General features: G+C 44.9%; 1 protein-coding gene across 1 annotated transcript; it reads left to right on the top strand.

Moving 5' to 3' along the window:
• The first annotated feature begins 36449 nt into the window (after positions 1–36449).
• On the top strand, positions 36450–72044 carry sipa1l3 (signal-induced proliferation-associated 1 like 3). The gene is made up of 23 exons (XM_071536570.1): positions 36450–36524; positions 45094–45823; positions 45945–46914; positions 49410–49540; positions 51684–51872; positions 52748–52922; positions 53206–53309; positions 55472–55629; positions 55755–56337; positions 58057–58155; positions 58276–58451; positions 62447–62701; positions 63071–63253; positions 63759–63883; positions 64177–64292; positions 64472–64920; positions 66367–66597; positions 67335–67497; positions 67628–67811; positions 68172–68321; positions 69104–69230; positions 70208–70289; positions 70522–72044. The coding sequence occupies exons 2-23, from the start codon at positions 45344–45346 to the stop codon at positions 70666–70668; spliced, it is 5277 nt and encodes a 1758-aa protein (XP_071392671.1). The 5' UTR covers positions 36450–36524; positions 45094–45343; the 3' UTR covers positions 70669–72044.
• The last annotated feature ends 45 nt before the right edge of the window (positions 72045–72089 follow it).

Raw genomic sequence — 72089 nt, 5'->3', positions numbered from 1 at the left:
AATTCATTTTTCACATGTTTAAGTTTTTATATGAAAAGAATTCTAATCAGCATGGATGGATGACTGAATGGGCCAACCGGGCACAGGTCCAGGGGCCCAAGAGCTCAGGGGGGCCCTCAGCCAGAGCCTGATAACTTTACATTTACTGCCCCACAGTCGAAGGGCTTTGTCATTTATTTATTTACCAAAGCCCCAAAATTCCCCCATAATAACCTAAACATTTGTTTTGAAGGTGTCAACATGGCGCTGTCACAGTGAGTGTTCCCCTCAGTTTATCTATAGTGCTTTAGCAGTAAAGCTCTGCATTATTGTCCAAAGGCCTCGTAATGTAAAGTCATGGTTTAGGAAGACCCCAAAATGTTGTTTTCCACTCCTGATCTGTCAGAATAGGTGCTGAATACCATGCAGCTACTATGTGGCCATACAGTAGATTTTGGGGCATTACAGGCAATCAGAGGCATTTTGCAGTTTAAAATATGTTTTTTTAGGCCTAGAATAATATGTGTTTGCACCTTGTAATTCCTTTGCAATTGTTAGAATTTAGTTTCTCTCCCATAAGGGGCCGGTTCACATGCCATCTTTTTTTGGGGGGGGGGGCCTTAGTAACTATCTGTGCCCATGGGCCCTTTGTCTCATAATCCACCTATGCTAATCAGAATTCAGACTTTAATCTCTGAACTCAAATATATTTTTCAAATGTGGTTCTAACCCTCTTCCATATGTGTAAGGATTCCCTGTTCCCTGAGAAAAGACTGTACAACCGAGACAGATCGAGGTTTGTGCACAAGGAGCCAATTAACACAAAAGACTGCTGGATCACACAGTGTATACTTCATTAAAATAAAGACCATTTTTATGTACAAAATAACTTACATTTTGTCTGAAAACCATTGCAAGTTAGAGGATACCAATCAAGCAGATATTCAATGACAATACAGCAATATTGTCTCTAATGAAATATTAAGCTATACTGACCCCTGGTGACTAATGATCGAAACACTTTGCCTTTCCTGGGGCTTTATTGTCATGCCTCACCCTCAGGGTTTGATCTTACTCCTTTTAGTGTACAAACGTCACCCAGTACTTAATTACTTCTGGGACACAAACTTTCCTTTGCATCTTTAGTCTGTCTTTTATAATGTCTTTTATAATGGCAGTGGTGGGACAGCAGCTGTGGTGGAACTAGGATGCCTTTTTCAACTTTGTCCCTCAGCTGGATCATTTTACATTTACAATACAGGCATTCACATTTAGCTGACAGTCTTCCCCAAATGACTTTCAATGACTAAGCAGGTAAGAGGTCTGTGCCTCACTCACGAACGCCTTCACAGGACGTAGGGCTGATGTGGGAGTCACAGCTGTGAACTTTCTGTTGTGGGACAGTCAATCTAACCATTAGACCATGCTGCTTCCCAGTCCTCTGCACCATCCACTGGTCCAGAGACAACTGGCTGGGCTGCAGGATGTCTACAAGGGACAGGTAGTAGGTTTGGGAGTCCCATAGCAGCCAGTCTGGTGTTAATGCTGATCAGAAGCTGTGGATGGAGACTAATTTGTACTTGGAGCTGGGGTTGGGTTCCACCTCTCTGTCTCATTCCACAGATGTTATAATTCCTAAAGGAGGTGTATTGCTGTCCCGGTCGTGTCTCTTTGCTAAGCTGTTACTAAGACTAAAATCTGTTAAAAAGACTAAAATCCTGCAGATCCACCTGCAGGATTTTGTACTTCTTATAGTTTCATGGTGATGGCTCCATTGATATCTCTCATCAAAGAACACAATTATGTTTTCCTCCTTGTATCAAACAAAGAGAATTTGCAGAGGACTGAAGTTGTGCAGTCAGCTCAGGATCTGACTTGGGACCAAACCCTATTCCTGACCTCCATAAGAGAAAGAAGCATCTGCTGAGCAGTCGACCAGGTTCTTGGTGAGGATGAGTGGAGGGGTGATGGGTAATAAGGGAACAAAACAAAAATGGATGAGATAATTAAAGATTAAAGTGAGAGAAGTATGATGAGATGAATAAGGAAAGGGGGAAATAACAGGGATTGATTAATGGATACAGTACATTTTTAGATTGTCAGCATATAACCATAAGCCACTTGATTCTCTCTCTTCCACACTATTAACCACAACATCCTGAGATTTCCAGGGATTATCACCAAGATCATTTCTTAATTAGAAGAGGAAGTCAGCATTTGCTTCCCCCCCAGTGATTAAATTTGTGTGTTTTTCATCTGCTGAAACAAATGAAACAACGGACACTAACAAAGCAGACCTAGGAGACCAGTCAGCTTTGGCACTTTGTGTAAAGTGATGCAGAATGAAAAGGACCAGTCATTCTCTATGACAGGAGACAGCAATTGCCACCAACAACAACAACAACAATAACACCATACAGGAAAACAAATAAGGAGTCTGCTTGAATATTTGAAACCTTAAAGAACATTGCACTATAGTAGCCGGCAATGTTGAGCTGCACAAAAGGGAGAGGAGTGAGAGGTAGAACTGTGATGTAATGTACATTGTGTAAGTGTGACTTTATCAATACTTAATCAGTGATTAACATTTTTATTAGCAGGAGTCACTACATGTTTCAGGAAGGCCTGACAGTAGTGGCATTTTAATTCACATGCATTTTCATCACATCCATTTTCATGACTTGGTTTTTGTTACTTCCGCCACTCATGTTTTATGGTCTTACCTTACATATAGAGGTTGATTAAATAGCAAAACAGGCCATATAAAATAAATGACTGGATTATGTTTGACAACCACAAGGTTGTGCTATTCACTAATTAGTGAGTGGTGCATTATCAAAAATTGTCATGCAGAATGATGCAAATATATAATCCTTCTCCATTGTCATTGTTGTAAACTTTACACACAGACTTAATTTATCGTGCTATTAATATTATTTCCCAGCAAAGCACAGTATCCCGACAGTCAAACAGTCAAATGTCAGTCTGGGATGTCCAGACTCCTAGTTGTAGTGTACTGCCCCCTATGTGTTACTATCTGCAGGGTGCAGCAAGCAGAGCTGCGCAGGCGCAGTGTGTGTGCGGGCGCAGCTACACCGTGGTTTCGGTTGAGCATTCTTGGCAACGTCGAGCACGGTGAACAGGCAGTCGACCATCGGGCAATGAATGTTTCCACAATGTCTGGTGAATTATTTTAACGGGATACGAGTCGAACGAAAACAACAGAGCTTCAGTAGGTAAGGTACGTGGTCTTGTATTTTATCTGAACAATTTCAGTTGAACAGTAGCTACGGGCTATTCAACAACGTAGAAAAGTGGCGAGTCAACTAGCGAGCAAGGCAAACACCGAGAGCAGGCGAGCCAACCAACTTCAGTCAATGCAGTCAACAGCCTGCATACTACGGCGCAGCTTTCAGTCTGTGTTTCACCTGTCGGGGCTTTGAGCGGCTGTGTGCTTCACCTCGACCTCAGGTCACTCAGTAAGATGGATATATACCGCGAGATACGCCGTTAACCGCAAAAATATATCAACTACAAATATTCCCCAGCCTTCCTGATCATTAGGGCACTGTTGCGCATGCGCTCGGTGCTCTGCAGACTTCGGATTTGTAGTTTTTCGTACCTGAGTTAATCACAGTTGTGAGGGCCAAGCGAAAATAGTAAAACTACAAGTTCCAGACAATGGGGGCATTGTCTGGTTAGTTGGGAGCGAAGCCTAGCCAGCTAGTTAGCTTGGACGAGCTTTGAATTGCGAATAGTTGTGCTGCAATCGGAAGTTGCCATGGCAAGAGATTTGTTTCATTGTGCTGGGCAGGAAATGTTTTGGCCGCGCGCATAGATTTCTTTTTGGAGAGTTGCAGAAGGTAGCAGTGATTGGCACCGGCTGGCTGAGATAGGTGGTGGAACATGTTTTAATTGTGGTGATAAAAGGTGGATTGATTGATCATGCTCTTACCTGTCTGGACATGCATCCTCTATCTGTTCTGCTGTCAAAAGACATGTGTACAATGCGCACGATTTGCAAGTGTATCGCGTGTGTGTGTGTGTGTGTGTGTGTGTAAGAGGTGATGCCTCGGCGTGTCGTCTCCTTCTCATAAAGATTCCCCTTGTTGCTGTATTCCCCAAGCCACAGGAAATGACACGTCAAATATCACAGTGATAGATCTGTCGTGCGAGAGCAGCAGGGCAAGGCAGCACTCCACAAATGCTGGGCTTCATTTGTTTTAGTTGCCTCGTGCCCGAAACTAACAGAATAATTATTATCAGGCAGAATCAGAGATGATGAAGTGGCCTAACTTGGTTATCCTCCTGTTTCTTTTAAATGAAAAACGACCATGTCTGCTCACTTGCCCGCTTCTGGCAAAATGACTCTTCAGCACAGCACAGCTCATTGGTGTCACGTTAATCCCAGTTACTGTGAATTGATGATCTTGTGTTCCTTGTTTTATTTGGAAAGAAATCAAACTTGAATACAGACAGTACAAGTTCTGAATAGTAAAGTTAATGGAGAATAATCATGACCAGGTGCTCCAAATTGTGACTTTAAACTCCCTTTCCCTTTGATCAAAGACTGTAATTATCTGTTGTTGGCTTCTATGGAGGAATTCCCATCATTGTCTTATGGGTGATGCAGGTGCATGTATTAAAAGATCATACATTAAAAAGTAAAACTAAGCAGGCTAGCTTTTTGTGGCATGTATTGTTTAAAGTGAATATCTCTCCTTCAGTAATAACATATGGGGTGCCCTAGTTTTGCACTGTGCACCTGCAATGCTGTAGGTTTGAATTAATCTTTCGTTTTAGCTGATGCTCTTATCCAGAACAACTTGAAGTTATTGAGCAGGCAGAGATCCAGTGTCTTGCTCAACGATACTTTGACCTGACCAAAGGGTTGTTGATGAACACAACATTGACTGATGTGGAAAACAAACCTGAGACTTTATGGTTAGGGAAAGTCTCAGCCCACTAGGCCACCCTACTCTCTTTATTTCTTTATTTCCCTCTCTCCTATCTTATCTTGTATCTTTGTACTCTATGCTGCCTAAGAAAGCAGAGATGCCATAAATTGATCACAATTGATTGCAGGAAAAACTGCAATACCTGTGCTGTTCAACGTGATGTATTTACATGAGTCAAGGCAGCAGTATGTCTCTGCGAGCTGTTTTTAATGTATTTTTTTGGGAGCCTGTGACTTACGGGAGGAAAGGCAAACCTGCAGTAACGTGGTATCATGTGACTGTGGCAAATAAATCGGTGGGTTTAGATTTTCATGGGCAATAATGGCAATAGAAAAAACAAAAATTACGCCCATGTCTTTAATGTCTTTAAGTCCATGATTGTTTGGCCCTGTCTTATTCAGTGATGTATGATGTTGCCTAAGTAATCCTATATGACAGTCATTCTTTTATTGTCACTATTATAGGTGCTACAGTAGGCCATGGGCCCACAGTAAGGGGATTACACAAGGCCTTAAAATTTAACCTTAACATTTATACCTCAAGATTGTCACTGACATTTCATATTTGTTTTTAATAGTCTGTGACCTATTTGACCATGCATGTTCTTCTTATATTGTTCATGGATCATTAAAATCATTACAGACTAGTTTGTTTATATGTTTGTTTAGTTTAGTTTACTTTAATTAAGTTTAGTTTAGTTTAATTAACAAAGACAAGAAGCAGAATTACCTTGCAGCTTGTTCATCAAGGATAACACAACAAAGTCACAGACTTATTTCCATTGTGGTCTTTAATATCAGTAGCAAAGATAACACAAGTGCATTTGGCTAGGCAATAAAAAACAACAATCAATACCACAGTACCTACAGATTAAACAAATACAAATAAAAACTTACTACATCATTGTCAGGTCATCATAGAGGTGTTTTTTCAAGCAACCAAGGTAATATTGTGCCTGTGCTGCTTTTCCAAGTTTACATTTCTATGTTAGTAGCATTAGTGACATTAAGCAGCTTTGGAGATAAATGGCCTGCCTATTTCATAATATCTAAAGAAGCATGTGGTGTTTGTGGTGTTGTTGTTTAACAGTAAGACTATCTCTTTATCCATGCTAATCCATGCTCATGTTCGTAACTTGTGCCCGTGATCATTATAAAGCGCCTCCAGTAGTAGGCTAGTAGTTCCACTGGGGTCCGGATAAGCTTTGTTTACAATCTGTGATTGATCTTGAGGAATATGTCATAGTTTCTGCCTCTGATATTTCAGTGTTACAAACAACTGCAAGAACAAACGATCTTGTCTTCAAAGGGAACTGAATCCGGGCCACCTGAGTTATTTCCCCTGTAAACATTATTGTGAATCACAGACCCCTATCTTGGTGGTGACTCATCAGTTGTTGATTTTCCTGTTCCTTTTTGTCTTGACAAGTTTTTCTGATAAATGTGCTCACAGGTACAGTATGCCATCATGGTCATCTGTTGGGTGAACAACAAAATATCAGATAGGAATATGAGGTAAATATGTACGAGTTAACATGGATTCTAAACGGGTCACTCGCAATGTTTTTAAGGCAGCAAAGGTGGCGTTTACTGCCAGTACCGGTTTGAGCCGTTGTCTCCCAAACACGACACCTCGACAGCCCTCCTGCCGTTTGTAATTTTAGAACTAAAAGACAGACACTTGCCAGGTTTCTCTTTAATCCTTCAAGGCATCCAGGTTAAATAAAGGTTAATAGAAATGAACAATTTGCTAGAATTGCGCATGAGAAAACACACACAGAGACTCTCAAACATCCCAAAAAGCATCCATCACGCTCATTAGTGTATCCTGATAGGTCATGGAGAGGGAGGAAGATACCTTAGGCTACGGATACCATCTGGTCCATGTCAGGCTACATGGTGAAGGGGTGGGCGGGGGCGGGGGGTCAGCATGGAGTATTGTTTTGAACTTGAGCTCATCTAACTCAGCCATCGTCAGCTGTAATAATTCATCAGATGACTCGCCTACTTAAGGCCCTAGGCATACCTTTCTTATGAGAGCACATTTTACATTGATTTGTCTGTGTTCATTGCACACACAGTTATGTTAGTCAATGTGCAATTTGTACTGCAGCCTGGTATTAGATGAATCAACATTAGACCACCTACAGTGCTGCAGCTCCCCTCACTCTCTTTGATGTGCTTGGCTCCCTCGAGGGTCTTGTTCATGAGTCAGCATGCATGACAGTGTCAAGGGGTTAGAGATTTATAGAAAGAGGAGCACACCATGTTTCTTGAAATGAGTCTCTACTTTATGGCCTTGTGTGCAGCAATAAAACATTTGCTAGGTAGGTAGGTCTGTCTGTCTATCCAGCCTGCCTCTTCCTTTCCTCTCACTCCCTCAGAGGTCAGATTCCCTCAAGGTGTTGTTTACCAATCTGAGTCTCCCTGCCAGGGAAGAGGATGAATCAGAGAATCACAAACCTGCAAGTAAATGCCCAAGATGTGCTTGCGTTTGGCTGACAGTTTGTGTTGATAACGTGCCCTTTCCATCTCGCTCTCGGAGGAGGGAGAGAAGATGGGGTCTTCTCGGTACGGCGTGGGTCTCCCAGGCACAGAAGAAGAGGCCAGGTCCTAGGCTACATCCATTTCTCTCTGGACTCCTCTGTGCCGGGTCTGTTTGACTGGGGTAAATATAGCCTGTTGGTTTTAGCTAGAGGATAAACACAGATGTTGAGGAGGCCTTTCTTGCCACAGGTCGGCCTGCATCCTCCCCCTGGTCAGTACTGATGGCAGAGGAGGAGGACAGGGAATGCCCCACCGCTCCCATCCACCCACAAAACACTTTAACAGGGTTATTGGACTTAGCACAAAGCATTTGACAGGGTCATAGGAGACGTATACATGGGCTACAAAGCGTTTGGACAGCCTGACAAAGGACTGTACATAGAGAGTGATTTATACAGACCCGTATATGGCTGTCCATTTAGTGATTTAAAGTGGAGGCCACTCTGCAGATTCACAAATGGACGTCCATTTAAGAAAGAGCCTGTACTTAGCCCTCTCAAGAGTTCTGATGAGTGGCCGCTGTTGATGGCTTTACTAGGTGAGATTAAACTTGAGTACAGGGGCCTAAGTCTGTTGAAACAGGGGGAGGGCTTAGGGAACATTTTCACACACAGGACCACAGGAAAACCAAATCTGTCTGTTTGGGTTATCTCTCAATTCTCACGCTGAATCCAAGGCCTCGGCATGGAGGAGTTAGACTCACTGTGATAACTGGCTATAGGCCTGCTTGGTCCTTGAACAGTACTGGATTAGCTTAAACTCCCCTGAAGCCTCTCGATGTGTTGATTTCCATAACATTATGAGCTCTTATCTGTTGCTTTCCTCGCTTTTGTAATGCGTGTGTCTAGCCCATAGGCTTCTTACAAATGGGACTGCTGATGTTAAATAGTGTTTCAGTGCTGCAATGAGGCCGGCGATGACAGGAGCACAAATCATGCATGCTGATCTCTAGGGATCTGCCTTTGTTCTAGAGACTTCCAAGGCATTCAGACACGCATCCATTAATATGAATTGTCATGCAGCTGAGAGAGGCAGGCGCCACCTTGCTTTGTAATGTCTTATTTCCCTTTATTCTCTCTTCCTCCTGTGTTTCCTTTGCCTCTGGATTTGGGCTCGTCTGCTGCTCCAAGGGGAAGAGCATGAAGGGCCTAGCTACCATGTTGTTACACCTGCTTAATGTCTGTCCCTAACTGAGGCTGCACGCATAGGGCCATGGCTGACAGGTGGCGTGTGTGTGTATGTGTGCACGCCCGCACGCACAAAGAGCTCTGTCATACACCACCAGGGGAGAAATGTTCTGGAAAAAGAGGAAATCCTGGATGAAAGGATAAGGAAACAGCTGATTCTGTCTCCGTCTGTTTTATGGAGTGAGGAGGAGTAAATTAACCTAATGCGCCCCACACACATGGGCTTGACCATCATGCACCTGTCAGCTCATAAGCTCACTTGCTGTCTGTTTTACTCAATGAATTCTGGGCCTGAGCACACAGCAAGGAATCTAAAGCTACAGTTATACTTGTTATTTCGATCCAACTTTTTTCATCCGGTCACAACAGGGCGTATTAAGTGACACGTCTCCACATAGAAAAATCAGATGAAATTGGTCAGACATTGTGATGGGAATTCATTCTTCATAGACTGGACAGATTCCAGCCACAATGCGTAGGCTATATAACAAATGGAAAGAGAAGGAGAGGGAGATTGGGGGGAAAAGTAGTACAGACACTGATCTAAATAAATACAGCAAGCAGAGACGCTTAACAGCCACTTTAAGGCCAAGTGTCGACATGCTGTGAAGTGATCTCATAAGATTTGATCTTTAGAGTACAGTCTAGTACTCAAAAATGACACCAAAATGACAAATATCAAAAATTGATAAGATTGTAAGTAGGGCTGTCCCGAATACCATTTTTTGGGCTTCGGAGCTTCGGTAGTAATCAGCAGCGAATATTCGAAGCTTCGACCGCAGCGGGGGGGGGGGGGGGGGGGTTAAGAGTCACACACCTTAACAGTTCAACCGACAAAGTTCACACATAGTCACAGTTCCTCCTCACAAAAACACAGCGCTGAAAACATACTTAACATACGAGAGAGAGAGAGAGAGAGAGAGAGAGAGAGAGAGAGAGACGGTGAAGAGAAACACAACGTTATTTTCAGATTGTTTCACAGCGGTTACGTACTAAAGCGCAGAGAGAGGGAGAGCCCCGTATCAAAACACCGGTAGCCTACCATAGAAAAAAGATTAAAAAAAAAAGATCAACGGAGAAATGTCTTGCTGCTGCTTCTCCTGAGTTTTGTTCAGCAAATTTGAAACTGACAGCTTGAATTTCAGGTCGTACTTTTTTCTCTGTGCCACCATGGCGATCAGCAAATGTGACTGACATTTGAATGCAAGTAAAAAAAAAATGAAACTGCTTCGCAGCGTCAGTGGCAACCGGTTTACGGATTACATATAAAATTACATTTAAAAAAACGAATATCTGAATCCCAAAATTGAAAACCGAATACCTACCCAACGAACGAATATCCGAATAGTTGAATATTCGGGTCCAGCCCTAATTGTAAGTTGGAATATGATGACGTGGCACCTGAACAGCGAACTGAGATCAGCACTCGAGACATTTTATGTGAATGAGGAAGTGTAAAGGCCCTTCATCTCGGTCAGTGACGTGAATCACCGGCATAATGAACCATTGTAATCATCCGGCCCACGAAGTTGAACAACGAGATTTTTGCTTCACTTTGAAACATATGTGCATGTATGAACACAGCAATAAAAGCATCATTGTAGCCTCCAGACACATCACCTGAGATTCCATCTGTGTTTTATTTGGAGGTGATGGCTGGCCTCTTGCTCACTCCAGCCCTCTCCGCTGTCTGTTTGGGGGTCGAGCTGTTGGACAGGAAGTGAGTGTGTTCTGTGGAGGATGTGAGTGCGTGGTGGAGATGAGTGTTGCTATGAATCAGACGATAGCCATCAGGGAGATTAGTGAGTAGGAATGGGCCTTACAATACATGAATCAATCACCCAGATAACACAAATTGACAGTTCATAGGACATGAATAAAACAAAAAAAACCCAGTTAACCCAATTTAATAACTTACTGACCTCTCTCTGGCATGCTGATACCGTGGACTTTTCCCATTCATTGTTGGGATAGTTTGGGATTAGCTCATCTTTCTGGAGAGGAAGAAGGCTCCTCTGTACTCCAGCTGCATGCTGGAAACACTGGCAGGAGAAAAGGGTGTAACACAAAACACCACCAGGAAATGTGTAGATAGATTTGCATGTTTCCCCTTCCTCTGTCATTCAGGATGTTTTGCTGTTGGAGACCTGCACGTACTTAAAAATACAGACAGACAAACACACACACAGTTTCTCTCTCATGCATGTGTGTGTGTGGTTCTGTGGGTGGGTGGGTATGGGAGTTGGTGAGTTTTTAAGATGTTTTTAGTTATTTTTTCCTCTGTCCTGATGTGAGATGTTTTATTAGACTACATCAAAAGTCAAAGTCTCTTTCTTCTCTCTCGTACTGGGGAATGTGTGTAGAGAGGCATGCATATATACGGTCCCTCCCTGTGCCTCTTCATGGCTCAGATCTCCGGCTATGACGGCTGACTGTGGAGTCATTGTTTTAATGCTAATTGAGTATAGCATGTGGTCATTCCATGAATGCCTCTTGGCCCATTTTTTTTATGGTACTGTATCAAAATGTGCATTTTTTTCCTCCTCATTTCCAAATCAGATTTGATACTGGAATGGAGGCAATTTGGTGGGCTATTTTCACGCAAGTTCAATGGGTCCACTCGACGCAGAGAAAGGGTATGGTATGCTAATGTGTTGGTGCGTAGGCAGAACTGTGTGGATAATATACTAGGTCTGTTCTGTGAGTGAGACATAAGGGAATTTCTGAGAAACATATGCAACTGTTTTGTTTTAGGGCTTTTTAAAAATCTTACTGAGTACATAATCCAGGTGTCTGTGTGTACACTAAGGCTGCAATAATTATTATTCAATATTATCGACAATGTCAAATCATCGATCAGTATTTCCTGTACCCAAGCCCATTTCCTCTCTCACTCTTCATTTGTATTGGAAAATGGCTGATGCACGCAGCAGGAAGAGCGTTCCAGCAAGCTTTCAAAACAAAGACTAAAGTACAGCGAAGTGTGGGAATACTTCAAGGAATGCAATAATTATGTAGTGACATAAAACTGTTCCCAAATGCTATATAGTCTCAGTTCCAGTAGCAAATGTGACAAATTTTACAGTTTCATTTTGAAGGCAAATCAGCTTACTTCTGCTCTTATTCTGGCTATTTCTGGCTGCCTTTATGCAGCTACATGTGCCAACATTATGAAAATAAAATATTGCATGGTATAGCATCCCATAGCATCCTCACACTAAGTGTAAATCTGTTGTGTGAGCACAGTGTTAAAGGGGAATGCCGCCCATTTTCAGTAGGAAAATATGTCTTTCTCTACCCTTCGGGGAGTACTTTGATCATTGGCAAAAAGTTTCAGTTGGTTATAGAGCCAGAATTGCCTCTATATGCTCCACATGCTCCACATGAGCAGCTTTCGTACCTCGGATGCTAAGTTGGCACGCCCCCTGCTCAGTGCAGTGCAATGTCAATGGGAGTTTGGTTCTAAAACTTGAACCCTGTGATTTGAAAGCAAATTGAGCACTTATTTGAGTGTCTCCATCTGAATGTGTCGACTGTTTTGTAAAAGAAAAGGTAATTGTGTCTTGCAAAGATCCACCTCCATCCTCCAATATTCTCTGTTTCACTGCTACGCTGTATGGTTGGGGATGGAAATGAGTGGAATGAAAAATCCCCTTTTCTTCCCGGACATGTGTGTGTATGTGTTTTTTGTGTCCAGTAAGTGTGGGGCAGTGACAGCCCCGTTACTGTCCCCTAGGAGTGGGCCAGCGAGCGACGGAGGGGAGAAGGAATTGACAGAAGTTAGGGTGTTTTCTCCACACAACAGTAGAGCCTGTTATCATCGTGGGAGAGGAGGAGACGGATGAGCTGATAACCCAGACCGAGAGAAATGGCTTGACAGGGGAGGAGGGATAGAAAGAAAGATGGAGGGGGAGAGGGAGAGACACATGAAAGAACGTTAAAAAGGAGGTCTGTTGCTAGAGGCTGAACAGGCCCATGTGCTTTCTCCTCCTCTTTCACCTCCCATTTTCTCTCTCTCCTTTCACTCTTGAACGCTGACTCGTCCTGCCTTTTCTTATCCTCTTTTCCCCATGACCTCCCGGGCTCGGCTCTGAGTAGATAACCGTCTGGTTCAGCGTTTCAGGCGGGGCTTTACCTGGGAAATAATACACACAAAAAAAAAAGCTTAGCCAAGAAACAAGAAACACCTTGGAGAAAAACCAATGGAAGTGAGTAAAAAGATTTTTTTTTAAAAAGTGTGTGAATGTGACAGAATCCCCCTAGAGAGAGAGAATGAGGGTGTGTGAATCTGCGGAGGAAATGTGCAGTCTGTTGTCTCGTTGTCTCTGGAGAGCGCGAGGGTGTATGTGCTTGCTTTTGCAGCGCAATTCACTGGATCTCCTCCCATTGTGATGAATGTAGTTAGGAGGAGCTACGTGAAAAGGCTTAGAACAAGACGAAGACAGTGGACGTATTGTCTCCCTGCTGCAGCAACCAGGTGACTGTGTCTGTGTGTATGTGTGTGTGTGTGTGTGTGTGTGTGTGTGGTTTGTGTGTTGAAGGTCACTGCTATCACCCCACCCCTTGATAAAACTCGCTTGACCCACTTTGTTGCCCAAGGCGCGCAAACACACGACACAAGCTCCCTCCTCCCCTCACCCTTGTACTTGGGCAACCGCTCTGCTCCCTTCCCTCTCCGGAGCCTGAACCCATTCACTCACTGCTCTCAGCCCAAACACCTCAGCACGCACATGGCTGCATCCATTTACATTTCTGCTGTGCAAATGCTGTTTTTTTTTTTGTTTGTTTCTTTGGCCGCACACTTACGCACACACACGCACACACAGGCACACACACGCACGCTCGTCTACAGTGGGCTGTGTTTTTCCAGTGGTTCCCACGTCTGAATTTGACAGGAATGTTGGCAGCCCCGCGGGGAGCCTCTAGGCTCTATCTGCTTTTTTCTCTTTTTTTCTCTCTCTCTCTTGCATCCCCCTCTCCTTTTCCCCCTTTTTCTCTCTCTCCCTTTCTCTCCACTCTTTCTCTGTCATTAGTCAAATGTTTTCACTCCACGCTGTTGCTGTCTGCGCTTGGAAAACAAGTAGGCCTGTGTGTGTTTGTGTGTGCACACATGCAGCTTAGTGTGGGTGTACATGCATGCATGCGTGAGTGTGTGTGACTGTGGAACCACGCCCTGGACTCACGCCATGCTTCAAACCAAAGTCAGAGAGAGAGAGAGAGAGAGAGAAGTTCTGGATGGATTTAGCTTGTTGTGACAGCGCTCTGCACTGGTTTATGCTGGGACAGTGATGACTGTGGATTGTGCTCTGATGAGTGAGCAAAGTGACAGCCGGACAGTCCTTCACACCATCCCCGCTCCTGTAGCAGAAATGGGTGGTTGCATATGCCGGTGCAGTTCCTCAGTTGTATTTTCCTAGTTACAGAACCGCTTCAGGTTAGGATTGCAGTGGAGGATGGCTGGAACGGACACACCTTCTACCGGGAAGTCATAACCGGCCAAATTCCATTTTAGAGATGCCTCTGTCGGTCCAGATGCCTGACATAGTTTCGAGGGGCTGAGATTTCTATCGGGGCTCAGTACTCCCCTCGCCTCCCTTGTGATTGATGCTACGACCTGAAAACCAACAAGCATACATAAATTATCGTCGCTGCTTTTGTATTAGAACCATATGCTGGTGAGAGGGGAGCGATTTTTAAAGAGCGCTGAGGTTGACCTCTGGTTTCTGAAGGCAAGGTGTTGACAGAACTCTAGTTGGATCCTGTGTCTCCATTTAACTTGCCAGAGTAGGGCGTTCATATGGGCTAGTCAAGGACACACACACACACACACACACACACACACACACACACACACACACACACACACACAATGCTACTGTGAGTTGAAAGGAACCACACCTTGCTCCTGTTAAGCCTCTCTCAGCAGAGACAAGCCCTTCTTTATAATATCTTCTGAATAGACTGTGGCTATTAACCTGAGCTCACCACCTGCCTCTCTTCTCTAGGCCAGGAGAAGTGTGTGTATGTGTGTGTGTGTGTCTGTGAGATGCATTTACGTATGTGTTGTAACAAATCTATGGAGTCACCTTTGAGATTTGCTTCTGATGCTGTTTGCTTGGGTTTAATGCCCATACTCGCTGGCTGCATTCTTTGTTCCTCTTTTCTCACAGCCTCAGTTTGTACAGTTTTTTTCTGTAGCTCTGTGTTTCAGCTCAGTCTCAATGGACCTACTGTACTCTGTTTGCTCTAGCTTGCTACAGTCCTGCAGGCAAACAGAGCCTGGTCTCTCGGGGAGCTGGGACTGTTCTACAGTGGAGGCAGGCCCGCCATGCAACAGTATTACAGTTTCACCATAGCCTCATGTTACCGCGGTGTCTGGCTAGTGACGCTATGTGAGACGTGTGGGTGTGTGTGTACGCACATGTGTGTGTAAGTATTGGCTAGCGATTTTGTGTGCACTCCAGATGTGTGTTTTGTCTCATAAGAGCTAAACATGCACAGAGGGTACACAGAGGAACAAAAACATACACACAGAGGTAAGTTTATAACTGTACACACAAGGTGAGCTGATGTCCTCAGAAAGGGGGGACGGGGGAGGGGAGGGGCGAAACACTAGATCACACACTACAGTAGGTGTGAGAGAGGAAGAGCAGCAGACCCTTGTAAAAGAGAGCTGCATGCCCTTGGGCAAGGAAGATGCTGCCCCTGGCCTCCGTTGGATTTGTACAAGTGTATGATTTGTGTGAATGTCTATCTGTATGAAGTTGCATGTTCATGCTTTGGTGCATGTCTTGTCCAGTTAATCTATCTTACCCCCCTACCCCCGCATCTCCAAGTTTTCTGTGGGACTCTCTTGAAATTGTTCCCCTTAGCTGGCGCTGGCAGACAGACAGAGAGGGGGGAGGAGAGGGGGAGGAGGGCGAGGCCAGAGCGATTATGAGACTTGGGGTGTGCTTTAACCCACTTAGCACACCATCCCAGGGTCTCCTGCCAAAACGGTGAGCTTAGTGCTTTTAATCCTCTTCCCCAAGTGAGCCGATAGTTTGCCGCTTATGGCTGCTCTCTTGTCTTACTGTCTAGAAATTGTATCTATAGAATAGCTGTTTTTTTGTCATGTTTGTTTGTTTGTATCAGCTGTGTTTGGGTAAGCTTAGCTATTTGTCTCATAATTGGATGCATATGAGTATGGATCTTTGCATCATGCAGTGAGGTCGTGTGTGTTTCTAGCTTGCCGAGTTGTCAGGCAGTTTCCCGGTCATAAACACACCAGTGAAGTAGCCCTGGTGTGGTTTGAAGTGAGCCTCCCTGTTGGTTCCTCCAGCATTCACAGCCAGGCAGGCATGTTTATTTACCCCCACTAGAGTGGGCTCTGCTGGGCCGGCCTCTGCCCCAGGGGTCTGTCTGCAGTGCAGTGTGAGCCCCGGCGTGCCCATCCTCTCCCAGCATACACCCACCACCGCATGCCTGTTTTCCCCACTATGCTGGGCTCCCTCTCTTAATAAAATGGGCTCATAACGCCACGTTCCTTGCATTCTTTGTGTGCAGGCCTCTCTCTTTTTTCACATGCATGGATGGGTGCCACAGGGCTGCACTGAGCAGCGTAGACGGCACCACTGATGAAAGCAAAAATACACACAATGCTTGCAGTGTGACTGATTGTTGTTGAGATTTAGATCTGTTTGTCGGCCAATATAATGTATTTATGGCATAACGGATTTCCACATCAGTTTGGCTGCATTTCAAGAAGTTTCTTCTGTTGAGCATGCCTGCAAGTGTAACTACAAAGTGAAGAGCTGAGATGGAGGTGGGAGGAAGCAAGAACAAGTGAAGGCTGATTCAGTGGTGGGGGTGGGTTGTCGGAGCAGCAGCCCTGTCACTGTAGGTTTACGTCTGGACGCCCCCCCCTCCTCCTAGCAGAGCCGAGTCACTGCAGAATCGGGGTCAACCACGCTTCCTCAGTTGCTACCCAGTCCTTCTTTTATCCCTCTTTCCCCAAAACAAACTCTATCCACTCTATTTCTCCTCTCATCTCTTTCTCTGACCTCTTCACTCAACTCGTTCTCTCTGTTCTTTCTCTCTCTCAACTCATTCCCTCTCCTCTTCTTTTCCTTCATCTCATGCCTTTGCTCTGCTTAGCTCCCTTCTATGCCTATAAGGGGAAGAAGACGGGCTGAGATTTATAATTAACAAAGGCTGATTCCAACAATGAAAGGGAGAGTTGTCTGAAAAGAGTGTATGTGGGAGGAGGGGTGAACAAATTGGGCCTTTGACAAGAGCGTATATCAGATAGATGCTGAAGAAGAAGAAAACCACACAAATGAGAGACACTGAGTGACGTGAGCTGGAAGAGGTTGCACTGCTTTTGTATGCAAGTTTTGGCCAAGTCCAAGCCGCTTAGTCATGGCAGAACTCCACTTTCAAAGCAGCCTAGAGGGAGAGTACAGTACAGTGGTATGCAGCCCAACCAACGCTGCATAGATGCTCCGTCTCTAGACTCTGATGAGCTCAGGCAGCCATGAAGACTCGTTAGCATCTCATAGAAGACCTTTGTCCCTCCAAGACTACATTATCTCTGCTGGAATCAACACAAGAGCTCTGTGTCGCTGTAAACCGACATCCTTCCCTGGTCTAATTTCAAATTTAGCATGGCGTAAAGGCAAAGTGACAGCCCCGTCAGTAACTGCTTTTTATGTTTTAAAAGGTCAAAGGTCATGACTTGGGTTTAGATTTAATCTAAACAAAAAATTTACAAATAAGTGCTATAAAATGATATACTCGTGCACCAACAAAACATTTGTCGGGGCAGGAGATATATTTTTAAGTCATTTTACTCAGTTTCACAACTGCCACTCTTTGGCTTTGTAGGGCAAGAATGTACTATCTCAATGATCAATTCATACATGCCAAGTTAAAGGTTTCCTCCAGGAAGGCAGCAGCAAAGAGGGGAATGCAAATGCTATCCAAAACTAACCCTCTGTATTTCAGAGGAAGCAGGCCTGCTCCAAGGCTCTGAGGCAGGGCCTGGTCTGGTCTGGCCTGGAACAGCCTGGTCGGTCAAACAGATGGCCCAGTGCAGGCCGGGCTGGCTGAGGGAGGGGCCGTCCTGACAGACTCTTAACCATCTGGGCTCCTCGGGCCACAGTGACTTCTCCTCTACCCACACCTGGAACAACTGATACCTGCTTCTCACCCATTATTATTCTATCTCTAAATCTAGAATAATAATGATGATAATGCAATACTTGATTGATCCCTGTTGGGACATTCTCTTTTCACTTACCCCCCTCCAAGGAGGTCAGAGGTCAGGGTCAGCTACAGATAAGCGCCCATGGAGCTAGTAGGGGTTCAGTGTCTTGCTCAAGGACACTTCAGCAGGGCGGACATTTGCTGAAACAGGACTTAAACCTCGGACGGTCTCTCTAAACACTAGACCACTCTGCTGTCCAGAAGAAGCCCTCGACGTGGATAGAAATGAATGAACTTACTGCTACCTGAAACACAGGGGCAAGTTTTAATATAATTTTTCCAAAGTGCTTGCGTGAGATTGCTATTACACAATTGTGCATAGACCCACAACTTTAGGGAAGTTTTTCAAACTACTCACTGCTTGAATCACTGCAGTGACCTACCCCATATGTAATGTTTCTACGTTTTTGTAAACGAAATGTGGAACTGACATCTTTTTTTCAACTCAGTAGCACAGTGAGTAACACACTGGAGTGGTTTGTGTGGCTTTGGACATTTGCTGCAGCGTTTTGAGCTGAAGTCCAAGGTGATGTGGTGGAGCACAGAGGCTGGGCCCAGCCAGCCTTCAGTCAATATTTGCTTTTGTCAGTGCCTGGCCGCTGGCAGGAGAACAAACTAAAAAGGCAAATTGGGCAAATTTCTTTGAGAGAGGGAGAGACAGACAGAAACAGAGGGACAGAGTTTCTCTTGGTTGTATCCAGAGTTGAGACCTCGGCACTAACATTGGCTACATCCTAGCTGCCTCTCTGGTTGACGCTTTTAGTGTATGTGTGTGTGTGTGTGTGTGTGTGTGTGTGTGTGTGTGTGAGTGTGAGTGAGACACCTGTTCCTAATGTTCTCCAGGTCTGGGTTTATAAAAAGCATCAGAGCAAACCACAGTTCTAAGTGGTTAGTGGGTGGCTTGAGCAGAAGGTTCATTAGACGGCTACCATCTATAGCACTCATGATCCTCTGTGTGTGTGTGTGTGTGTGTGTGTGTGTGTGTTGCTTTAGCTTAATGTTTGCATCGTGAGCTGCTGCTGCCTCTTAACTGCAACACGCCGTCAGCAAACAGCAAACAGCTTGGACACAGGCCACCCAGCGAGTACTGGACACTCTGCTGTTTGTCTCCCACTCTCTCTCTCTCTTTCTCCCTCTGCTCTGTCCATCTGGCAGGGGGAGATAGAGAGAGATGAGCAGTAATACACAGGTGGGGAGAGTGGCTGGAGTGACCAAAAGGGCTAGAAATGAGAGATCAGACGGTGAGAGACGAATGAAGAGGCCAACAGAAAATGGAGGGGGGGAAAAGTGGAGGGAAAAGAGATAAGGGTAAAGATACAGAGACACTAATAAGTAGAAAGAAGGTGTGAGCCAAGGGCAAAAAGTGTCTCTCTGTTTCCGCAACACATGTGCCACATAAAGTGACAGGCTAGTCTCATTAACGAGACCTTTCATAGATGCTTTGAAGGGAGCCGCACCCCCCAAACCCTCAACACCCCCCAAAACCCCCGCCCCCTCCAACTAGAGTTGCGGTGTGGGAACACACAGGAAGTTGTAGTCCTCTAGGAATAAGCTTAAGTGTATTTCTTGCAATGAATGTTAATTTCTCCAGGGTTTCGATTTTATTCCCAGTATATTTTTTGCCTTATAGCACATAATAAGCCGTCCTGATCATATTTTATCAGCATTCTAGCCCAAAATGGATCGGATAACATACTGTATCTAAAAGCAAAGCTGTCCCATATTTTCTGTGTATGTTAAGCCAAGTGGTCATTGTGTGTGCATGTATGTATTGTGTGTATGTCTGTCAGTGAGACAAATTGTTATTCCTTGTACATAGAGGTGTACAGTGAGTCATGGCGCAGTGAAACTCGATTGCCTGGTTTCCTCAAAGCCATCTTTGCTCTCCTGTGTATGCTGCGGTGATGAAGTTGTATTTCCTGTTTGGCCAGGAGTTCCAGCAACCGGCGGCTTTGTTTGGGGCTGTGGGTTTGGGCTGTTTGAACGTGTTTACAGGGAACTGTTCCACAAGAGTGACAGGCATGGAGACACACACAGATGCTCGCACACAAAAATGTATCTGCTTGCTGTTTGAATGACGTATGAATACTGCGGTGAAGTCACCTTCGAAATAGGTTATGTGCTTTATCTCCCTGTTATCACCTGATGGCTGGGCCACTGCTGAAGGGGAAAAGTCCAGTCCAATTCAGGATTATCAGTCAGGCATGAGGCACATGACTATGGCTATCAAACTTCAACATGATTTATTTCCTCAAGTAGGGCTGCAACTAACGATTATTTTCATTGTCGATTAATCTGTTGATTATTTTCTCGATTAATCGATTAGTTGTTTGGTTTATAAAATGCCAGAAAATGGTGAAAAATGTCAATCAGTGTTTCCCAAAGCCCAAGATGACGAAAGGAAGGAAAGGAAAGTGTAAATGCAGTGCATCTCTGATTCACGTACAGTAACTATGTAAATGCAAAGAAGTGTGCTATCACTTTCTAGGTGCTGTGGTGGAGGGTTGGGGTGTACGCATGACTGGAGTGAGTGAAACTACGTTACTTTAAAAACATTACTTTAAAAACTCCACCTGCTAACACCAAAGTGCTGCGGTAGCACAGTGGTGTTGAAGAGAACTGCTGAACAAAATGCTGAACAAAATATTTTATTCATGTGTTGACTTAGCCACCACAGTTAAAAAATCACGGAGTTACTTCCTCCAGCTTCCAGTTGGTTGATGCTTGTGTGACTTCTACCGTACTGCCTGGTGTACAAGTGCATTCTGTTTTTCCCTAATGCACAGGGACTCTTGGGGCTCCTAAACATTGCATACCATAATTCTCCGGAGCTCCTAATCTTTTGTGTGCTGATCCAACCAGGAACCGCATCCAAATCTCAAACAGGTGGCATGCAGCTTGGATAGTAACATACATGTCAAAAGTAGATTTTATTGTGACATTTATACATGGGGAACAAGCAAGAGGAGGCATTTACTGTAAATTTTAGAGGATGTAAATATTAGGAGAGGAAGTGAGGTGCGTGGTAATCTGCGTGTTTGCGGCTATGGGACTATACAGAATCTGTAATCTGACAGTTTTTGTTCCCGTTGTTCAGAACACCTATTGATGGATATGTGATTGGGGAAAAAAAACTAAAACAGAGAAGAAGTAAAAAAGTTTAATTTATGACACCATGACTAGAGGAAAAATGGATTGCTCTGCACAGTGTTATCCCAGTATCAGATTGTCAGCAAATTTGCTGCATAGTAACACTTACAATATTTTTAGATGAGTTATGCCCAGACTCAACTGTTGGGTTGAGACACCAGGCAGTTAGTTTCAACCACTTTCCAGACTGTGAGAAATTTCAGTCAGCCGTTCCAAATTTGACGGACTGGCTTTGAAAACATAGAGGATCATATTTTCGGGGTTCCCCCATGCCCCCTCCCTCTATTTTCCATGTTCCCTGCCTGTCTTTGCAGTTCAACATTTCCATGTCTGCCTCTCTCCCACCTTCTCCTTTCATCTTTCTTTGGCTGAAAGCAAGCTGATCCCAGAAATCACTCAGCAACCCGACCACAGGAGCAGGGGGGAGAATCTAGAGAGCTAGAGAGAAGAGAGTTGGGTCTCATAAATGAGTTTTGGGAGAAAATGGTTCTTCTCTAAATGAGTTTTAGGAGAAATGGCTATCAGAGGATTTTGATAGCCAGTCAGGGAGGAAACATTAAGGCTCGTTCTTGTCTTGTGGCCCACAGAAATAAGTGTTTGGTGTAAAAGTGTTGTGATCAGAGGATTCCTGAATAGCCAGGCGCCTAAGGGGCACAGGCGGAGCTCATTCTCTCTCAAATCTAGGACTCTTGGATTCTGGGAATAAATATTAGAAATGGAGGGAACTTAGTAGGCAGGTTTTACAAGGAGGCAGCAGTAGTTGGCCGTGCTCAGCGGGAGAGGGAGGAGGAGGGAGGAAGAAGGGAGTGGTAGATGTGTTTTTAATTTCCTCCAGCGGCTCTGTGCCTGCCTGCCTGCTGTTGCCTGCTGTGCTGCTTCTCTCCAGAGTCCCCGTGGTGGAGAGAAGGGGCCTGGGCCAGGATCACCTCAGGACAGGGTGGGGGGAGGAGAGACACGGGCTCACAAGGGGGTTGTTCCAACATCTTGGGATAAAGCAGGCTGTGGTGAGGAGGTGAAAAACACACGGGCCAAGGGAGAGGTTGGGTGAGGACAGGAGACGGCACGTTGCTTGTTTGAAGTAGACAGTTCATAAACATGATTTGGCCACAAATCTCGAGAGCAGTTCATTTTCACGCTTTGGTCAGGTTCCTTCCTTTCTACTGTCAGGCAGCCTTTCCTCACATTACAGCTAGGACTCCACATGACTGCCTGTACCTACCCGAGGAAGAGAACTGTGTTTAAGAGTGGAAAGACTTGCGGGGGAAAAGTCTCTGACCCTCTTCATGTCGGCTTCTCTCCATCTAGAAGTCAGAAAACCTCCTTGATGTCACAGCCTATTCTCAGGGATTAGTTTCCGTCACTATGTTGGATTTCTGTTGTTCGGATTCCAGAGAGGCAGTAGACTAAATGCGATCAGTGCAGATCCGCATGAACAGGGGGCAGTGCCATAGTATAGTGACATTGTGTTTGTGTGTTTACACTTGGCCCGTAACAGTCATTTGGTGCTGGTTGCACCATGTGGCCGGGCAAGTTAAGCCCCGCTGTAAAAGAATAACAGCTTATATGTTTTATCTGTTTTATTTCAAAGATTTAAAAGAGGACTGGAGTAGGTTGAACCTGCAATGAAACGCATACGTACAAAAGGATTTTCTTTCCGTAAAACCCTAATTGTCACAGCAATTTTACATAAAAGCAGAGAGTGATTTGGCCCGATTAAAAGTTTCAGTCACAAGATTTCTTTTGCTTCTTTCTTTACCCCCTGTACTCTGTTTTTCTCTGCTTTAGGCTGTTCACTAATTCACTAGAGTTCATTAGAAGAGCTGAGAACAGGAGCAGAGAGAATCAAGATTCTTCCCTCTGACACTAAAACCTCCTTGAAATCAGACAATCCGCCTCCATGTGACAGCCAGGAGTTTTCTGCATGGCCTGACCAGGTTTTCACTGTGGGCTCCTGGTGAATGTGCAGATTAACTACATTACATCAGGTTGGCATGGGAGGTCAGGCTCCCTGCACTGGCTCCACTTGAACGCCCAGTGGGAGAGAAGTGCTGATGCTGCAGTAATGGTGAGGTTACAGGGGAGATTCAATCGAGGGAGTGAAGCATGACTCATAACCCCGGACACTTCTGTTCACTAGGTCAGCACTGGATCTTTCTCAAGCTCCTTTCTGAGAGCATTTGCTAAGTCAGTGTCATCTTAGGCCAACCAAAGAAGGATTAGATGAGGAAGGTATGTTTGGGATCTGTGTGTTATTTGTAGAGCTGAAATGATTAGTCGATCGACAGAAAACTAATCGATTATAATTTTGCTAATCATAATAATCATTTTAGCTGTTATTTTTTTCATTATTTTAAAGATTCTGCATCTCAGTTCTCCACCTCAGCTGGTTCTTCCATATGCAATCACACTTTTGCTGCTTTTCCACTGCATAGTACCGGCTCAACTCGCCTCGACTCGACTCTACTCGCTTTTGGTAGTACCACTTTGGTTTTCCACTGCAGATAGTATCCCCTCAATGTGCCCCACCCCCCAAACTGGTCGTCATAGCGACGCTGCGACGCTGCATGAAACGCGACACACAGCTACAATGGAGGATATCGAAGCGATGGTGTTCTTGATTCTCGGTATGTGCCTGTTGTCACAGCAAGGAGACAGATTTTTATTTCAGAAGAGGCTGAAGGCATCGAGACAGCAGACTGCTCTCTGGCTGCTCAAGGCGATGCAAGAGGGTAAGCTAGCCTGGTAGCTAACGTTAGCATATACGTCCCGTGTCACGATGACGATTCTCTGACCAATCAGTGGTCTGCAGTGTTTTTACGTCACCTTTTGGTATCGCCTCAGCTCGCCTCAGCTCGCTTGGAACCTCGACGGAGGTGCTACGAAAAAAAGTACCAGGTACTACGTAATATGGTACCTGGTACTTGGCCAGTGGAAAACCAAAAAAGGCGAGTAGAGTCGAGTCGAGCCGGTACCATGCAGTGGAAAAGCGCCATTTGCCCCCCTTGTGATGTGTCGTGCTGTATGAAACCTATGATATGGCCAGTGCTGCCTTCATTTCATGTCACATCTTAACATTGTCATTGGACTCGAGATGAACTTGGCTGACTGCACATTGCTCCTGTGCTGTGAACCTGAGAGAGCGTGAGCTGAATCCCGAGCCTGCGATTGTATTATCCAGGCCAGCATACTGTCGTCTCCTTTCATTCAGGAGGCTCAGGCAGCCAGCGTCAGGTATTGCTCTTAAACAGGCAAAATGAAACCTATAAAACTATACCTCCTCACTTCCAGTTCTTTATTTTATGGAGGAGGAACTGCAGTGAATCAGCCTGGACTTCAGCAGTGGTTAACCCCCTTATTTGTTCCTTGTTACTTAAGTGATTCATGCGACCTTCCTGTATTACGCCTGCATCATCCCACAGCAGGCCAAGCCTTTCCCACGTTTGTCTTGGCCTAGCCACAGACTGTGATACAAATCCAGTTACAGTACATTTACCGTCTGCGTACGCTCTCGGAGGAAAACCCCAGAGGAGTCCATCATTTCACAGGCATCAGAGGAACCAGCGGGCGCTATTATCTCTATCTCTGACCGCTATCTCCCAGCCGTGCCTCTCTCTAACCGGCTGAGCTTATCTAGGCCATACAACTATACAACTGCTGGGTGGAGACGGCTGCAGCAGTATTTTTCAAAGACTCAGACTTTTTAAGTCGTATTGGATTTTATTGCCTTGATTTTCACTCGTAGAAACATTTTTAGCTGTCATATGCCCTCATTAGAAGGATCCAAGCCAAGCGTAAACTCTGACCCCAAGTCTTGCCGTTCACAGGGAGACTGGATCCTTGTAGAGGAGACAGTGACTGGGGGGAAAATGATCTGCGACAGTCAGGTTTGTCTGTGAGAGCTCACTTATTCCTTTGGGAGCTCACAAAGTCCTCATAGAATAGAGTCCTAACTGCCTCTTCTCTCAATGGCACCATTCAGGGGAAAAAAGAGTGAGAGGCCAAGAGAAAAGAGAGACAGAGAGGGAGAGAGAGAGCACTACTGGCTGGATTTGTGTCAGAGGCCCTCTTTGTCTGACTGCACTGTCACCCCCCTACCACACACACACACACACACACACACACACACACCCTTTGACCCTGTTCATACTGTGCCCTTTTGCTATTGTTGACGCATCACTCTGAGTCAGTTGGAGAAAAGAGAACAACAGTGTCTCCTCTCATTCATCAGTCGTCTAAAAACAAAACTAATGGGAATGGCACTCAAGACACTCTCAGCTCCTATGTGTTTAAAAGAAGGCTTATCACCACCGAGTGCTCTGGCAGTCCAGGTTATGCTCTTACACTATCAACAGTGTTTTCTCAGATAGACTGATCTTGGTAACTGGACTCTAATTATTGACCATCATGCTTTTCTCACCTGTGAAAATGATTCTGTGACAATGATTTTTCATCGATCAGGCCAGCTGACTCGAGTGTGAGGGTTTCCGGCAGTATTTCTGACTTCCTGACAGTGTACGACCATTTCTGTATTAATGGATCTAGTCTATATATAGGCCTAGAAGCCTGGCTAAACACTTGTTATATCTATAGAGGCTGCAGGGTGGCCTAGAGGTTAGAGGAACTTTCCTTTAACTGGAGGACCCAGGTTCAAGCCCCCCTGTTAGCAAACATCCACCTTGCTCTTTGAGCAACACATTGAAGGCACTGTTCTGTAGCTGACCCTGCGCTCTGACCTCTGACCTCCCTGCAGGGGGTCAAGTGAAAAAAAAACTTCCTAATGGGGATCAATACAGTATGATGCATTACTACTCTGTCGGTTTTGTCCTTCTCTGAAGTCATATAACATCAACTGCTTCGGTCTGTTTTTCTCCAGAAATTCTTTACTGTTGCCAGATCCCCTCCTTAGCCCTAAACACCCTTTTTGGCTCATTTCTATGCCAGCAGTGATTGTAGATAATCTGTTTTCACTGTGGTGCATGGGGGGGATGCGCTTTAGGAATTTTTGATTGAGGCTTAATCTGTGATTGACCTTCACTGATCTGGTCACTGGAAGTCGTGAGATGGACTCTTTAAGTCCGTTACTTGGCCGGAAGTCTGATCAAGGGGCTGTTGAATGTAAGCTCATGTTTATGTTGAAGTCGGTGGAGTGCAGCAGCATAATAAGTTCAAGATCCTATGAAGTGGCATGGAGTGCGTGATTTGCTTCCGTGTATTGACATATTTCCGAATGAAACAGAAAGTTGGGGTGGGAAGCATCAGCGGGAGGGGCTTATTTGAATATTGATTAAGTCAGCGCGTCAACTTCAAACCAGCTCAGATCAATTATAGACAGCAGCAGTCTACACTCTTTTGTGGAGGAATATTCTCTGCCTCCGTCGCCCCGTCTGAGGAAAAAGAGTTTTAGGTGAAGCACAGCCAAACACACCTTCGTCCTATGTTGTTAGCTGAACTGATCTGATTTGTTTACTGGAAAGAGACAGTCTGTTAATTTTGATATAAAATTTCTAGAAATCAAAATTTTTTGTGATATTTTGGCCTGTATTGGTGAATAGGTGTACATTAAGTCCAGCAGCATCAGCAAAAAGGTAAAAAAACTTTATTTTTCATTTCATTGGGTCTTTAAATGTAGATTTGAGGGCAGCAGAGTAGTGAGAAGGAAGACTGTACTTCGATTGGAGGACCTGGGATCTAGTCAGTGAGTGTCCGCCCTGGTTACATGTCCTTGAGCTGGACAGGGACGCTGCTCTGTAGCCGACCCTGCTGTGACCTCCTTCTGAAGGGGGGCACGCCAAAAGACAGTTTCCCTATGGGGATCAATAACGCATCACATTACCATCAGCACATGAGACTTGTGTTATTAGCGCTGCCATTTTCGTTGGTTCACTTGAATTTTCGCTGTTCTCTATTGCACAGCGAGCCTAACTGCAGGTCCCAGTGGATATATGAGATGCTGAGGCCAGCTTTCCTCTGCCTCATATAGTGTTTCTGAAAAAGTGCGAGACTTCAATAGGCCAACCTCTGACTCTTTCCCAGCCGTTTTCACATCCTCTCTTCTCCCTGCTGGCGGCCCGCTCATCCTGAAGACTCATCATCATTTGGCCTCATTAGCCTGTCACCGGAGTGATACGGTTACAGGAAGAACCCTGAAACAAACAGCAACACACACACACACGCCTGCCCCCATTTCCCGTATGAATGTATTACTGCAGCAAAATACCTGAGAGCTTGCATGTTGGAGTTTACACCCACAGAAAACATTTGCACAATTGTGTTGAAAATTTCAAGTCACAGAAAAGATTTATAAATGTGCAAGTCATAGCAGCTGCAAAACGTGTTTGTCGCTCCGCTGTGCCCCTCGCAGCCCCTTGACCTTGGCTTGAGAAGAGACACTGAAGTGTTACCTGCAGCTGCTAAGAGGAGCGTATGCTAAGTAGAGCCTCTGCTGCTCTGACCACTGATTTCTCTGTGTGTGTTTATGAGATTTAAGTTGGATTATGGCAATAGACCAGTGATTACCAACCCTCTAATCACAATCAACTGGCTGATTTCGGAATTATTCTAGCCGACCCCAGAGTGTAATCAAATTATCGCATACAGCTTTAGAAATGGTCAAGATATTGCTGGTTGATTTGAGAAAATATGTTCCTGCCATCCAGTCCCCTTATTTAGTGGTGAGAGCCTTTGGAAACAACAGCACAAATTGGCCAATCTCTTATTACTGCCATACTGTACAGTTCTCTGGCGGCTAATCACTGTTGTGCTCGATAGATTGAATATGGCAGATGTATTTGCTTTACTCCAATCGCTCTCGTGATTGTATACCTTCAGAGCTGTCATCTTCTTGGCAGGTGAGCAAACATGAATCAAACATCGTTCCCAATTATCGAAGCATGGGCCACAGATGCAGTGCAATGGTGTGCTTGTTTTATCAAGCTCAGCTATCCCTTCACAATGTGCAGAGATAGTTTCGCAGTGATTAAATCAGCGTTTTCCACAAGCACACTCAGTAGCTGGCCAAAGTGAAAAAGTAACTTGTGGTGTTGTTTCATCCATTCTGACACCTTGGTTTAGCTCAGAAATACACATTTTAATTATTGAGTTAATTTCCTCCATTTGAATTGCTGTGATATGTTTTGTTGAAATCGTTCTGAATACTGAGCTTTGATTCCACTTGTTCCAGATTTATAGTCAGTCCAAATCATTTGCAGAGACAATGTCTGTGCTCTGTGTAGCCCACACAACTCTTGGTGTTACAGTCAAAGCATAATGAAATTTAAAAGCATTAGAGATCTCTTGTCTGTGATTGTATTGTCAGCTCGTGGTCTATAGTGTTCTCTAAAGGAAAGGGAAGTATGGTGCTTTGGTCTAGTCATATAACATGGTGATAAAGCAATACATTAGCTTAAGCTGGTCTGATCTATATACAGAAGCAAAGTGATTAAATATAGCAAATTATTTGATTAATAAATTATTCAGCAACAAAATGATGAAATTAGATAAAATACAATAATAAAAACACAGCAGAGATGCAATTATTAATTTGTGACAAAAAATCCCAGTGTGCTGATAACATTTTACCTCAAAACAAACAAAAGAAATAAACACACCGAAGACCGTTGGCTATTGCAATAGATGACGATCACCTCTACACACACGTGTTTGTTTTGAGAGCTATGCTTGTGGGTATACCTACACACAGCCGTGTGTGTGTGTGTGTGTGTGTGTGTGAGAGTCTTTTCCTGGACGGTCCCTGCGCAGGGCCTTCAGGTTAATCAGTGTGGAACAGCGGCAGCCCGCTGTTTTCCCCTGAGACGCCTCTGTGGGAGCTGCAACAGCTGCGATGGTGGAAGTCACCCCTAGGACCCGTCGTTAGTGCATGCACTCACACACACACACACGGAAACACACCCCGTCTCACCACACACCCATGGGGGATAGGGGTCAGCCTGAGGTCAGGAGCGAAGGGGAGGAGAGGGGCTTCAGCTTTGCATCCTTATTGTCTCTCTTCCATTTATCTAGTAAGTTATATTTTTGTGCTGTAAGCAGTGAATTTGGAATAATTGTAACAATGTAAAGATGAGTATCATCAGTGTCGGGGTTGCTGTTACTATGACATTCAGCAGGGTGATGTGTAGTGAGCATCCGCCTTGCTGGAGTGTCCTTGAGCAAAACACTGAATCCCTACCAGCTCTAAGAGCGCTGATCTGTAGCTGAACCTGACCTCTGACCTTCCTGTAGAGCACAGGTTCTTAACCTTTTTGGCTCATGACCCCTTAAAACAAAGTGTTACCTACACACGACCCCCCATCACAGGCTGCATCTGCAGATTGGTGAACAGTTCAGCCAAAGAATGATTTTCCCTTTTCAGGTTGTTTTATTTGATTAATTATCAGAGGCCTAGAGGCTGAAAACTATTCAGAATTTCACAAGAAAAAAGCAAAAATTTGCAAAAAATCAGAAAAAATAGAACCGATAATACATTTGATAATAAAAAGGTGTATTTTTCCTATCCCATAAATCCCCAAAATTATCTCCCGACCCTGAGAGAACCGCTGCTGTAGAGGGAGGCAAGAGAAAAGAGATTCCCTACAGAGATCAACTAAGTATCATTATTATCATCATTGTCTCTCTTCCATTTATCTAGTCTGTTGTTTGGTTCTAGTCTGGTTCAGCTTATGGATATTTTTTGTCGCTTTTGAGTCGCTATATCTATGTAAAGAGATGGTTATTGTGTTGAACCCATCATCAGCTGTCAGGACTTCCATTACAACATTACGGCATTAACCTCCTCGCATGATTACTCAGTGTTCAAGTGTTGAGCGGAGACCTAGCTTCTGCATGCCGTCACCTTTACTGCCGAACAACAGAGCCCATGTCAGGAATGTGCCTTCTGCCCTAAGGTTGGATCAAGGCATTACCAAGTTGGTGTGACAGCAGCAGTTCAGCTCAGCAGAAAGAGACCGCCTCACCTTGTGTCTGACCTGCATGTCACCGTCCAGGAACGAATCGCTGCCTAGCAGTTGGTTAGTCAGTGGGACAGAATGCAGGCCGGGTCTCCAGCAGCAGGCGACAGGTAGATGGATAACAAAATGTAGATGGTAATCGAAGCTCCCACCTAAGGCGGTGCGATACGCACCGGTGAGCCAGGAGAATGGCTGTGTGTGTTTCGAAAATGTCTGTGTGGTTGCGTATTCCCCCTTTCATACGTGACATACACCAAAGATGTTACAAAATGCAGGCCCAGACTGTAAATAGAAGGTCTATTCCCTTTATTTAACTGAGCAGGATGACGAAGAACCATTCATTTCCCATACTTTTTATATAATCATTTCATTTGAGGTGCTTTTACCTGTTTCTTTGTGTTTTATTGTATGTGAAGCACTTTGTAAACACCGTTTTTAGGAAAGTGCTATACAAATAAAGTTTTGTTAAGAGCCCATTCTTATTTACAACAGTTAAAAAAATAGTTGCAAGAAGCGGGAAGGTTACATATTGTTGCTCATCACACATACTCACTCATACACACACAAATGGGAAATGTCCAGGACGACCACTGTTTTGTATTGTCGTACATTGAGCAGCACTGATTCCTCTCTGGGAGTTAACTTCCTATGATAGTTGCTGAGGTAGGGTAGCAGGTTTTTCACTCATCCAGTTGTTCCCAGGCTGTCTGGATTCAAACCTACAACCTTCCAGTCATACAGTTGAGTTTACCCTTTGATCTTTCAGACTACTCCTGCTGGTGTACTTTGTCAATAGGTTCAGGCATTGCAGGTCCAACTGAAATGCCTTAGTTTCCACACAGCTGGAATCTGGGGCTCGGCATAGGCCGGGCATGAGAAGAGCATCTATAGAAAATGCAAGGAATGTGGGGATTGTCGAAGGATGATGAATGTGCTAGACCAGATTATGTTATGGAAACAAAAACAAGTAGCAGATGTTTGAAGTCTGCTGATAAGTGCACTTTTACCAGCCCCGAGCTTTGTCACGTCTTTGAAGAATTTAGAGCCCATTCAGACCTGCACATGCTTTAAAGCGCTTGCATGGCACGTGGTCGTCAGCAGCCTAGCCTCTCCTGCAGAGAGAGAGAGAGAGAGAGAGAGAGAGAGAGCTGATGAAACCACAGAGGGAGCAGGGAGAGGGAACAGAGCAGAGGAGGGTGAACTCCTTACAGACGGACGAGATGAGTGAAAAAGAAAGAATGAAAACATCGATGGAATAATCATAACTGTCATGATATGGTGCTTTTAAAGAACAAAGTTTATAAAGTGTTCTTCAGTAATTCCAAGAAAGCACGTGTGTTGTGTGTGATTTTTTTTTTCTTGCTGTATCGTTGATCTGCACTATATGTCTGCAATGTGCTGCAGTGACAGGACACACCAAACTGCCAAGTTGGGCAATGGGTTTATCAGGTTGTGTCTTGTTATTTACCACTGTTGTGTGTCCTGAATGCCTGCGGCCTACCGCCTACATCATATGTCTTCCTGTCCGTGCGCCTTCTCGTTCCTATGGCAACCAGCACCAGCATAACGATCAAGCAGCTACAGCAGCGTTTCCAAGTGGTTTTGGTGAAAGAAGCTCAGGTTATTGCATTTAGCTACATCATTGCAGTTTCCTCTTAAGTTGCCCAGAGGCAGGGCTCATAACTAGTGGATTCTTTCTGTACTTGTTCTAATTCACTGGGAATGGTGAATCGTCTGATTTTGTGTTTTTTCATTGTTTTTATTTGTGTAAGGCACCATGAGCGAACCTCAGATTGGGATATTTTCAACCTATACAATCGTCTGTTTCTTAGCAAGAAATTATCAATTATCTGTTTTCACAGATAGATGTATGATCAGGCACTTATTTAAAGTATGTTTGGAATTTTTCCCTAAATTGCTTTCTTTATACTGATCTGTGAGTAAATGAATAGAACCCAATCCTGTTTTGATGGATGGGAGTAAACGGGGAGTTTATTGACTTGTTGCAAGAGAAATATAATATAGTGCTTGGAGTCTACCAGATAATGCAAACAGTGCAATCTTGCTTCACTAATGCAGACTGGAACATTGGAAAAGGCTGATGATCAATCTCATATTTACAATAAACCTCTGCCCACATTGATCAGCTGCCGATCGATCAGAGCAGCTCTATGTATGATTTATTTATAGCTTACATAGGGGTCCCATTAAAGTATTCTAGTGACTATTTTGCTTCTATTGAAATGTTTCCACTGGACTGGGAGTGGCCTAATAACAACCATTGTCCCATGATACAACAGCTATTGCCCTCCTCTCTGTTTTCATCTTAATAAAGACATCCACAGTGGGAAGCCCTGCAGAGGGACAGAGGCACGCGTCGTTCACTTGTGACACACAGGGGAAGGAAGCAAAGCAAGGGTTTCTTTTTCCAACACATCCATTCCTTCATTTCAATTCAAATAGGATGAACCGGCGAGAGAGAGAGAGGGAGAGAAAGGGGGCGTGCAGAGGGATGAAGCTCTGAAAGGGATGAAAGTGTGGCAGTCCCCACCTCCCAGTGTTGGAGTATGAATGGGGCTGCCCACCCCTCTCTGCAGGGGGTTCCCTCCCTCTCCTGCAGCCTGCGTACTCGTTACACAGACTCTAAAGCATAATATATACAAGCATACAACGCACATACACACACACACACAGTATTTTCATGCAGCATTGTTGCTGTGTATGTAGGGACTATATAGATTCTTGTTAGTGTAGTGGCCAATTGCTGTGTGGTTATTGTTGCTAAGAAAGGGAATATTGAACTTTTTACTTCAAATTTCCATGTCAATTTTTAAAATTTCTATTGCATTAAAAATATGAAGTGTCTTTTAAATAAGAAAAGAGACTTCGGCGATTGATAATGTTTGTCCACTATTCTGTCGGTCATACTGCAGATCCCACCTCTTGCTGTGTGCAACTGGTTGCTCTTTGGAGACGCAAACAGTTATCTTTGTAATTAGCTGCTCTAATGTGACTGTTAGGAAATGTTGGAATCGCTACCTGTCCTGTACAGATGCGTAGCCTCTACATTTGCTCAGAAAAAGTACTCATCCCCCTTGACTTTTTGACCATTTTGTCATGCTACAAAAGTATGTCAAAATGCAATTATTTGGGGTTGGGAGTATGCATTTTGTCACTTTAGATATACATACTCAGACAGACATTGCTTTCAAATGTTTTTTTCCTGATTTTCTTTTTCACAACATAATGCCATTCTCTCTCTCTCTCTCTCCCTTTCACCCCTCTCTCTCTCTCTCTCTCTCTTTCTCTCTCTCTCTCTCTCTCTCTCTCTCTCTCTCTCTCTCCCTCTCCCTCTCCCCCTCCCTCTGCAGTGGTGGCTGCTCTTCTACTGTAATGAGATGTAAAGTATGATTTGCATGTCTTCCCTCAAAATGCCCCTGGCAGAATTATTTCTTTATTTACAGATTATTACAGACATTATTTATGCTTAAACATGTAGGCCTACTCTCGTAAAAAACATACATAGGGTATATGTACACAGACACGTGTATACACACACACACACACACACACACACACACACATACACACACACACACACACACACACACACACACACACACACACACACACACACACACACTGAGTAAGCCAACTCTGTTCTGGCTCTCTCACTCTGTCTGGCAGGCCTCAGAACCACAGAGAATGACTCCACTACTAAATATACAACAGACTCTCCAGACTTACCAGTGTCAAACCTGTAGACTTTCTCCAAGGCACATTTGTAAGTCTACTTCGAAGTCTACTTGACACCCTGCGCTCCACAACTTCCCATAAAGGTTCAATGATGTTTAGATCTGGTGTTTGGAGCCACAGAAACCACATTTGACTTCATCCTGGTGTTCATGAAACCACTGTTGAATTTGTTCAGCAGTGTGTATGGCAGCGTTATCATCTTGGAATATGGGAACAGTATTTGGTACTGTAAAATGGCATTATAGTCCTTGGTCTAAATATTTGATGCATGCAAAGCGACCATCAGACCTAATGGCTCCCACAAGATGGCTGTCCATCCCATTACAGATCCACCACTTTGTTTAACTGTAAGGCAACAGACATTGCAGGTTGAAGTAGGGCTGGGCGATAATTCAATATTATTGTTTATCGTCTTTCAGTGGAATCATATCGTGATGATATGAAGATATTTTAATATCGTGACACATTTCTGCTGTCTAAATTGACGATGACAAGCAAATTTTACTTAAAAACTCTGATAAAACGAGGTATGGTAGGAATATTATTTGAATATTTCTGTTTTGTTTGACATCACACCTAACATTACCATTCGGTTCAATGAGATAAACATTAATTTGATTATTTAACGTGATTTTGCATACATGAACCATATCGTGATATATATTGATATTGAGAAAAATCCTTATGATTATCGTGATATCGTGATTGATTTCAACCATATCGTCCAGCCCCAGGTTGAAGACATCCTTTGGCTTTCTCCAAACTTAAACTCATCTGGATGTTGTAAAAAGGTTGAAAGACGACTCATCAGACTTACTGTTTTTTGCACCAGGTTATGCAGCTTTGTACATTGGTCTTGGATACACATAGTTAAAGCTGCCATAAATGCTTTCTGAAGTTCACGGCATACAGTTTTAGTTGAGGCTGATTGAGGTGGTGATTCAATTCTGTGGTCATTTTTGAGGCTGTAGTTTTGTGGTGTTTAGAGACCATGCTGGTAACCATGCTATGTTTGGCATATGTGAATAATTTAATCTGAATTTTTGAGACTATTCCCCTTGCCACATTAAATTATTTTGCAGTCTTTGTGACCGATGCACTTGCAATGGCATCGGTGGCTTCCTTAGAAACCTTTTAGTTGCCTCATTTTACACTGAAAACTGTTGTCAAGCCTCTCTTATAGCTGACACATACTGCTCATTTGCATTCAACTTAATATGACTTAGGCTACCTGTGTAGGTGCCTTTGTAAATATATTACTATTATTATTGTAATATATTTACTTTGTCATGTAGTGTTTCTGTTATTTTGTCCCGTGTGTGTATGTGCATGTATTGTACATTTAGTGTGTGTGGACTTGGGTATTGCCTTCACTAATGTGTGTGATATGTGTCCTTGAACGTGTGTGATACTTGCCATATCAGCTACCTTGTGCAGAAGCTGTAGACAGGCAATATAATCATTTTCAGGCTGAAGCTGGCCTCTGGAGTGAGGTCTGCCATGGTTGGGAAGTTTTCACTTATAATTTAATTTCATTTGCAGGGCAGTGGAGGGAAGCCTGAGCTTTAAATCCATGCTGACTCTGCTGCCTTTGTTCGGGGCTGCCTCTTCGATATAGGAAAACACACACACGCGCACACACACAATCACTGACCCCTATCCGCCCCTACTCTCCCCCTCTGCTAAAGACAGTGTTATTATGCTTGGCGTCGGGGGGTAAGTGGACCTGGATTGATCAGTATTGATTGGAACTGTATTTGTCAGACAGTAATGGGCCTCCCCCTCAGGACATAATGTCTGTCTAGTGCTCATCCTCGTCCCCTCCAGCCCCACCTCACCCCTCTCTTCACGTCCCACTTGTATTTAAACAGCACTTCCCCCCGCTCCATTACTCAGCCCTTCGACCTCTAATCAAAGTGCGCAACCTCACACACTTTGTCTATCTTTTCCTTCTGTCTTTCTATCTCTCCACTCTTGGGATAGAGCCAAGAGATGGAGAGGGGTTCAGTTGTAAGGATGGGACTGGCAGTGACAGAGAGAAATTAAGAAAGGGGGGGAGGGGGAATCAATTGATGAAGACAAAAGCTCAGAGCACATGAGTTTTTTTTAATTTATTTATTTTTTGGATGTAATTTCTGGTTGAATGTTTGAGCTGGAATTGGAACAACTTGAATTCCTCTCCTTGCAGAGCAAAAACGCAGCGAAGCCTACATGATGTGGTGTTGCAGTGTAACTGCGTGTGTGTATGCGTGAGTGAGTGTGTGTTCATGCAAACGCACGCGCAGTACAGATACATGAGATAGACCGCCTTGGGCATCTTTGCTCAGACTCCTCGCAAACAATAGACGAGCCTGTATGGCTGACCTGATGAGCGTGGAACTGAGTACAGCTGCTCGGCAGAGACATGCCCACAAACACACAGCCCACACACACACGCACACACACTTATTACTACAACCCACTCGGCTTACATGAAATGTAATAGTAGGAAACAGTAACAGTAGGAATGTAATACTGGAATTAACTGTTTAATTCATTCACCAAAGACTGGCCGTAGAGTTTAGCTTATTTCCATGAAGAAAATCCAATGATGCTGTTTAACACTGAAAACCGGGCAGCTGTATCTTAACATGATCATCTCTCTCCTTTCCTCCATTAGGGTGAAAAACAGGAGCTTCATTACCTGCACCGTGTCAGCAAACACTCGGGCCACACCTGCACAGCTGAAGCCTGGAGGAGGTAAAATTAGTACATGTGACATATCAGTGTGTGTGTGTTTGTGTGTGTGTGTGTCTGAGAAGGAGATGCTTGTATGTGGTACATTTTAATCAGATTTATGGTGATGAGAGCTTGGCAGACTGTGTAGCATTCAGTTTACTCAAAAACAATGAAACACTATGTATGCATACAAAAAGTTTTATGGTTGGGTTTGTGATTGTTTTTCCATGGACCAGAGCCTGTTGGATCAATTTTTCCAAAATTTGTTGATTCCAATAATGTAAGCACTTCTCTTCTAATCGGCCAGTGGTATCTGCAACTTATTTGTATTTGTCTGCCAGTGCCAGTATGTTAGCTCACTGTGTTTGTTTTTATTTGTTTGTGGGGGTGGGTGGCATGAACATGTTGTGCGTTTGTTTTTGCACATGTATCCATTAGTAGTGCTGCATGGAGGCGTGTATGTGTGGGGGGAGAGAGGGAGATAGAGAGAGGATTGTAAACATTGTGGTTGATCTGGTCTTCAGAGAGTCAGCCCAACCCGGTCTGCCTGCGTCCTCTCAGTCCCTCTGGGTCTGGTGATATGAAGGTGAGAGGAATAGGGCTGCAGAGTTATCTAAAAATATGCTAAGACCTGCTTTCTGTACAACTTTGCATATCTTGGAGTATTTATTCTTTAAATCTTAGTTTTCTTTAAACAAGTGAAATGGGGTGAGATAATTTCACTTGTTTCCAATGCAGATCATCTTGTTTCTATAATGTTCTTGAATGAAGTGTCATTTTCTTGATACTACTGGAGTGATCTGCTTTATTCTGTAATTCATTTCAAGATACTGCCATTTGTTTCTAGAAACAAGTGAAACTGCACTGTAAACAAGGGGAATTATCTCTCCTCATCAGCAGAATATTTCACTTGTTTTAAGAAAAATAAGATTCTATGACTCAGTGTAAGACTAAATGGCTTAATAAACTGGATATTTTTTGCAGCACAGTTGTGAGCTGTCCCACTTATGGTGTACTCACACTATTCCACTATTTTGCTAGAAAAAGCGCTTCCTCAATTGCATTTTCTGCTGATAATGAAAAGCAGGTCGTGCGACGTGCACTTTTTTTCCACAAAGGCCAGCTGCATTAGCTGCCGCTATCGGCAAACAGTCAATGTCCAACGCTAAACGGAAACTCCCGCAACACATCTGATGTGTCCCATACTGACTCTTTATGATCCAAGTAACAACTACCAACTTTTCTTCCGGTACTTTCTCCATTTCCATTCTGGTTGTTGTAAACTGTCAGCTGCCTATGTACCATGAAACCCAACCTCTTCCTTATGATTAGTCGGCTCACAAAAAAAGCAGTCTGTCCGTTCCCCTTTGATGCTCATGGCACTGGCACTGGCAGTTTAAAAAAAAAAAAGTGTGAATTCACTCTTATTTATTCCATCCAGTCAGACCCACGGATTGATTCCATTTAGGACTGTCTAATACGATAAGAATTTTCTAATCTAATGGTCTTATCTTAATCATCTTTTGTTTTGTCTCTCCATTATCTTCCACTATCTTGATGCCAATGATGTGTGGGATTCTGTTCGTCAGACTCACAAACACTGACACAGTGGTGTGCACTGTACTACTGTACATTGCAGTAGACCACAGTGGATTAAATTATTAAAAAATTGCAGTGGGCTCAACAGCCTAAGAAAAACGATGAATACTCTCTTTGCAAAGCAAGTTTTGATTGGGGTTAACAGTGCTGGTGTTGAACATGACAGCCTCTGGTCGCACTGTGGAAATTGGTTTTAAACCTCATGAAATCTGGATGAAGTGTCACTATATTGGACTATACACACACACACACACCACAAACGCAGATAGGATAAGTTTCTTTCACGGTGCAATTACACATCTTCAACTCCTCCTTGTTTTCTCACCACCGTTCATCTGTTCATCTCCCACAAACAAGCCAATGAATGATTATGATGATGAATGAGAATGTGGGCTGTGATTCGTGATCATCCCACTGGATGCAAATCATTAGACTTGTTGCATGGATGGCGGTGTGTGTGTGTGTGTGTGTTTTGAATCTACACTTGCCAAATGCGTCTTGCTCTTTTCACCCCAACCCGTGGTTCTTCTCCTCTTGGGCGATTTCGGCGTCGTGGGACGGACAGTCTGACAGACAGACAGACAGATGGAAGTGACACTAGTGACATCAAAGAGGTGCGGCAAAGCAATGCCGGCAGAAATCAATGGAGACAATGACAGCAGAGTCAGGAGAGACAGAGGAGAAGACGGAGGGAAAAAGAGAGTGGAGAGGAAGGGGAGGGAGGGAGGGAGACGGGGAGAGGACTGTAGCATAGTGAAGCCCCAGTCTGAAGAGGGGGTGTCGCCTCCAGATAAGCCAGGCAGATTTACAAGACCAATATAGACCACAGTCAGAGAAACATGGGGACCTGATGTGTGCCTGTGTGTTAATGCAGGCCTCCGTCTATCCATGGCAGACTTGCTCACGTCTCGCTCATGATTACTTGAGGCTTCGACTGCTATTTCCTTTAACACAGTCTCTTTTTCATAGTTGTTCTCAGTGTAGTATTTCCTGTAGTATTTTGCTGTAGATGTGGCAGGTCGGGGATACTTTTATTTCTCAGAGCCAGGTTCTCTCCCGGGCCCATGCCAGGATTGGCTCCACAGTAGGTGTGCACACAGCTCTTATTTTGATATATACTATGGCGTATGGACAATTGTGCTGTAATTGCTATTATTATTTTGAGTGGGCTGAGCAATAAGGCCAAACTCCTCATGTGGAGGAGTTGCTCTGACTCCTCATTGTATTTACATTTTTCTAGCTGCGGGGGCAATTTTCCAAAACACTGCTCTCCTACAGCCGGGTTCAAGAATCACGGCTGGGGAGAAGCAGCGCGCTGTCGCTCCACTTGGCACATCTACTGGCCACTGGAGTCAGATTTGTTTGTCTTATCTGTTATTGTACAGGCAAAGCAGTTTGCCTCTAAGATCGCATCAGGAGAACAAAGACAGACACCGGCAGTCATCCTGAACCTGAAGGAGACAGCCTCTCACCATAAGCCTCCCAGACTGCTCTACTCCACAGCACAATGAAGCTGAACTTTCTGCATCCTTTGGCATTCACCGGGCCGCTGAACCCACACTTAAGACCCCAGACACTTCGCCTCCACCACTTACTTCTAATGCATTTACTTATTAGCTTCTCACTGATCTCTTTCTCTTTCCTCAGACTCTTAGACAGACCTTATGGTTTTTATTTTCTCTGGCTGGTAAAACAGAAACAAGCTTTTTCATCGTCAGCAATGTAGAGCTGAACAGACATTGTCTTGAGAGTATTTGTTAATGTTTGTATTTTTCTTTAACAATGTTGGATTTCTTTTTAATTCGTCATTGTAGTCTGGTGATTCATCACTTCAGCTGGCTCTAACCTCAGTTAGTATTTACCTCTGAATGAACTGGGGTTGTTGTTGTTTGTTATAGGCCTGATTCAGGCTCGTTCCAGACCTGATGGCACCTCCCAGTCTGTCCGCTACATCAGAAGCAGCGGTGGGATGAATGCTTGATGTGCTGTCCCCAGGCTGCCAGCCAGCGTTGTGTTGTGCTGTGCTGTGCTGTGCTGTGCTGCATTATAGTGTCCCACTCTACTCTGGCCCCTGTCTGCCGTCTGCCAGTCATATGTACCACCATCTGTTCTTCAAGCCCCTAATCTAGCATGCACTGTGGCATCGTTTGCTTAATTTAAACTCATAGCTGTTATTACTACTTGTGTAGAATGCCGCGGGCACCTCTCTTTATTTCTGAGGGTTTTTAAAAACCTACTATAACAGTTCATGTTTGCCTTTTGATTTTGCATTCATTTGATGGTTGAGGATTTACAGTGGATTGTACAGGAGGTTTACATCCTGCATTATTCGGAAACTACTGTCATAGTTGCCTGCTTCAGTGTCAGATATAATTATACACCTCACTGTTTTGCATAAAGAGAGAGAGAGAGACATGTGATCGGCCTATCCCTCCTCATCCCTGATTCATTACTTTTCTGACAAGCTCTCAGTTGCACTACAGGTTCACTCCACGCTGATCTCAGGTCTGCCTGTGTTGGTATGACATACCAGCAGGCAGCACCTCCGTGCCGAGTACACTCATTCCTCTGGTAGCTGCACTCCTCTGCTAACTCTGTCATTACCATCATCTAACTCAGTGTAATTACCAGCCTCAGTGTGTGTTCGTGGTGTATGGGCCAAGGCTGCATCATACGCAGCTAGTCAGAGCGGGCGTGGAAGGAGGGAGCGACATAGAGAGGGAATGAGGATGAATGGGGAGAATTGGAGGGAAGCAGAGACAGGGAGAGTCGGGGAGGGGAGTGAGAGAGCAGGAGAGGTACATCACAGAGCTGACTAATTACTATATGTGAGTAATTAAAAGCCATTAAATGCCTGTGCTTCATCCTCTGAAGTTTGGGCCAAAGCTGGATGTCTGCCCGAGGGCTTTGTAAGTTCTATTCTTACTGTAGCTGATGGAGGTTGATCCTTTCTTCTCAACTGCTCCTTTATTGATAATAATTTTTTTTTTTAATTTTACAGTGCTGAAGTTAGGAGAAGTTTGTTAATTGAAAGTAGGGTTTTACCTGGAACACCTCCACTCCCCTCCCTGACACTAACATCCCACCAATGAAGCACCAGTTTACACCTAAATATGTTTGGCTGGTGTGTATCTGGCCCTTCCCCTCTTCTCCATAGTATAATGGCCCTGTATTATGTTTCTTCTATCTAACTGTGTCTGGCTGGCTGTAGTCAGGTTTGGTCCTTGCTGAGTTTCCGTGTGCCACGGACACCCTGAGACACGACAGAAGTCACTGGCACAGAGTAGATCGCACGCCCTCCGTTCCCTCTCTCACCAGGCGCCTCGGACACATAATGAAGCCATTCTGCAGCCCTGCAGCTGGGGCCGGATAATCTGGGATTGGGCCTGATAGTGTATCAGGCCGGGCCTCCGGATGAGGAAAGGCTCTCTGTGAGAAAGCATGATCAGAGCGGGAGCCTTTGGCCTGGAAGTGCCTGTGGTTCTCCTAAACAAAGACATGATACATTTGTGTGCCTGGATGACTGTAGGGGGATTTTGTTAGCTGTGAATGAGTTTTGTTGATGGTGCCTGTGCGTGTGTGTGTGAATGAGTAATGCAGTCTTGGGGCCAAAACTGAATGCATAGAGGACTCATAAAACGCATTGTGTATCATAAAACACACACAAACCATTCTGAGCTGTTTTGAGACAATGAAAAGCTCAACGTTATGCAAATTGGACTTCATAAATAGATCGTCACTCCAGGATTCGACAATTGCATAATTCTCACGCAGCTGGAGTGAGGCAAGCAAAGTTTTGTTCCCATAACTAAATTGCTAATGTACACTTTCTGCGAGCTGTTAAACTCACTGGATGGAGACTGTCTGTTAGCTTCTCTTGTCAGACAAGTGTAGCTGCGGCCTATTTCGAAACCCTGGGTTAGACATTGTTGGCCTGGCGGCATGTGATGTGGGCGTGTCAATGAAAGTGTTTAAATTTGATATGAATAGTTGTCAGTCTGAGTCCACGCCATCTCCAATAAATCTTTGTGTGTATGTGTGTGTGTGTGTGTGTGTGTGTGTGTTCACATTTTTGTTGCCTGTGGTCGTTGAGTCATATGAGAATTTACTTTCTCATAGTTTTGTCAGAGCAGTAAGAATTGTAGGACTGTTTATGCCTGCGGAAAGTCCAATGCAGATTTTTAAATTTATTACCAGGGAAAACTTGAGTATCTAAACTCCTTTTTTTTTTTTTTTTTTAAATAGTCATGAAAACTACATTTATGTAGCACTTACCTAATAAGCTGATTTTACAAAGAGCTTTAAAAAAAAAATACTAAAATAGAATAGTAAAATATATAAACGGGAGACAACGTGAAGAAAATGATGCTGCCAGTAGCTTCATTAAACTGTGACTGACTGAAATGAAATGGATTGGTTGGATCATAGGTCCTGCTGCAGACTAACAGGTACAAGGATGGGATGAGAGGAAGGTTTGATAGATGATAGATGGGATGGGCAATGAGAAGATGGACTGACACAAGCTAAATGGATTCAGAAACTTAGAGGATTTAAAGAGAGCCTTGTTGAAAGGAATCGCATGATGCAGGAATATAAAGAGGTGAAAGAGTGAAAGGGGCAAGCGTGAAAAAAAAATGAAGGGTACATTTTGTATTAAGGTAAAACAGAGATAGAGGTTCATTTGCCCTCTGAGCGAATTTAGTGTAGATAGTTGAATAACTTTGGCAGTTTAAAGAGAGAGACTTACGGAGATAAAGAAGCTTTAGGCCAGGGATGGAGACTAGGGAGAACTAAATAGAGAAGGAGATTATAAAGACAGAAACTCAAGAATAGAGAAGAAAGTAGAAGAGAAAGGAAGAGGAGCACTTGAAAGACTGGCAGCAGAATCTGAGTGCAGCAGAGATGGAAAAGTACATTTACATTTTAGACATTTAGCTGACGCCATTATCCAGAGCGTCTTAAACTCCCTAATGACTGTGCAATTTACGTCGTCTTTTAAATTTATTGCATCTTGGATTGTGTTCTGGGACGCTAGGACAAATCTCAATATCAGCCTTGTAAATCTGTGAGACGCAGCCTGTTGTGTTGTCATACTGCGTGACGAGGCTGCTTGTCAAATTTGACATGTTTGTCGTTTACATCTGGACCGGTGTGCCAGCATATCGCCATTACCTGCCGTGTTCTTAATGGTCACTCAGTGGAAAATAGTCATAACCACATCGTAACACCAGCCACACTACACGATTATGCCAGGAAATTTCTGACACTGCAAGAGCGTTTTTGGAGCCTGAAATTCGATGCAGGGGCAGGTAACTGGCCGTCCTCCACACACTGAACGACCGAGGCTGCAGACCAGAAAGAAAGAACTTGCCCATGATGTGGAAAATTTTTCTGGGCCCGTAACCAAAGAGCAAACACACACACAGGCTGCGGGGGGCTTTACAGTGAGTTCAACAGCAGAATGAGCTTAAATTCCTAGATCACCAAAAATAACAACTAACCAATCAGAAGGAGTGCAAGGGTCAGAGCCGAAGTGGCGTGACAATATTCCTGTGACCGTAGAGCGATCATGTAAGAGAACGGTGCTTGGAAAAGAAATCAAATGAGACCTAATGAGAGAGATAAAATACAACAAGTAAACCGAAGAGTCTTTACAAGGAAAGGCCGGCGGTTTTTGAAGACTTGATTCTATGCGACTGTCATATTAAGGCAAGCCATTGTGGTTCACTGAGCAATTTACTGCTCTCCTCCTTGCTCTCTCTCGACTCTGTCCAATCACTCTATTTCTGGCTTCACTCCCCCCACCCACCCCACTACCCCCCCAGCTGTTGTGTCACTTTGTGCTCTCCCCCTTTTCTGTCTCTCCTGAAGTCCTTATTCAACTCCCCTTCTCAAAGCCCATTAACTACACAAAGTAGTTGTTTGTTGTTTTGCCTAGCTTGGAGGGCTTCCATCTCTCTCTCTCTCTCTCTCTCTCTCTCTCTCTCTCTCTCTCTCTCTCTCTCTCTCTCTCTCTCTCTCATACTCACTCATTCTCTCAGTCTCTCTCTCTCACACAGCCACAGCCATGTGGAGCTCTCTCCCTGGCTGACCCACTGACTACAAAGTCAGTCACATGAGTCCAGTCATGTCTGGACCGCCACTAAACCTATCAGCGCCGCTGCACGCACCTCTCTCTCGCTTACTGAAGCACATACACATATACATGGGCACGCACAAGCACACAGAGCTTCCCACCTGACACCAGCCTGACTGACACACACACACACACACACACACACACCAGCCTGACACCAGGTGCATAGCAGAGATACTCTAACACATATATGTCATCACCTTGGGCACTCTCCCAAATGACAGATGAGACGTGAGTGGCATTATTGCTGCTGCCTGTCTACTCGGGTGGAATATGACACAGCATCAAAGTGTGTGTGTATGTGTAAGAGAGAGTTTAAATTGTGTCTGTAGATACATACATTTCCTCTATTTGGATCTGTATTATTTCTAGTCCGATAATATTAGCCAAGTGCTCCAATGGTTTTAATCTGCAGCAAAGCGGAGATAGCCTCACCATCCTGTGGGGGTGAGTGGGTGTTTGTGTGTTCACACGCATGCACTCGTGTGCGCAGTTGTGTGATAATAATATCCCTTGTCAGCCTCCTGAAGATTAGCCTCAACGGGAGAAATCCTCTGTCATATCCCCTCACCTTATTTTCTCTCTCTCTCTCTTGCTCTCTGTCTGTCTCTCTCGCTCTCTTATCAGTCTTACACATGCTGTTTTACGGTTGAGTGACTTGCTCTTTTCAGAGTTCAATGCTCCCATTTGCTTTGTGGGCCTGTGGAGTGAATTTGGGTCACATGAGCTCTGTAATTTTTGAAATATAATTCTGAATCTTACAGTTTTAGTTTCTGATTATTTTGTGCTGGGTTTCTGAGGTTCAAATCTATTCTAATGATTGTTTTTCTCTTTTTTTTTCCCTCTCTTCCTTAGATCTGCATTAGACGGATAGTTCAAGAAGAAGAGGACGACCTTTGACACAAGCTGGTCCTTGCTGGACCAGTGAAGCCCTTTCCACCCTACACGTTAAAAGCGATGTGTTTGGGAGCTGGAGGCCGTAGCAGTATCAGCAGAGTGTGTGTGGGGCCCCTCCTCTTCCTCTTCCCTAGCACCCCTCCTGACATGGGATGCCCCCTCCCTGCCCCCCTGCCTTCTGCCCTGCCCTGAGCTCTCCTGGGGCGCCATGAACAACTACAGAGACAGAGGGGTCACTTGCACCTCCTCAGACCTCCTGGACGGGGGAGGAGGAGGAGGGCATACTCCGTTCCGTCACACCCCCAATGGCCACCCGGCCCCCGCCCCCACAGACCCGGCCATCCAACCTCGCGTCTCAGTGCCCAAAATGGGCGTGCGTGCCCGTATTGCAGAGTGGCCCCCGCGCCGCGAGCACTCCCGGGAGTCGCTGCTTGAAAATGGGCAGAGTGGCAGCAATCACCACGCAGATGACTGCTCCACTTCCGTTTCCTCATCTGTTTTGTCGTCTGACATCGGGCTGGTGCGGGGAGGGGTGGCCAGGTTGCCACGGCGATGGTCCAAGGATGTAGAGTTCCGCGGCGGAGGATTCGGAGGCGAGAGAGGTTCGCCTTTGAACCTACGCGTCTTCCCTCCATTGCGGCAGCGCTCCAACAGTGAAGTAACACTGAGTGAACAGGATGAGAATGAGGTGAGTCTCAAATTTTCTCCTCATTCTGTGTAATTTCTCTGTATTAAAGTTGAGATGTACTCTGTATCCACTGAGATTTTTCACCAACAACATGAATATCCTCTCCTGTTTCTGCTCCAAGGTGGAGGGTCGAGGAGGTGGTGGGATGGGGATCCTGTTCAGAGAATATGGCAGCACCTCTTCCATCGACATCCAGGGCATTCCTGAGCAGAGTTTCTTCGACATGCTAAGCCAGTTCCACCAGGAGAGGCCCGACCAGCGCAGCTCCGCCCCCGTACGCCTTGGAGAGCTGCTGCGCGCTCCAGACTCATCACCAAGCATGCCCCTCCCCTCTGGTTCTTCACCTGTTCCTACACCAGGTGGGGAGGACAAAGGGACAAAGGGAGCTGAGAACAGAGTGAGAAAGAAAAGCGGAGGGACGGAGTCGTCGCTGGGCACCTCCTCTTTGTTCCGGAAGCTTCGAAGCTCGAGTAGAGGGGAGCTGGACGGAGGGAAAGGGGAGGCTAGTGAGGATGGGCGGAGTTCAGCAGATGCTTCCTATAAACCGTGGGTGTGCCCCAAGAGCTTTGTCCACTACGACGCTCAGAGTATTCTGTTTGACCTCCACGAGGCGGCGGCTCAGCGCGGCTACGTGGCCCAGAGGAGGAACACCGCTACGGGGGCATCCGCTGCTTCGGTGTCCCTGTCCGTCTCCAGATCCTCGGCTCCGATGGACCCGACTTACTCCAGCACTGAGGATCTGACCCTGAGCCTCGACCCCAGATCCACAACACCCTCCCTGGGCATTGAACCTCTGGACGGGCCTTCAGGAGCCCACAGCTCCAGCCCGCTGCTCCTCTGCTGTCCCCACTTCCTCAACGAGACGGGGGGCCATGGGGAACGCAACATCAGCTTCCTCAGCTCCTCAGCGGAGCGGGGAGGAGAGGGAGGAGAGGGAGCAAGGGGTTGGCTGAGAAGGAGTAACGCCAGCGTGTCGGTGCTAGAGGTGCCTATCGAACAGCAGGTCACCAGGCTGGACAGACTGAAACTCTACAGCATAGAACATGTAGACCTGGGGGCCAGGTACTACAGAGACTACTTCCATGCGAAAGGTAACACACACACACACACACACACACACACACACACACACACACACACACACACACACACACACTCAAAACAAACTCATTCACTCTAAGACAGAGATCACACTTAATCCATACATAAAAACATGAAGAAAAAAAAACAGTCTGCTGACATCTATGCAAGAATCAGATTGGTCAAACATTGAAATGAAACTGATTATTATACTTGGTTATCGATTGCAGTATTATAACATAAATTTTCATTCAGTTTGATTCTCTAATGTTGAAAATGTTCTGAGAGCTGGTGAGAAATGGGGAAAAGGAACATTAATTCTCATTAACACATGCATAATCAATGCATACTGTAAGAATAAATCAAACGCATGCTGCAACAGAGTAATGCAGCGGTAACAGATCCTCTCATGTGAAATGAATGAACTAATGAATTAACCATCGGAGAGTTATGCATGAAGCGTGATCCCCTCCTTTCACTTTCTCATACAACATGGACATATCCGGTCCCATTTTTACTGTCTTGACTTGGGTCTCACACTGCGTTATCTGTCAGTTTGAATGTGACAGCATCTTGTTTGTCCTGCCAGCATCCGTCCAGCATCGCTCTCCACCTCTCACCCTGTGGCCGTATACGTCCAGCTGGGCCTGTGTGGAGTGCAGTCGGCCAAGCTGGCAGCGCTCCCAGAGTTTTTGTTACACATGTACCTGCCGCTGTACTGTTGGCAAACCTCAAGCTGATGATACACCACCTGTCTTTCTGCAGGATCAGAATGACCACTTCACATAGTATGCCAGTGTAGCTTTGTTTTACATCTGGTTTTCAGTGTGGGTAGTAACACCTCACTTCTGATTGTGCTGCTCCTTTCGGTCACAGAGACGAGTGTGTGTGTGTGTGCGTGTGTGTGCGCGTGTGATCTCTGCCTATCTGTGCACGTGCATGTGGGCATTTCTTGTCAACATCACCTCTTCAGACACATGTATGAAACTTCCCCTTGGCAAGCATCATCTGCCTGCACCCTAATTAGTGACAGATGCTGTTAGGAGCGCATGTGTGCAAGCAAGCATGCGTGTGTGTGTGTGTCTGCAGTATGTGTGAGAGAGACATGCCTGCAGCCACACAGATAAAGGTTATCATTCCAAAAATATGTTCATCCGCTGACTCCTCTCCAGCTTAGCTGTCCCCCAGAACGCGACTGTGGCACATGAGTTATCGGCCGTGTTTGTGTGTGTGTTTGTGTGCGTGTGTGCGTGTGTGTGTGTGTGTGTGAGTACTGTGATGTGCCCTATGTGCACGTCAGAAAGCCTCATCAAAAAGCTGACATTTTCACCACAGGACATGGCGTGGAAGCTAAGCAGGCCTGAGCCTCCTAAATTATACAGCATTCTGGCTCATTCTAGTTAGAGGGGGGATAGAAGAGGAATACTTGTCAAGCTAGATTCCTCCCCAAGTGTCTTGTGAATTTGTGTTTTAACTCCCACACAGCCCATGGCCATGGCATTAGCTTGGCTTAGCCGTGGAGCTTTAGAGGCGGACATGCAAGATGCTTGTAAAGTGTGTAGATAGCTTATGTTTGTCACAGCCTCTTAATGTATGAATGTGTCATGCTAATGCTGCTAATAAGCTGCAAAATTTAAATACCACATTTCTTTCATTTCCTGGAATAACAAGAGTAAGGATAAATTTGTTCCTTTTTAGTATAATCCAGCTATTGTTTAACATCTAGGCTAAATGTATTTAATCAGTAATTTCAAACAGTCAAAACAGTTTGGAGGTGGGGCAAGGTTGCAAAAGCTTACACCTAAGAGACAGGGCGACCAATATTTCACTAGATTGAGTCTGTATTTGTTGTCATACGGCGATGGTTAGGGCAGCGTGATTGAAATTAATGCGATTCACTTAGCATTATTCATTCATTTTGTATTCTTTGGAACAAAGTACAACCATGATTCAGTTTATTTATATGTATTTTATTATGAGATGTGTCAACCATCTCTCAGATTTAGTGAAGCCTCACAAGAGTGGGGAAATCTGTACTGACCAGGGTACTGTACTGACGCACAACTATTCAATCCTCACCTTTACTTGGGAGCAATAATCATTGTCCTCAGGTTATGTCTTATGCTAGTAAAATTGATTTTGTAATTGAGTATTGATTACTAGATAATGTGTATGCACAATGTCATGGCCTGACTCTGTCCTTCACTTGCTGTAGCTCCGCCTCCTCCTCTGTCTTTCCTGCCACTCAGCCTTTTGTTCTGGCATCAAGCTCCTGACTTTTGCTGCTACCGTCTGTCTTTCATCTTTGTCTCTTGAAGGTTTCACTCTTGCCTTTCTCTTAACGTCTTTAAAACCTCTCCCTCACTCCATCCCCTCTCATCTGTTGACGTATCCATCTATAGATACTGTCGCAACACAAGGCCTCGTGAAAACATGTGAACGAACCCCCCTTTCTCCTCAAGATGAACCTTAACCTTGTCTTCTGTCTCCCCCTGTGTCTCGCCAGAGCACTTGAACTACTTTGGGACGGATGAAAAGCTGGGCCCGGTGGCTATGAGCGTCCGCAGGGAGAAACTGGATGACACCAAAGACCTGAAGGACCAATACCAGTACCGCCTCATTGTCAGAACAAGCGAGGTACGCACAGTCTACAGGCCGGGTGTGTTTGTGCCTGTCTATGTGTGGATGTGATGAGCCATGAATCAGTGAGACAGTGTGTGCACATTTTTTTCTGGCCATTTTCCTTTTTGCCCGGTCCTCCCTGTGTCCCAGTGGCCCTCGCTGGCTCCGTAACACCCTTTACCCTTTTGACCTCCCCTTCTTCCCCCTCACCTCCTCGTTCCATTCTCTCTCTCTGTCTCCTCTGCCAGTGGAAAATTCCACCTGCCCAGGCCTAGCACGGCAAAGCCAAGCCAAACAATGTCTAGGCCAAAGCGTTTGGCCTGTTCTGATAGGATGCACACCCAACCGCTGGTCCACTTCAGTGGGTCAAATACTTTTCATGTTGAAAACGATGGGAAGTGGATTACAAAGAGCTTGTTGAGATTCTGTGCAGTCCCTCTTTGATTAGTTCCAACACCTGACTCGCCTACAGACAGTTAATTTGCTCTCATGGGATTTGCTTCATCACCGAAGCGCCCTACTTAACTTTTCAACTTACTTTTTTATATGTTTGGGGTATGGATGACTTTGCATTACGTGTAGATTAGAAAGCCTAAAAAAATATTAGGAACCTCTTTCTCAATCTTGTGTCTTTTTTAATCGTTCTCAAAAAGTCTTTACACTGCCACACTACACAATCGTGCAGCTTTGCTTATCTGATCCAATCAAACCTGTTTGATATCAATACTGCTGAACTGTGTCAGGACAGCGCTGATTACATTGCCAGTGTTCATGTTTTTTGAGAAGGCACAGATCAAACCCCAGGAGTGGAGTTATCACAGAAGCAATTTTAGAAATATTCTGTCTTTTGTTGTTCAGTGTATGCTGGGCATTAGATGAGTCAAAACATTGTAGTCTTTGTTAGGGAGTATGAGCTCTTTATGAATAGTTAGGTTGCTTTATTCAGTATTTTATTTGCACCTGTCCAACATTTTCTAGGTTAGGCTACACAAACAAACAGTGTCTCATTCTGTTCTGAGTATTCATGCAGTCTTTAGCCAGCGTATTCCTCTGGCTGGCTGGTGCTGTGTTGTTTTTAGCTGGATTACATGGCTGCCTGGCCTCATCACCTTAGCTCTGGTACAACAATGGAGCCGCTCCGCCATCTAAGTACACAGAGCTCAGCTCACAGACAGCCAGCACACCCAGGCCTACTGTTCCCACAGAGAGAGAGATTGATTGCAGACTTTATTCTCTCCCACTCAAGCCGCAACTGCTCTCAAATATCTCTCCCCCTTACGTCTGTCATTTAATTCTGTGCAATAGTGCTGACACAGCGAGGTGGAAAGACTCTCTTATTCTCCTCTCTTACTCCCCCTCTATCTCTCTCTCCCTCCCTCCATCACACATGTATACATACACATACCCTTCTACATAGACATTCCAGCTCAGCATACTGCAGTCACTCACTCCAGTGTCATACAGAACCTGACTGGTTAAAACCATAGCTCTATAAATTCAGCTCTGTCAATCAGGTTTCATTTCCCTGTGGCGGACTCCAGACTGTGAGGTTCAACTATCTCTGTGGCCCCTGCCAGCTCCGGAGTCTGACTTGCATTTTTAATGAACCTGTGGATGCGTGTGTCTCTGTGTGTGTCTGTGTGTGTGTGTTTGTGTGGGTGGGTGGTAAAAAGAAAATGCAGCCTACTCCTCCCATCTGTAGCTGAGATTATTATAGTCCCACTGTTTTGAAGTAGGCCACTTGCCCCTGTCCAGGGAGCAGCACTCTGTGGCAGCAGAAAACTGAGGAGAATATTAATTCTCAGTACAGCTGGATTTAAAATCCTCCACACTGAGAACTTGCAGTCTGTGTGACGGAGAATGAAAGTTTAGAAGAAGGGTAGAAGGGTACTGTAATGACTAGTGAGACCATCCTACAGCCAGACGTCCATGTGTTGGCAAACCCTAACCCTCTCTGTGGAGGAGGACAGGGATCAATAAGTATCATATTATTATAATTATTACTGATTGGCCACAAAGCGTGTTGGTATGTCTTCCTGTCACATGTTCCACTATTCCTCCCTACTTATTTGCTTACTGATTCATCAGAATAGAATATTCCCTTTGATTTATTATGTTTAATGTGGATTATTTACAGTTTAACAATCCTTGTACACAGCTGGTGACCCTGCGAGGCTCCATTTTAGAGGACGCGGTGGCATCTACGGGGCGGCACGGCACGGTGCGGGGTCTGCAGCTCAAGGAGGTCCTGGAGCAGGTGGTCCCCGAGCTCAACGTCTCCTGTCTGAGACTCGCTCTCAGCACACCGAAGGTCACCGAGCAGCTCCTCAAACTGGACGAGCAGGGGGTGAGTTCAAGAGCTGCTGTCTGTGTGTTGAGGATCGCGTGTCTGCATTTGCATTTTTTTTGAATGGGTGTAATAAAGCTTTATATGTTGTAGAGAGAAGCTGATTAAGGTTACTATATCCACTACTATCTCTATTGGCGGTAGGTAATGTATCGACATCATGTAGTTACAGATGATGGAAGTGGTCACAAAAATTCAGCAACTAGTTGTATAAAGTTGTTCCTATTATAAGTTGGGGCGGCAGTTTAGCCTAGAGGTTAGAGAAAACTGGAAAGTCAGCCATGTGTCCTGTCGAGGCTTCCTTGAGCAAGACACAAAATGCCTACCTGCTCACTCAGTTTAAGTCACTCTGGATAAAGCTAAAATGACTTAAATGTTAAAATGTAAAGTTGGATTCACAGTAATATGGGGGCATATGGCATAATGACAGGTAGAGTGTGTGAGGGTGTTTGAAACCTTCATGATTTATTCAACGTTGGTGCAAAGTACAAAGTTGGACTGAGGGCAATGAAAGCTGTGTGAAGCAGGGTGTGGTGTGTTTGTACATGAGTGCGTAACCCTAAAAGCTTTACTGTTTAGCCGTGTTATCTCATCTCTCACTTAGTGGAGGGTGAAGTGCAAGGTGGAGAAGGTGTTGTGCCAGGAGTGGGCATGCTTGTGTTTGTGCAGGTGGTGTACACAACCACGTAGTCACACTCGTTTGTCTATGAATGTCTATAAAATGCGCCCCCACGTTTACATTCAGTTTAGACGCTGATCTGTAACATCTGTCCTGACATTGAGTTACGTCAGAAGCACAAGGTTCAGAATGTGGCGTTTCAGCTGTGTGTGTGTGTTTGATTTTAATGTGAATGTTATCTTCCCCCGCCTTGTAGTTAAGTCAGAAGCACAAGGTGGGCGTTCTGCTGTGCCGCGCGGGCCAGAGCACAGAGGAGGAGATGTACAACAACGAAGAGGCGTCGCCCGCCTTCTCTGCCTTCTTGGAGCTGCTGGGGGAGCAGGTGCTTCTCAAAGGGTTCGCCAAGTATGCTGCCCAGCTCGACACCAAGAGTAAGTCTTCATAAGTAATGCCCAATCCCAAGAGTCACTGGCCGGGGAAAAAGCAAAACATCTTACTTTCAGCTGTAAGGATTCCCTGTACAATGTCAGTTCCCATGAGTTCTGGGAAACAGTCCATGCATCTGCTTGAAAGAGAAAGTATTTGGACTCTCTCTCAACTCACCCATAGTATTTCACGCTGTTTCTTCTGTTAGTAAAGAATTCTGACATAAAAGTAAAGCTTCTCTCTCTCTGTTTATCTAATCATCTTCCCTCCTCCTCCTCCCTGCTCCAGCGGACTCGACCGGCACCCACTCCCTGTACACCACCTACCAGGGCTATGAAGTCATGTTCCATGTGTCCACCATGCTGCCGTACATGCCCAACAACCCACAGCAGGTAAGAGCTTGCCCAGGTGCACTACTGCCTGACTCCCACACCAGAGAAACGTGTGTTTAACAGGTCAAGCCCTGATGTATACAGCTGGCAAATAGAGGGAAAGCTAGGGAGAGAGTATCCACACATCCGTGACAGAAGTCCATTGCTGTCACCCAAAGCCTTGCAAAGTGTAGCTGTGGTTAGTTATAGCCTCTGTCTTTTGCCCAGCGGCATAAAACTATTCCAAGCATTCATTAAATGGAACCTCATGACTAGTGTCGCCCTCCTGTTTTTGTGTGTCTTTCCTCTTTTATTCTGCCTCTAGTTGTTTTTATAGAGTCTTTGTTCTCTGTCACTGGGCTTTTCTGTCCTCTTACTCTCTCGCTCTTTCTTTCGCTCTCCGTCTGTCTCATTCTCATAACTGGATCAAGGCTGGGTGGGGTTCAGTAGTCCCTAGGTTTTTTTTTCTCTCTCTCTCTCTCTTTGCTTCTTTAAATAAAGCTGCCTTCCTACATATTCTCTTGGGTGCTGTGTGTTAACAGCGTGGGCTGTGTGTGTGTGAGTGACCTGTGTGTAAGGTAACATTTTGTGTGTGTGTGTGTATTTTTAATAGTTTGCATAAGTGTTTGCGTGAGAGGTTCACGTGGGTGAGCACATGTTGTGCTCAGGCAGGCCTTGTGGGTGCTCGTGATTATACACTTTTAATGTGTCGGCCTATCACTGTACAAGAGTGGAGGCTGTGGTGGAGGTTGAAGTCATTTGTTCCTTGTTGTATGTTTTGATTATCAAACTAAACAAACCTGATGAACCAGAGAACTATACATACAGCAACATACATACAGCAATGATTTGTCTGTTATTGAAATCAAGCCGCTTGTAAAACACCTTGTAAAAAGCGAGTAAACAAATAATGTTAGAATCTCGCATGTTGAGGTGAGCAGGTTATACGAGTGTGCTTGAACATTATTGCAAACATTGGTATCAACTCTTCAATCAGAAAGTAAAGGTTTAGAAACGGCACAATAACTCCATCCAGAGGCGTAGCGACTGCAGCAGCAAGAGTCACCACATCCTCAGATTTACCTCTAGGTGGCAGCATCTGCCATGTAAAGAACAACCTGCAGTGGGTGAAGGGAGGCATGAGAGGAGTGGAGCTGAAGTAGAGTTGTTATAAAGGCTCTTACATGCGGAGAGAGGAGGAGAGGAAGGGGAGAGCACGAGCTAGGACTACACAAGTGTGTATTATTGTATGTCTCAGTTTTAGTTTCCACGGTTAATAATAGTAGAATCTTGGTTTATCAGCAATATTGAAGCATTTCATTTTATTCAGTGTCTGCTATAGTGGAAAATAGTCAGGATGTTCATATAAGATGCAAAATGTGAGGTAAAATCATTATCTTCCTCAAATGATCAAGACTAATAATCAAGATTGATGTTTGTAATCACTACATCTACTACAAAATAATCTGGATTATTGTTTTAGCCAAAACCGTGCAGCCCTAGTATGGACAAAGGATGCTCCTAAAAGCTTCGGTAACACACACTGGAGAACGTGTCTATATGTGAGTGTCCAAACAGTGGGCTGGATTACATAATTGATACTTTCACACTTCCCTCTGCAGATAAAGAGAGGATTGGCAAGCGCTGTAACACAGACACAGCCTGTGCCATGTCTCCTACACAAACTCAGATAGACGGACAAACCAGCACACACACAGACACAAATAGCTGCACACAGCGCAGTCAGTCGCACAATATTCAAAAAAACAAATTACATAAAGAGCTGTTGTTTGGTTTGCTGTCTAACAGTTGTGTATCTCTCCATCTCTCACTTCCCCAGTCGGTCTTTCTCTCTTTCCCTCTCTCGGTCGTTTAGTGAGTCAATAGTGTCAGTGCCAATTGTCGTTCACTCATTTTAATTTGTATTTTTTATCTCCCTGCTTTCTCTCCATTCCCTTTTCTCTGTCCCCCTCTCATTTTACCTCTTACACTCATCTCCTCTTTCTCTCTCTCTCTTCATGGTACTCTCATTCTGATTTACTCTCTCTTTACTCTGTCTGTTTCTCACTCTCACATCTTTTACTTTTTCTTCTTGGCAATCCATCCTTGACATCTCTCCTCTCCTCTCCTCTCCTCTCCTCTCCTCTCCTCTCCTCTCCTCTCTCCTCCCCTCCTCTCCTCAGCTCTTGAGGAAGAGGCACATAGGGAACGACATCGTCACCATAATCTTCCAGGAGCCTGGAGCGCAGCCTTTCACACCTCAGAATATTCGCTCACACTTCCAGCACGTCTTTGTGATCGTCCGTGTGCACAATCCCTGCTCTGAAAACACTTGTTACAGGTAGACGGATGGTGCACAACACACTCCTACACATGTTCATATACACACAACTATAGTAGAATTTCTAGTGATTATCATTTCTCATGCTGCTCTTCAAATCGCCTCTGTCGCTCCTTTGCCTTCAGTGTTGCTGTGACACGAATGAAGGATGTGCCCCCCTTCGGCCCGCCCATCCCCAGCGGCGTGACCTTCCGTGACCCGGAAACCTTTCGCAACTTCCTACTGGCCAAAGTCATCAATGCAGAGACGGCAGCACACAAGTCGGAGAAGTTCCACACCATGGCGACGCGCACACGGCAGGAGTACCTGCGTGACCTGGCCGAGAACTACGTCAGCAGCACGCCGCTCGACTCTGCCGGCAAACTGAACAACCTCATCTCGCTCGCGTCGAAAAAACGTGAGCGCTCGAAGGCGAGAGAGGGAGCGGAGCTGGGAGCTGCGGGGGCCGTAGCCTGGAGGGCGCTGGCCCAGGACTTCAGCGGGGGTGGGACTGAGATCTCCTGTGCGTTGGGTTTGTCAGCTGAGTACGTCCTCCTGATAGACTGTTCCACCAAAGAGGTGGTGTTTAACTGTTTCTGTGCTGACGTGATTGGCTGGACACCGGAGCGGCTGTCACTGAAGATCTTCTACGGCAGAGGAGACCACATCGCAGTGCGTGTCCCAGAGGGCTGTGCCCAGGACATCAGGGAGGTGGTGCAGAGGTTAAAGGTGAGAGGGCGGAGCTTGCAAATTCAACTCTAGAACAATGGGGACAACAGACAAGGGGATGTGAAGCTTTTGGGGCTTTCGGCATTTCAGGTCACCAAAAATGGATTTAGACTTCCCAGGATACATAACAGGGACGGGCAACTTGTGTGGTGCTGTGGCCATATAAACCTTTAGTCACCATGCAAGGGCCAAACTTTGTGTGTATAGTATGTACTATACTGAAACCTATATATCACCTTGCATAGCTGAAAGCCTGTAATAAGGAGAAATATAGCTACCTAATGGACTGCATTGTACTTCATAAATTTAGAACCAGAAGATCTAAGAGCTTCACAAGATCTCTTTTACTTTCAGAAAAATGGATCAGGATACTTGAACTCAAGCCATTAAGGGACTTGTTTCAATACCAGGCATGGGTTAACTAGCATTTGTAAATATTTGGCTTTTTAATTTATCTTACCTAGGTGCCAGGAAAGGTGGGGTTTGCCATTTAAGACAATAAAATGAGTGCTAAGAAGGTTAGACTATCACAGAAAAGTATTTTGAAGTTAGTTTAGAATACTTTTATGTGATTGACAACTTACCTGACTGTGTCTGAATTGTTTTGGCACAGTAAACCCCGCCTGCCTGGTGCTTATGCAGATTAAAATCAATTAATTATCTGAACTATTTGACCTCGGTCTGTTCAGTACAACTATATGAGCAGCAGTTACTAAATTTCAGACTGATAGGAGAGATATGTTATTGATGTGGTAATTGTTCCATTACTCCTTACAATTAGACCTTCAAAGGACTTGGTTAAAGTTCAGCAAGTCATATTTCTATTAACATATGATTTATGACAGCTGTGTCTTGAAAATCAGTTGTCTTCATAGACTTCAAGACTGCAACACCTGTCTAACATTTGGCCAATTTGTCGTCTTATACCTGCTTTGAAGCATAAAGACCCAGGGGATTTCCACAGTTGGAATTATTTTTCATCACCAGACAGGTTTCCCAAGCGTCCTGGAAAAACTGGAAATTCAAAGACTAATTTCCTACTCAGGAAGAACATATGGCAGATGTTCAGACAATTACATAAAGCAAAGGGTCCTTTGTGAATGGTCCTGGACAATCTGGTCATTCTGTAAAAGTCCTGTAACCTTCCCAACTACAAACCAGGCCCATTAAATGTATTTCAGTATATTCTACAGCATAATTATATGTCACCACATTACCATAGCTTACCTTTGTAATGAAGAGGTGCAACTGCAAATAACCGTGATGACAGACATTTCAGATTGAGTTAATCCTTGCAAAATTTGATGAATTATTTCCTGGAAAATGGAGATTGCAGAGACTCTGGTGACCTTTTATGTTAATCCAACAGAGATGTAAAAAAAATGAGTTAATCTTTCTAATAGTACCAAATATTGTACATGCATATTGGAGGCTCATGAAGTTCCCAAATGATGGTTGAAATGATCAAGTGTCGTCACCTGGTACTCTTCAAATTTGAGAACACCCTTGTTGCACCATGTACAGAATGGTGAATTTTATTTTCCTTTTTCAGGCTTTTTTACTTTATTCAAATTGAAAGAAGCCTAGAGATTACAAATAGTCAGTCATCACAAGCATTGAAAACATGAAAATAAATCAAAATCACCTTCTGCAGTGCTCTAGTGTTGTATGCAAATTGCAAATGTAAATAATTTTTCATCCTCTTCGTTTCCCCTCCAGTCGTTGACGGTGGGCTGTGAGACGGTGGATATGACCCTGAGGAGGAATGGCCTGGGACAACTGGGCTTCCACGTTCGGCTGGACGGCACTGTGGCCGAGGTACAGTCAGACGCCATCTGCCGCAGCACGCCGTCCTGTTAAACTGCTCATTTATGAAGAATCCTGGCTGTACATGATGTGCTTCTTTGAAGACTTTTTGTTGCGTTTGCGTCACTGCAGGTGGAGGAATACGGCTTCGCCTGGCAGGCGGGGCTGAGGCAGGGCAGCCGATTGGTGGAGATCTGCAAGGTCGCCGCGGTGACGCTGACTCACGAGCAGATGATTGACCTGCTGAGGACGTCCGTCACGGTCAAAGTGGTCATCATTCCTCCCTACGAAGAGGGGGGGCCGCGCAGGTGTGTTGGGGACTGTGTGGGTTTATGTGTGCGTGTTAGATTTCTTTTGACACTATATGATTAATTCCTAAACGGTTATGGTGCCGTTTGAGGCTGTGGTGAGCACAGATGTCGAGGCGGTGGGTGACAACGCGGGCTCAAGCACCAGGAGGTTGCTGAGCGTCGGCCAGCAAACAAGGCAGAAGCGAGTAGTACAGGAGGAGCGAGCTAGAGCAAGTACAGGACGCTCTCACTCTAAACGCACAAAAGCACGGGTGAGATGGTGGCCAGACTCCAATGTTCTGAGAGGATTTTGTGTGGGAGTGTGTGAAGAGAGGGAAGCGAGCGAAAGAGAGAGAAAGGGATGTGTGGCTCAATCATGTGCGATTCCCCATGAGCCACAGAGAGGAAATAAGAGGTTTGAGGCGTGGAGACAAGAAAGAAAGAAGCGTTTGTTTAATGTGAATTAACAAAAATGTCATTCTTCACCTCTCTCTCTCTTTCTCCATATCTTATCTCATTCAGCTTTCTGTCCTTTTCTTTCTCTCTCTCCTTTGCTCCCCAGCCCCCTTCTGATTTTTCTTTTTCCCACCGTTGTTCCTTTTTAGCCTTTCATCTAGAAACAAGGCTTTGACTAAAACGGAATAACGAGGCCTTATGAGACACTGATGTGGTGTTACAGAACGGTTACAGAGGTGAATGCATAACCACAGACACTGTGACTGTACTTCAGCTGTGTGTGTGTGTGTGTGTGTGTGTGTGTGTGTGTGTTCCTGACTATCAGGGTTTCCTAAATACAGTAATTGTGGCTGGCTGTGTGATCGCATAGTGGTTAGATTTCTTTAATGTTTGAGGCAGTTTAATTACACCAAGTTAAATCCCTTTGATACACACACACACACACTCACACATGCAACACACACACACTATAATATACACAAACACACACACCCACACACACTCTGTGGCATTGGAGAAGCTGATAATTAGAGTCTTGTATTTCACTCTTTCCCTTCTCTCTCTCTCTCTCCCTCTCCCTTTCACCCCTCTCCCTCTCTCCCTCGCTCTCTCTCTCTCTCTCTCTCTCTCTCTCTCTCTCTCTCTCTCTCTCTCTCTCTCTCTCCCTTTCACCCCTCTCCCTCTCTCCCTCGCTCTCTCTCTCTCTCGCTCTCTCTGACTCTCTCACTCACTCTCTGTGGTGTGCCAGGCAAACAGATTGCATGAGATTAAGGCCTGGAATCTGCAGAAAGAGACAAAAATAAATAAATAACTGGAAGCGATTAATTAAAAATGCACGCCCTGCGCGAATGAAAAAAGACCGAAAGAGGGAGAGAGCAAGAAAGAAGAGAAAGGCATGGGTGTGTATTCAGCTGGAGAGGCACAGAGGCGCTTGGTGAGGAGGACGTGTTCAAACACTACCTAGAGTGAGAGGCGAAGTGGGTGGACGAGAGAGAGCGAGAGAAAGAGAGAGAGAGAGAGAGCGAGAGAAAGAGAGAGGGGAGTTGGATGTCTCTTTTCCTGCTTTTCTCTCATTCTGATTCTGCCTCTGTGCAAAAGCGAAAAAGATAGATGGATACAGCGGAGAGAAGGGTGTGATTGATGATGTCGGTGTGTTAAAGAGTGTGTGGCTCTATATGTGTGTGTGACAGTGTGTGTGAGTTTGTGTGTGTGTTTGTGTTGAGCTCCAGCTGTGTCACCTCAGCCATTACAATGGAAGAACCTCTCCATGTGAACAGAGGCTTTGCTTTCTCCAAGGTTGGTACTCTCTCTTTGTGTGTGTGTGTGTGTGTGTGTGTGTGTGTGTGTTCGGTGCGAGGTCAGAGCACATACTCCCACTTTTATGTGATTGAGTATGGGCGTTGATGGAGTTATAGACGTTGGTGGTTGATGTCCCACCCACGTAGGTATGTGTCTGTGTGTGTGTGCGCACGCATTATAGATTGTCTTTACTTTTTTTGGTAGACTATATTTGTGTGTGTGTCCCTTTGTTCTGTTTACCTTTCTCTGCGGTTTTCATATGGCGTTGTGTTTGTATTCCTATAGCAGAATCGAGGGCTTAGTGTGGCCAGGCACTTGGATTAATCCAGGTCAAATATTAAGGGACAGATCACACACACACACACACACAGATTTAACAATCCGCCTCTGTTTCTCCTCTTGTCTCCCCATCTCTCTTATTTCATCCTTTGCTGTCTTGTGTTTGTTTGCTTGCTTCACTTCACTATGAATTTCTGTTTGACTTGACAGCCCTTCCTTCCCTTTAACTCTTCCCTTTAACTCTGATTTCCCACCGTCACTGTTCCCCTCTTTTCTCATCTCTTTCTCTCTCTCTTCCTCTCGGCATTTAGACAGATTGCTTTGTCTTAAATACATACCTCTATGCATATTTGATGCCTCCTAACCTCCGGTAATAGACTTTCAGCATGAAATAATGATGATATGTAAAAGATATATTTACTGGATGTGGTGTTTCAGCCAGAGGCTGAGGTTTTTGTCTGTCATGTTTTCCTGAGGTTAGGAGTTGAGTATCTGTTGGTGTCCTGAGTCGATAAATAAAGATGACCGACCCCCAGGAGGGCGCTGTGTCTGCTTCCATAATTGATGAGCATAAATGCCAGCTCATCTTCATCCTCATGGCTGTTTTCCTCACTGGTTTTTAATTTTGTAGTCTGACAGGATGCTAGCTATAGTGGTTTACATGGTTGAGAGTGTAGCATGCACACACACATAGACACACATACACACACATACACTTACACCAGGGTTGGGGCCTATTCACTCTCTTTTCATTGATTTTGAAGTGCAAACAATGCATTCATTTTCAGTCTTGTGAGTATAGAAAAGAAAGAAAATACTTTCTGGATTGAACTGAGAGAGAATTGACTGCGACCTTGGCACACACACACACACATACACATACTGTAAGACCTTCAGTGAGAATCTCTTTGATGAGATTAGAGGGTTATCACTGTGCATTTGTCTCCAAGTTCATCCTTAAGTGATAACTGGGTCATTGCTGGTGCACACACACACACACACACACACACACACACACACACACACACACACACTTGACCTCCGTCTCACAGTAGGCACAATGGAGTCCTGATGTTCCAATAATCTATTTCCTTTCCTCTGTTTCTCCTTCCTTAGGTTTCAGGGGAGCTCATTAGTGAGCTGGCTTAAGTATCTGCTCTGCGTTTAAGCTTGTGTGTATCGGCACGCACGATGTGTGTTTTTAGAGGATGGTGATAGGAACGATACTGAAGAAAGAGTACTGAGCAGTTTTCACACATTGAACTCAGTGGCAAGCACAGTTCAGGTTCAGCTGCAGTTCAGCTCTTCAGAGAAGACACTACTGCTTCTCATCGGTGCTTTTAACTGAGAAGAGCTGAATAACAAACTATGGATCAAGGGTGTGTGGAAGAGAGCGGAAAGGGGGGGCATCTAAGTGTCAGGTATTACCAGAGGAATTGATTCACTGGGTTTCTGGTTATATTTGTGTTATCTTTTTACTAGGGGTGCACTGATACCATTTTTTTTTCAGACTGAGTAGGAGTCAATTTATTTTGAGTACTTGCCAATACTGAGTACTGATATGAGTTCTTCACATTATGTGTACTAACCATGCAACCCCTTCAACAAGACAATATTAAATAACCAGATCAGTGTTTGCTGTAGAGTAGCCAACTGAAATGTTTCATATACCTTCCCATGCTGGCTTTAAAGGTAGTTGATTAGGTTGTTAGGTTACAAACCTTGGATTCTGCACATTTAGTGACTTCCTTCACTGTAAAATCTCCCGAATCGCTGACATTTTGGTGTTTTAAAACAGTTGAAACACACCAGGCTCCAGCCTGTGCAAGAGCATGCACATCCTACAGTATCAGATGGTATATATGGTATCTTGGCATCGGCTCACTTCACCGATGCCAAGCACTTACATTTAGCCTCTTATCGGTGCAGTTCTTTTTCAGTTCTTTTTACCAACAGGCCTTTCTCTCTCCTTTCTCCAGGGGCTGCACAGAGGAGTATGAGATGAAGACCATGGAGCAGAAGCCGGAACCTGAGCCTTTGGCGGCAGGCTACCGGCCCTCCCCTCGCCCCCCGGCCTGGCGATGGGATAGCCCACCCATTCCCCCAGGGCTCCACAGCGCCCCCAACCCACAGCGCTGGACCCCCATGGGCCCCCCACCTCCTCCGCTGCCCCGCTCACACAAGGCGCTGGTGCCTGTCCCCTACAGGGAGCCGCAGCACCTCAACTCCAAGAGGTGAGACTCAAGGCAACCGTGCTGAAGTCATTACGATCTCAGTAGGTTACACATAGAATTTGGGGTTACTGTGTTATTTCTTAGCCTTTTGTGTTTCTCAGCATAATTGGTAAGTACAGACATGTTACTTCTAATTGGCCGCGATGCCCAAACCCAAAGTTAGTAATTGGAATCAAATCCTGGCTGGTTGTAACTGGATTGTTGTTGTTGCGGCTTTGTTTCTTATTAAATTTGGATAAACAGCTCTGGTTTCTCATGTTCCTGATTCTTACCAGCCACATCCAGTGACTGACAACCGTACCCATGTCCCGCTGTCTGTGGTCCATTTGTTGTTTCTTTTGGTTAACCGCGGTCTGTGCTGTCCCCCAGGCCAGTGAGTTACCCAGAGAACCACTACAGCCTGTCTCCTGCGGGGGGCGACAGAGTGCTGCCCTACAGGAACCCCTCGGCCAGCTTCTCCTCCCCCTCCTCTGGTCTGGTGGGCCTTTCCACCATGGGGCCGCCGGGGATCACACCAGGCCCCTTCGTACGCTACAAGCCATCACCTGACAGGTGTGTGTGTGTGTGTGTGTGTGTGTGGTCTTTTGTTCTCTGAGCTCCCCTCTGTCACTCCTTTGATCTTGATTTAACATGTTACGCATAACAACTGTTTTGTATACTAGAGGGGGATTATATTGGTTCATGAGATGGGCTGAATAATGTAGAGTAGAGGTCCTTAGTTAGACATGTATGAACACACACTCTCTAGAGGAAGGATCTGTTGTGTGGGTGGCTCTTCCTGACTGTGTGGGGGCTGATAACATCCCGCCCGACCTGAGTAACGTGTTTTAGCCAACGGTCGTTAGGAAGCAGAAGAAAAACAACAGAAACAGGAAAATCTCCTGTACTCAATCAAATCCAAACATTTGACATTAGCAGTGTGTGCGCATATGTGTGTTTTGAGTTTGCTTTAACTTAATCCTCCCTGTGTTCCTGTGCGTCATTGCAGCTGATACTGTGCGTGTGTGTTCATTAATCACATGGCCCCCCTCCTCCTATGCTGTGTCTGTCTGTATAGGTATGGAACAGGACAGCGCCCCCTGCTGCCCTACGAGCCCCACCTCAGTCTGGACATCACCTCCAGCGGAGAGTCTTCCTCTGGCTTCACCAGCCAGGACAGCACCATGGAGCGCTGCAAAACAGGTACATCGATATTAAAACTGGAGCCTCATTCTTACAAACTGATAGATGTGCAACAGTTTGTTTATATGCTGCATTGTATTAAAGTTTAACAGATGTGTTGCCAACTATATCTAAGATTTTTCTATGGAGTCTGAGCTTGTTTGTTGCACAGTAGAGGTTGCTGGCTGTGATTTTGTGCATGAGGGGGGTCAGTGTTTAAATGTGCTATAAGTATTTAATCCTCTTTGCCAGCCATGGAGGTCCAGTGTAATTTGCTTTAATCCTGTGTGTGTCTGTGTGTGTTTTCTGTCCAGAACCACTTTGGCATGTCCCAGTGTCATCGTCTCGGGGGCTGGGTGGAGGAGGGGGGCAGAGGAGACCAGCCAGACAGGACGTCCCGGGGAAAGACTCTCCAAACAGACACTCAAAGGTCAGACTCAGCTTTACATCATCTGTAACCTCTCCTAGGCCAGGCCAATGCCCAGCAGTTACATTTCTGATATTTTAATTTCTTTCACATAACTATACACAGCGCTCCTCACCTTGCCTCTCCCTCCTGGATCTTCCTCTCTCCTTCATTGTCTCTCTTGCTGTTTGTTCTCTCTGCAGGGTGAGACTCAGTACTCCAGCCACTCCAGCAGCAACACTCTGTCCAGTAACGCCTCCAGCAGCCACAGTGACGAGCGCTGGTTCGACGGAGCTGGAGGAGAGAGAGGAGGCGGCGGCAGCGGTGGTTGCCTTGGCGACCCGGCCGAACCTGACCCTGAACTTCTCAACAAGGGGGGGTCAAGCGACAGCGGCATTGACGCCCCGACCCACTACAATCACAATCGCCACGGAAACATGTCCAACAGCCAATCACACAAGCCCATGCACTGCTCTGCAACTTACAGTGGCCTCCAGGAACTGTCTGTGGGAAGGAGCAGCGGGGGAGAGGCAAGGAGACGAGAGTCGTCACCCGTCATACCAGCCTCAGCCAATCAGAACAAAGGATACCGGACCAGGACGTTCCCGCCTCCTGGCTCCAGTGCTGATAAATCAGATGGTTTTAAACCCAGGTGAGAGACTGACTCCGACTCGCTGACTCCGACACACTCTAACAGCAAGCTGGTCTCAATAAAGCTGCCTGGTTAGGCCTGTATATAATGGGAGTACATAACAAACCAACTGAGCTTTGCCTTTAGCAGGCTCAGTCCTGCACAGCTCTGCACAGCCTGGTTCTGAGTAATAGAAATGAAATATTAGGTCTAGTTAGTAGAGCTTCCCTGATAGCAATAGTCCAGATAAGAAATCTTAGATAACATAAATTGCACTGACCTGCCGAGGAGAAAAACGGCCAACTCAAAGTGTTTCAGTCTTACGACTGGCTGCTCCACCATATTTTACACTACAAATCTGTTGTTGGGGAAGGCGGACATGAGATTGGGAAATGATGTCCTTATTGTACTGTATCTTTAAAGGATGTAAAGCTGATGTTGTACATTAGTAGACCAGCAGTCGTAATCATCAGTTAAATCCTTGTGGAATATACAGATCATCATGCTGATGGACTCATTACTCCCATCCCCCTATTATAAATGCATATAGGCACTAAACACAAATGCACGCAGGGTTCGACCACACTGTGTTGGATTAAAGGATTCAGTGTTTTGACCCTGAGTGTCTTCACCTCTAATGCTCCAGTCTGTGTCTGGGATGTATTGGGGCAGGACTATCACTGTACAATATAATGCAGACAGAAAAAAACAGGACTGCTTTAGGACACGGATGCTTCATCACAGGTATTGTGCGCAGTTTGATAGAAAGTGTTGAAAGATCTATAATTTGTTTTGGTTCAGGATCAGGCAGATGTACAAGCCTTTGAGATATTTTCTATTATTGGATGGTCTTAATAGCTTTTGTGTGATAAACTGGTAGTCAGCTGAATAATTCAGATGTTTTAATAGAATAGTTATGTTAGCTTTGTAGCTAGACTGGCAGTGGAGAAAAATTGGGTCAGTGCATAACAGAAATTTCAGCTGTTCTGCTTTGTGTAGTGTGTCGCATGGCAAGGGAGATAAATGAATGGATAGATGGTGGTGGTAGTGAGGTTCATGACTCTTCTTCTGTTTACCTCAGTTGTCAATATTTGATACTGTATCTGCTGTTTGATAGTGTATTTGCTAGATATACAAAAGCACCTGGAATTTTATTACATACTTCTGTCTTCAATGCTTGATGAAATGAAGAGGCAGACCAGAGAGGTTAATCTTAGCATGACAAATATCTGCATGATACCAGAACGCATTACAATGCAAAGGCTGTCTTCCATCTAATTATGCACACCTAGTAGATATGTTATTGATTGTAAGTCTGTAATGCTTCAAAAGACACCACCTCATCTGTGTTAGCCAAACGCAATTAACTTCCCGTGGTTGAGTCAGCACACTTCCATTTTGTCTTTCTACTTCATCATCATCTTTGTCTTGATTCATTAATCCCATACTTGTCCTGTCCGTCCTCAGGGCCTGCTACACACCCCAGGGTTACAAGACTCCCACAGCGGAGAAAGCCCGGCCTGTCCGAGCCTCCACGACCACACCCACTTCAGCTCATCTAAGCTCCACCCCTCTGTCCAGCTCCGCCCCCAAGGCCTTCTATGGAAAGAGCAGACAGGCTGCCTGGCAACAGGAAGACAACGGCCCATCACATTCAAACACAACCACAATATCCAGCTCTGACAGCAGCAGCAAGAAGTAAGTTGGAGATTGGGAGCATACAATTTTCAACTTTGATTCAGTACTGCCCTCGCCCTGTTTAGTTTCTGGTCTCCACCAGTGGTGAGCAGTGATCTTACATCTATAACTGACAATGTCAGTTCTGTTCATTGCTTTATTAGAAATCTTGTCCGAAAAATACAGAAAACACCCGCACACTATCTGCACTTGCACATCAAAAACTTTATTTATTCTGAGGCCATGTCTTGGTCAAGGACCTTCATCAAGCATCCTTTTTTTTATCAGAAATCTTGAAATGAAATTGATTTAAAGAGTAGACTTTCAAAGTGCATCTAAAACACTCTGCAGAGACTTAATTCTTTTTCAGTTACCTGCTATTTTGTCAATGAGATTGTGAAAATCTTTTAGCATAAATCTTGAAATGGGGTGAGTTTGCTCATTCTGCCTTTGCAATGGATACAAGGAAAGGTTGATCCCAAATTAAGATAATTGGCTATTCAACTCCAGCTCCTTCCTGTACAAGATAGGAACATCGGCCATGATGTAACAGGTCATTGCAGTTTTATAATAGTAACTATTTGTAATCATGGAATACCAACACAGATATAAACAGAAAACTCACTAACTGATAACTAAAATACTGTCCTATAAATAGGCTGAAGTAGTAAATGGTATGGGTTAATATGGGGAAACAGAGGAACCAGAACCAGAACAGATGAAGATTTCTCCTTGGTGCTCATGTGTTGTGTCTCCAGGCAGGTGGATGTGAATTCAAAGAACGTGTTCGGACAGCCGCGGCTCCGAGCATCACTGAGGGACCTGCGCTCTCCACGACGAACATACAAGAGCACCATCGAAGACGACCTGAAGAAACTGATCATCATGGACAACCCCGGAGAGACGCCACAGAGAGATCCGGTGAGGAATGCATGCACACATTTGCACACTAATACTTTAGACTTAAGTCACCAGCCTTTCATGAACACACACACACACACACACACACACACACACACACAGCTCTAACCCCACTCGTCTCTCACACCAGTCTCCCAGACGCACCTTGCAGCGCACCTTCTCAGATGAGTCACTGTGCAGCGGGCGCAGGGACGCCAGCTTTGCCAACTCTGAGAATCCGACCACCCCCACCGACCTGCTGTTCACCTGCACCCTGCCCACACGCCGACACGCCGTCTCCGCCAACCACGCCAGCCACATGCAGAACAAGAAGGGTGAGCTGTAAAGTGCACTGCTGCTGTTTGTATGGTTTCAGGCATGGTGGAACAAGCTTTTGAAAACTGTGTTGAGTGTTTTGCTGCCAAAATTGATTCCTTGAGGAAACCTGTGTTGAGCGTATTAGCTGCCAAGTTTCATTCTTACGGGAATGAACACCAATGAGCTAAGCAGATGTTTTTTCAGCAGTCCCAGTCCTGCCAGCATTAGCACCCCTACTATCAAGATTTAAAATGTAATTATTCAAGCCCTACAATTATTTGTAGCTTACTTAACTACTATGACCTGTATTTTTTTGGATGAGTTCATTTTATGCACAGGCTTACTCACTGCACCCCTTCTCCACTCTGCTCTCCCAGTCCCTCTGTCTGCGTCTGAGCTGTCCCTGACGGAGGTGCGGGACAAGGTTCCCCCCCTGCGCAGGCTGGACCCCGGGCTGATGCCGCTGCCGGACACCGCCTGCGGACTGGAGTGGTCCAGCCTGGTCAACGCTGCTAAAGCCTACGAAGGTGAGGCGCTGGAGACACTTTAGGAGAAATGAATGTGCACAGCTCAGGCTCATTGTTGGATCCCAAATGTAATATCTTACCACTCCCTCCAGGATTTTGTGGATTTTTCTTGTCACTTTTAGAGCAAAAAATACTTGAATCAGCAGCAGCCATTCTCAAACTTTGCAATGCAGTTTGAGATGTATTCTCAAACTGCATTACACACACACACCTGTGCACACACACACACCTGTATATCACTTTGACGTATGGTTTTATTGGACCATTTCATGCCGGAAAGTCTAGTGATTGGCCAAAATTAAAAGCACCACGTTATGACTATTTTATGCAGATATATTGTGGTGAGTGTTTGGGCAAAATTACAAGCTTTCACAACATTTGGTTGGGATTTGATGCTTACCAACGCAAAATCAAACCCCAGAGGGTCTGATATGCATTGTGTGGGTTTTGGGGGTTGATAAGTCTCACCATGCCCCAGCTCTCTCTGTCACCTGACACTCCTGGGAAAGAGAGAGGGATCTGGTTGTTCTTCAGTGCCTAGCAGACAATCCCCTTCTCTCCTTCCCAGCCTCTGTTTCGTTGCTGGGTCCCTCTCCTGTCCCTAGTGTCCCCCGCTGCCACAAAGCCGGCTAAACACTTGATCCATGGCCTTAATTGCTGCCCAAGCCAAGCGGGTCGACTTGTGGCGGGGTGTTATTGTGTGATGTATCCCAAGGGACACTAGATTGACAAAAAAACATTTATGCAGCAAAGTAACTTTGTGTTTGCTGTTTCTCTTACAGTGCAGAGAGCAGTGTCCCTCTTCTCTCTGACCGAGCCACAGGTCGGAGGTCAGGACATGCGGCCGGTCGTCAGTCCGGTTCAATTCCAGACTCCTCAGACGCCGCGCACCACCCCAACCTTCAGCGGGTAAGTCGACCACACTGCTACATAAAAGACACACAAAAGGAGGCATGGAAATAAACAGTTTAATATTTATTGGAAAGTCATGCAGTTGAAGATGATTTTAGGAACAACTCCTCTCAATACTCGTGTTGTGTTGTTTTCAGACCTGCCTCTGTCCTGTCCTGTTATAAACTTTGTCAATACTGCCACCCAGTGGTAATTCACAGTACTGTCACCATTTGAATTGTGACCTGGGTCTCGTATTCCCCTGTGTGTTCTTGCTAGAGTAAATGGAGAGATGTTTAACTTGTTGTGCCAGTTTCTGTGTTCCCAGATAGGGTGGTGTTGCTCTGTCTGCCAGCGAGCAGCTAGAGTGGATTAGATTAAATTAGTAACTTTATTATCCACGTGGATATTTTCCTCTGGCCTCTAAAAACACATAAAAGACATAAATCACATAGGCATCTTATAATAAAACAGATAGGCATTGTATAACATAGGCATTATATACTCCATGAGTGTTTACAATAAAAAGATAAGGTGAAAGCACAAAAGAGAAAAAGATGAGGATTACTCAAGGATGTGACAATTCGTAACTGCATTTGGAACAAAAGACCACTTATAGAGAATTTTAATGGCTGTTGGCATCAACTCCCAGGTCATGCAGTTTCCTAATGAGGTGTAGCCGCTGCTTGCACTTTTTGTATATAAAATCACATTTCTCATCAAAACAAGAAGTGATTGTCTGTGTTCCAAGGTACTTAAAACTGTTTACCATTTTCAACAGGATATCACTGAAACTCCTGGGCTTATGTTTAGAAAGTCAAATCACTCTTGATTAACCGCACTTTCCTCCTCACCCTCTTAGTCACACACAGGCATGCTCGCACCTGTTGAACCTGTCTTTCCTTTCTCCAGCATGACCTGTTTAGCAGTGGGTGTGTACGTGTTTTATTAGTGTAGTGGCTCTATGCAAACTAGTGTGTGTTGTGTGTTTACAGTGATGAGGTCCCCAACGATTTGTCGGGACGACTCCACAACCTGGAGGTGATGCTGAAACAGCTCAACACCGATCTGGAGAAAGTGAGACTCTTCTTATCCTTTTTTGAGACAGTTTTACTGGGTCACACTGTAATAAATAAGTGATTTGTATGTTGAAGTTATACAAGAAATCCTCAGTTTCCTCAGTTAGATTTTGTTTTTACTGTGAATTAAGTTCCAACCATTATCCAGTCACACTGAACTGACCAATCATTTCGGCTTCTCCCTCCTCTCTTCTCCTCCTTTCCTCCTCTTCTCTCCCTCCTCACCCCAGGAGAAGAAGGACAAGGTCGTGCTGCTAGCGGAGATGGCCAACCTGAGGCAGAACAACCAGCGGCTGCAGGAGGAAAGCCTGTCGGCCAGCGAGCAGCTCCGCAAGTTCAGCCTCCTCTTCACCAACACGCCACAAGAGAGGAAGTGACCTCGTGATTCACTGCTTAACACGGGAAACTGAGTCGAAGAGGGGAGTGACGGGCGCCGGCCGAAGAGGGTGCGATGCAGGCCAGAGGAGGAGGGATTGGAGGGGGGTTGTGGAAGGTGGAAGAGAGAAATCCCCTTTTAGCCCTGGCCCCTCACTACCCATGATTCCTTGCACATAGGGCCAGCAGAGACCCCACAGATCTTGCCTCACTCAGCTTCCCCCTGGACTGCCTTAATCTGGAGAGAGCCACAAAAAGACTTATTTTTGACATGCAGACATGAGTCCAACACTCCCAACAAGTCGACCCCGCCGCCCTTCCCTCCGCCTGCGCACCACCCAGAGCAGCGTCCCTCCCTCTCTTGCTCTCTGAGCCTACCTGTTGTTTTATTTTTCTAAACTGAAGTCTTAAAGTCTTATACATATATATATATATATATGTGTGTGTGTATATATATATATATATGTGTGTGTGTATATATATATATATATATACTGTATGCTACTATGCCAGAGAAGCTAGTAGGAGAGGAGATTTGACTGTAGTAATGAACACTACATCACCTGGAGAGGCCTAATACTGTTCCTGAAGCGAATCAGCCAAAAAGAAAAAAAGACTCATAAAAGACTGCATCTCCCAGAGTGCACTAGGAGTAAAGGATCTTCAAGCTCTAAAGACATGGTACTGTAGTCATATGCCTGTGTGGTACAACTCTCATATATCAATATTATCTATATTGTACTGATATTCTATAACAGTCGTACTAAAGAGGTGTGTGTGTGTAACTGACCGAGGTGAAGGGTACAGCAAACACTCAGAGGCAACTGCATTATCGCACAACATGGAGAGTGTGCGCGGGACAAGATGCATTTTATTACCGTTTGGTGTGTGTGTGTGTGAGAGAGCGAGAATGCGACGGTCTGGTACAGGACGCTTTTAGATACGAACAAACTAGTTTTACTGTAATATGAAACTTATGGGCCGTGAGTTTTTTTTCCCCTCAGTTTACACGGATAAACTTTTTGGCCCATAGATGTGAAACAAGCCATCAACTTGTTTAGCGGGACGGTGGATCATCGATGTCAGAGAACTCAGTGATATAACAGTATCATATCTCAAATGTAGTGCGTTGTTGTTTTACTTTTCATCAAGTGTCGTGTCATCTCAAATCTAAATGTACTGGATCATTATTTTACCTTCGTTGTTGTTATCTCAGTACATCTTTGAAATAATGAATTCTAATATTTAATACAGTCTTTTTTTATGCATACTAATTGAAATTAAGCTTTTAAGAACGTCTCCTAAGTCACCAGTAATTTGTGCATATTTAGAAAATATACATTTACTGTACATGGAAGTCACTCTACAACACTGTAGCTCCTCCTTCATATCAGAACCAATGTGCTGGTTGTGTGTGTTTGTC

Source organism: Centroberyx affinis, unplaced genomic scaffold (genome assembly GCF_046629955.1).
Source record: "Centroberyx affinis isolate AG114_WGS23_722 - 3 ecotype Tasmania unplaced genomic scaffold, CSIRO-AGI_Caff_v1 ptg002907l_1, whole genome shotgun sequence".
NCBI classification, from domain to species: domain Eukaryota; kingdom Metazoa; phylum Chordata; class Actinopteri; order Beryciformes; family Berycidae; genus Centroberyx; species Centroberyx affinis.
The sequence above is the reverse complement of the archived record's forward strand: the minus strand, read 5'-3'. Positions and strand labels throughout refer to the sequence as shown.

Excerpts from the sequence above, each read along its gene's own strand:
- sipa1l3 (XM_071536570.1), top strand. The coding sequence starts at position 45,344 with ATGAACAACTACAGAGACAGAGGGGTCACTTGCACCTCCTCAGACCTC. Across the intron at positions 53,310-55,471 it reads TGCCCAACAACCCACAGCAG|CTCTTGAGGAAGAGGCACAT; the intron begins GTAAGAGCTTGC and ends TCCTCTCCTCAG. Across the intron at positions 63,254-63,758 it reads TACAAGCCATCACCTGACAG|GTATGGAACAGGACAGCGCC; the intron begins GTGTGTGTGTGT and ends CTGTCTGTATAG.